The sequence below is a fragment of the Leptosomus discolor genome, chromosome 3 (assembly GCF_034619465.1).
Source record: "Leptosomus discolor isolate bLepDis1 chromosome 3, bLepDis1.hap2, whole genome shotgun sequence".
NCBI classification, from domain to species: Eukaryota; Metazoa; Chordata; class Aves; order Leptosomiformes; family Leptosomidae; genus Leptosomus; species Leptosomus discolor.
Genome location: NC_141393.1, coordinates 53,582,705 through 53,654,793, shown reverse-complemented (window position 1 = coordinate 53,654,793; position 72,089 = coordinate 53,582,705).

The following is a 72,089-nucleotide window of genomic DNA, read 5'->3' as shown; positions in this document are numbered from 1 at the left end:
GCTACAAAAGTTCTTCATTTGAACGGACAATCATCAAAGCTTAAGAAACCTATGCTTTAGCTTAATGTTTGCAACAACCTTCTGCCTCCCTTTGGTTTTATTTTTGGCATGACGGGCAGCTACAGCAAAGAAGACATGCAGCATCCACAATGAAAACAGACTGCTATATTATAAACAGAAAGGCCTGGAAATAAGCCTGACTCAAAACCTCCAGTTCTAGACACTCCCAAAATTTTAGTGAAACCTCCCCAGAGACTCACATCAAAGCTGCATACCTTATAGTCCTTGATTTTGACCTCTACTCCCCTGTGATGAGTGCAGGACATGAGCAGAACATCAGCTAAGTACAAAGTGGAGCTCGCTGCCCTCATGAAGTGCCTCTGCCTAGGACTCTGACATCTCCTCCCACTCATTCATGCCCTCCATACTGCAGCCTCATCATCCCAGACCCCTAATCACTTGATGTACACACTGTCCATAAATTAGGAGACATCACAGTGTTATTTGAGGCACTGAACAAGATTACTGTGCAATTACGCCAATGAGCCACCTTTATCTCCAGGCTTGAAATCATGCCTTTACTTAAAACACTTTAAATCAATAAAATTATACTGTAGCCATCAACAGTGCATACAGTTTTGCTTACTGGAATGACCCCCATTATTTTCAACAGGAGATATGTTTCTGCCTGATTCAAGCACAGCAAACAGACTTCAAGTAATGACAAATGTCAAGTGGTTTCAGGAGGAATTCATTATAAATTATTCATGACACCCTGCTATGTCCTAGCTGTTGGTTGGCTTATTCCTCCTGATTAGTCCTAATTTGCATACAACTCAGACCAGTGCAGCAGTGATAGAGGCTCCTTCAGAGAAAGGAAGGTACCCTGAAGTACAAAGGCTGATGGGTGGGCTATGATGGGAGAGACACCACAGAGCTATGAGAGGTGCAAAATCCTGAGTAGCACAGGGAAAGCACATAGTGAATGATTGATAACCATCAAAGGGATCCAGCAGGAAGAAGAATAAAGGAAAAACAGACAAACGCCGTTCTCCACGTGGTACGTAGTGAAGCTGTGCAACTCCCTGTTACCAGGGGCTGCATATACAGAATGTTTATGTGAGCTTTGAGTTCATCTCCAGGGCCAAGGGCAGCCACAGCAAAAGATGGGGATGGAGGCCTGGGCTCTTCTTTCTCCACAACAGCAGAGAAAGCATACACAAAGGTATCATCCACAGCCTGGCTCTATGCTTGAAGGCACCACTGATACTGCACTACTTATCTGCATGAGGGCAGCAAGAAAATTGGCTCCCAGGTCTGGATGTGACAGAAAAAGTGATGACCAGCCTCAGAGAGGATGTGGCTGACTGCAGAGCTTCCACAGTGATGGCAGGCAGAGGACCTGGTCCTCAAGAATTGGCCTACTGCCCAAAAGCCAAATGCAGGGCATAGGACCAGAGCAGGACTGGGGCAGACATTTCCAAAGGACAACATGGGGCATCCACCTTGAGTAGCCTGAACTCCCTCTATAGCCTTATTACACTGTCCCAGGAGACACAGGAAATTTTCAAGCAGCTCTGAGTCAATGGGGATGGCCTGACACAATGATAGAGCCCTGATTTAAGAGGGTGCTAATTCATGCATTTCAAGTCAGGCAAACGCTGAGCATCCCAGTCGAACCAGGGCCTACACACAGCACCAAGATAGCTTAAGCCTGGAGAAGTAGGCTGGAAACATCTAACAACAAGAGGATTTCCCATGATAAATCTGCTACTTCCTGCTTCTGGCTGTGCTGGGTTTACCACACAAATCGTCTTTCTCACAGTCCTTTGGCGCTACTCATTCCATTCTCAGCTGGGCTCCAGACGCACAGAGGTGCAGGGAAAGGAAAATAATGAGACAAATTTGGGATAGGCAAGCCTCATGGTGCTGGAGGCTTTTCAAGGCTCTCAGACACTTTGGTGGGTTTGCAAACTGGGATAAGATTGTGAACCACTTTTTTTTTTTTTTTTCTGTAATTTAAAATGCATGCTCCCCCCTGTGTACCACCAAGGGTGGCTCAGTTATTAAAGGCACAAACAATTTTTTTTTTTTTCTGGGAGACTCGGCTATGCCCGGGGGAGTGAAGAAACCTGGACCACCTACCATAAGCTGGGTAGTCAGAGAATATTGCACATGGTCCATACCCTGTGTTTTCTTCTCATGCTAGTGCTTCCACTCTGGTGCCCATCTGCCATCACAGTATTCTTATAGTCACTCTATGGAAACATTCCTTGTTCTCAAGAGCAGAGATGATTCTAGAGTTGTAACACTCACACCCAAATCTGGAAATTATCTGGATCTTGCCCGAAGTCTGGCATCTCATTTTTGGCCATTGTACAGAATGACCAGAAAGCAGTACCTGATTACACCCTTGATGCAAGCCTGAGCCTCACAGAGTGCTGCCAGTGGTTTTGGCACTGTTTGCCAGTTCAAATTCATGTACTGCTTATGCTGTTCCCGGCTCCAAAAGATTTCTCTTTATCCCTTTATATAGCTGCATCCATAGGAGTTTCATCCCTTAAACCTGCACCAAATTCACCTTTAATGATTGCTTTTCTTCCTTTGTTTGCAATTCATCCACTGTTATTCAGTAGCAGTGATTGTCTCTGTGATACTAGTTCTCTTCATGAGCACTACCTCTCAGCTTTCCCCACGGTTCAGTCCTTCGAGCTTTTTAAACATGATGTGCTGGTCTTTAAAACCTGACTTGTTGGTATCTTTGTACAAGAAGAAGATGTCAGTGCTTGGTGTACTCATGCATACAGAAGGCCGCTACTCTAAGCTCAGTGATGGGAGGTCTTAGAATGGCTGTTTTGTTCCCTGCCTTTGGCACTGTATTACGAACTTGGATTTCATCTGCTGTTTGCAATGACCTTAAGGTCACTTTCAGACACATTGTGTTTCCAGGTCCTCCTCATCTCTAATTGCACAAGTTAAAATTGCTTTCAAGTCTAATGTGCTTCTTTTTGATGGTTTCATCCTACTCTTAGTATGACTTGAACATGGGTTGCTTTTTTGGTTTTCAGGCTTCCTCCGAACATCTCTGCTGACCAGTTACTGATTTATTTAACCCACATTCACAAAACACAGCTAAGAAAGTCACAGAATCACAGAATGTTAGGGGTTGGAAGGGACCTCGAAAGATCATCTAGTCCAATCCCCCTGCCAGAGCAGGGCCACCTAGAGTAGATCATACAGGAACACATCCAGTCAGGTTTTGAATGTCTCCAGAGAAGGAGACTCCACAACGTCTCTGGGCAGCTCTGTCACCCTCACAGTGAAGTCAGACTAAATGGTGGAGCATTCGTTAGAAATAGATCAAGAACAGACTCATTAACATCCCCCTGACTGCCTCTTCCACCCTCGCATCTGGCCACTAAGTTCCTCTATAAATCAAATATGGCATAAAATCATGAGGAAATCTGTAGTGTTGCAGCAGGCTAACGCTATCTCTGCTCCTCCAAGAGTTTATCTCAAAGGAGTCTGAACACAGCAAAGCTAGCATCAGCTTTGTTGACTTACTGCTTGTCCAAAGATCTCCTTGCCTTTTCCACATCACTCTCCTCATCCACATCCCTTCAGATGACCCCTCTCTGCAACTTCCCAAACCTGCAATCTCAGACTCATCGGTTCTTCTTCTGATACCTTCATTATCTGCAGCATTGCTATGAAGAGCATAAGAAAGCTTAACATTGGGCTGGACATCCCACCACATCCACCCCTTGAAACACGCAGTGTCCTCATCTCTGACCACGTAGGCTGAGCAGAGATCTAGCATTTGTTTTGTCCGACATCATCAGACTATGGTAGAGGGCTGAAATAAAGGATTAACTCCTGGGCTTAAGTTACACATTTTGCTATCCAATGTTATGGCTACAAATTCTTTAGCCACAGAGGCAGATAGCTATCAAGTTAAACTGGGTGCAAATTTCCTCTTCACTGTAAAATTTTCTACATGATGTATTTTATTAGAAGGAGCAAATCTCTTCACTAATGCTCTTTTGATGAGCACTAACGCATTTTATGACTGTATTCTAGATTTTCCACTAGTGTGACCCAGGTCAGATTTGAACAATTGTATTTCCAGAGGCTTTTTGGTTAACTGTACTTTGAATTTCTCTTGAAAGGATAGGGCATTGAAGTACAACAAAAACTGATTTTTCATTTTCAGCTTTAACTTAGATGGGTCTGGGCCAAATCTGAGGATTTAAAAAGAGCGTAAAACTCTGCCTCCACTTACCTGAAGACAAGTCTCTTGAAAATCACTGAAAGAAAAATTAAAGCCTTCCTAATCTAATGAGCCTTCTTTTTTTATTTTGTGGAAAGCTCTGTTTCTCCTTGATCGTTCTGCTGATATTTTCTCCTGTTCACATCCATCAAATTTAAGCATTTTTGGTTCTTTTACAAGCAGCTTCACACTCCAATCGACTGTTCTGCTTGAATACTTCCCTTTCTGGGCCCGTGTTAATAGGTCTACCCAACAGCCGCGCATGACTGTATTTGTTCTCATGGAGTCCTTCACCACTGCTGTGTCAGTTCAGAAAGGGTGTGATGGACTTTGGGGTGAGCTGGCTGCCTGACCATGACTATAGTTCCTAGCAAATACAGTCCCTGAGCCTCAAATTATGTCAGTAAGTGCAAACCCTTGAGTAATTGGAAACTCTTTGATGACAGCTGAGAGTCTCTCCGCAGACCCAGGAAGTCAGACAGCTAAATCAAGGCCATAAAATAAAGTCAAATGCTGGCTTTAAGATAATAAAAAAATAAAATAAAAATTAATTATATCAACTAATATAATAATATGGAGGGTTTATTGAAACAGTGACCTAAATTAGTCAGAAACAGCAACTGTATTTGTTTTATTGCATTCCCATCAGTCATAAAAGCACTTCTCCTTTCCACTTGACCTATCCTGGATCTATGTGTGCCCAACTGCTGCCTCTGCATTGGGCCTGAACAGCCAGGACACAACTAACAGAAGGTTAAGGAAGGTCCTTGTACCTGAGGCTGTCCAGGGACCTGGGATTAACAGCCTTCAGTGCAGCCTGACAAAAGTAATACCAGAGCAGGAGGGGAAACTGGTCACAGGCAGAAAAGCATTTGCCAAATGTTGCATATTGGGCCTGGGCAAAGAAGGAAAAGCAACTGGTAGCCCAGACACCTCTGTAGTCCAAAATTTCAGGGCTTCAATAAGTTTCATGAGAACAGATTTGCAACCCCTGCAGAGACCAAGCACAGCAGTACACAGGAGTGGGGAGCCTTGGGAGGATTCACAGGCTGATTCACTGGACATTATTTCAGGATCAAGCTTGTGTCAGAACACATGGTCCAGGCAAATTTGTGGAGAGTTCTTTCCACCCACCACCCCCCCCACAGAAGTGAAGCGACAGAGAGAGAAGGAAACTTCCACGCTTCTACTGATTAACCACAGTGCAAACTTCATAAATGTGCTCCTGACCTCCACCACAACACGCAGACTTGAGTCATTCCAATGAAAGAGGAAATGACACTTTGCCACAACATTACTAAGTCCACATCCCATAAAACCATTCAGAGAAGAGGCGGGGGGGGGGGAGGGGGGAAGGGGAGAGAAAAGCAAGAGTAAAGCCAGGCAATTATCTGTTATTAACCCAGTCCTCAGTGGTATCACATTGCTCCTCCTCAAAATAATGACAGAGCAACAAAGCTTGTTTGCATCTCCCATGTCCTTTGTGGGTTCTTCATTATTCTAATGAGCTGCTGTAAAACGCACTTCAGTTACATCCCCGTCGGTTATTTCACTGATCACACTGCTTTCATTTCCACCTGGCATCACAAGATGTTCAACAATTAACACTTTGATCCTTCCTTTTTCTTTCCTTTTTCTCTTCCTCCCCCCCCCATTCAGGGACAAATGCAGATACACACTTTGGGAGGAGCCGAGAAAGCTCATGGATGAGGCTGCTCCCACATTTTGCACGTGATGTGCACTGGGTTTGCTCAGACTTTGGGTGCCCAGGCTGGGCATGGCTGGCAGAGCCACAAAATATACCACTTGTGCTTGTGTGTTAATGCTTCCCTGCAGCTGGTACCAAAAAGAAACCAGAAACAGTTTAAGAATAGATCGCCATATCTGCCACGTGGGCTCGGGAGCAAAATAGGGATGGAATGGAAGACAGCAGCAACACAACCATTGCACAAGGAAACACGCTGTGGCTTAGTGGGGTTTTTTTCTGTCACGGTGAGTCACACCACTCATTGCAAGTCAAAGTCTGCCTTTTCTCACATGGAGATAAAAAAAAAAAAAAAAAGAAGAACAAAAATCTTATTTGTTTCAATGAACTTTCCTTGCCACCTTTTATTCCACCCTTCAGAGCCATTATTCAAATTGTTGAAAGCTTCAAACCAGCTGAGGTGGAACTGGCAAGGAGCAGGGCTGCCAGCCTCTGCTTCTCCCCTTCCTCTTGTCCTCTTCCTCCCACCGCAACTCTCTGGTCCCCAGACAGAGGGGATTTCTGCCCAGGGTCATCCTTTCTTTGGCTGGAAAACTGTGCCATGGTGGGGTACCATAAGTTAAATACTGTCTCATGTTTAGAAGACAGGAATAACTATGACTGCTGTGGGTAGCAGAGCTGCACAGCACCCAGCATAAAGAGGGCCAGCTACCAAAGTGCAACGGATGTACAAAGAGATACACCTTACCCTCCACCAGCTAAAGCCAATGGAGTAGACTTACATATTTCAAAGATCTGGATATTGGTCCTTGCTGAAATTTTGGTGATTAAATGCATATTTTTGTCCTTTCACCAACAAACAGTATTTTTTCGGGACTGAATTGCCTGCTTTTCCACCGAAGTGCTATTTTACATTTTTTCTCTTTAAATTTCAAAATGCCTTTGGAAAATATACCAAAATAACTACAGGAAGATTCTGTACACTCCAAACCTCCAAGTTTTAAGATAAACTGGAGGGGCTTTTTGTGTTGTTTTGCTTTTAGCAAAATACAGAAAGCAGTTTAAAAAGTATTTAAAGAAAATAATTTTTGTCCCTCTAGAAAGTGTTTGAAAACAGTTGTACCATTTCAATCTTATGCAAGGAAAATAGATTTCTGGCTAACTTGAATATCAGATATCATCCTAAAAATGTTGGAAAAGGACATTTGTATTAAAGTTAAGTCTTTCTCTGCAAACTTGGTGATTTAGATGGAAATTTTACCAAAGGGCGGGGGGGGGGGACACGACACCAAAGAAAGCATTTCTGCAATGTCCTTATATTTTTTGGTTTTACAGTTAAAATATTTGCTATTTCAAAAGAATACTAGATGTTATAAAAAACCCAAATGTGAACATCAAGACGAAATGCTTCATGTTGTCGAAACAAGAGCTTTCACAGTTTTAAAAATTTAGTTTCATTGGAAAATCCACATTAGGTCTTTAGGGCCAATTTGCGATTTCAAAATGTTGATTCTTTACCATTTTGTTAAGAAAATGTTGATTCTTACAACAAAGCGTAACTTTACTACAGTTGTATTTCAATGAGGGTATTTACAAGGGTAAACTCCTGCACACATGCTGGCGTTGACAGGATAAGGGCTTCTGGTAACTTGCTGACACTCAGTACAACCTATAATGCTGTACAATGCTCACTTTATGTACACCAGACTTTGACCTTATTCATCAAAATACCCTTCTGACTTTGCTCCAAGGGCTTTTATGTTCTCTGAAAACAATAAAAATTCCCTTTTATGACATTACAACTTTAATTTCAAAGTGTGATGAGTGAATGTGATTTTGTTCTCCTTATTAAGGCACAACAAGCTTGTATGCCATGGCTCACATTATTTTTACTTGGGGTTTACATAACTCTGATACAACAAGAAGCAGATTGGGGTACAAAGTGCAAACCCAGGGCACATGCAATCTAAAACCCCACCTTTCAAAATGGACGATGACTTTGACCTCTGCAGCCATAACCCACAGGGAGCGATTCTTACACTACGATGACTTCTCTGCGCAGCAATACCACCAGCTCTGCAACACAAGGAACTTTTCCACCAGTTCTCAGATCCCAGAGTCACAGGAACGCAGACATCTCCCTTTCACCTCTTTCAAAACATGGTTTTCTAGAAATCCTGGAAGTGATGAAGCCTTTGAAATACAATAGTCTAGCAGCACAAAGGCAGCAGATACCAAAGTGTCTTTTGGGGCAAGGGGCTTGCTTATACCGATCCCTAAATTCCCAGTCACTGGGCAAAAGTGAAAAAGAGCCCAGGGCTCTGTTAAACCAAATTTTGGCTCCTTTAATTTTAACACAGATTTACTCACGTTGGCTATTTATTTTTTTCCCTGAAAAAGATGCTAATACAAAAAAAACCCAAAAAAACACCCACATGTACAAAACTACACAGATGCTCTAATAGCTCACATTTTAAACATTAGTTCAAACAATGCCAATTCAGTTTCAAGGACAAAGCTGTGCTAGTAATGCCTTACTGGCACCACTCTCAAGCCTACCTTCCTCACAACTGGCTAAAAGGATGCTTCGACTGGGATAATTTATACCAGTTTCCCTAAGGAAATCCACTGTAACAGCAAAAGTGCTGTTTTGCCAGGATAAGCTATAATATTTACGCAGCATTTGCCAACATATATATATATATATATATATATATATATATTTGAAAAATTTTATGGAAACCCATGCCTCTGCAATGCTGTTCCACTGACAATGATTCTTTGCACAGATTTGGCTTGGAGCACCAAGTGCAGATACAAAAGGCATTATTATACAAGACTAAGGACTACCTCCAAGCTCTGTAGAACTTGAAAACTGGAAATGCTGAAAATCAAACTCAAAGTATGTACACAATCCAGAAAAATGTTGCAAATGGTGCAAACCATTTCTTTGAACAATGGAAGTAACTCAGGCCTGAGCTAGGTCCTCAGCTGATGTGGCTGGCATGGCCGCACCAAATTTAGCCATGGTATATTGGTGTGAACACAGCCCTGAAAATTTCACACTTTGGAGTTTATTGTGAAATTTGGATGGAGGCTACCTGCTATGTCTGGACACTCCTGCAGTGCATTCATCTGCTAAAAAAAAAAAAAAAAAAAAAAAAAAAAAAGAAGATTCAAGGCTCCTGGGACCTCAAATACAATGAAATGAAATCGAAGACAGAGACGTGACCCTGAAGAGGGCATCTCTTTCCATGTGAGAATGACCTTTATCTCAGCCTGAGTGACGAAAAAAATAACAAAAGAAAGGATGAAGAGAAAAGATGGAAGAAAGCAGTCAAGATGGAGGGGACAATGGTGGGCAAATTTGGAGGGAGGAAGGAGGTAGAAAAAAGAAAATAAGGGTGAAAAAACAAGACAGATTAAGAAATAGGAATCAGAGCTAGAGGAGACAGAAGGGGAGGGATGGGCAGTGATAAAGGGAACAGGGTTAAAATGAGCAAACAGAGAAGGCATAGAAGAGAATGCTTAGGGTTAAAGGAGCAATTGCCCTCTGGCAAACATACTGCAGTGTAAATGGAAACACGTATGTCAACAACTAGCGTCCTGAGATGGGCTGGAGAGGAAATAGCTTACATGATGTGAACTTCTGCTGGGAACTACCACAGCCTTCTCCCTCCACTCCCCCGCTGCTCAGTCACTCCTTTCTGCAGATGCTGATGCCCCCATGTACAGCAAGGCACTGTCAGAGGTGTTCCCCGAACCAAGCCATGACTGCACCTCCCCCCAACACCAGGGCTGGTGGGAGTAAGCTTATAGCTATTCACAGCTACAGCTGCTACCTGACTTTTTTGAGCTCAAAGCAAGCTGTGTCACAGCTCCTCAAGATATAAATACTTGCAACATTTTCACAGGTAGCTTCACATACTCTTGAACTTGAAAATGCTGGATATATTTATAGGCTGGATTGCTGGGCCAAGGCCAATTCCATGAGTTTCCATAAGGCCAAGTGCCAGGTCCTGCACTTTGGACACAACAACCCCCAGCAGCGCTACGGGCTTGGGAATGAGTGGCTGGAAAGCTGCCAGGCAGAGAGGGACCTGGGAGTGTTGACTGACAGCCGGCTGAATATGAGCCAGCAGTGTGCTCAGGTGGCCAAGAAGGCCAATGGCATTCTGGCCTGTATCAGGAATAGTGTGGCCAGCAGGAGTAGGGAGGTGATGGTGCCCCTGTACTTAGCTTTGGTGAGGCCGCACCTCAAGTAGTGTGTCCAATTTTGGGCTCCTCTCTACAAGAAGGACATTGAGGTGCTGGAGAGGGTACAGAGAGGGGCTACCAAGTTAGTAAAGGATTTGGGGCATGTCTCCTATGAGGAACGGCTGAGGGATCTGGGGCTGTTTAGCCTGGAGAAGAGAAGGCTGAGGGGAGACCTTATCGCTCTCTACAACTACCTGAAAGGAAGTTGTAGTGAGGCGGGGATCAGTCTGTTCTCCCTAGTAACAAGCGCTAGAACAAGGGGAAATGGCCTTAAGCTGCACCAGGGGAGATTCAGGCTGGATATTAGGAAAAATTTCTTTACTGAAAGGGTTGTCAGGCACTGGAAGAGCCTGCCCAGGAAGGTGGTGGAGTCATCATCCCTGGAGGTGTTTACGAGACGGGTAGATGTTGTACTTAGGGACATGGTTTAGTGGTGTTGATAGAGCTAGGACAGAGGTTGGACCTGATGATCTTGAAGGTCTCTTCCAACAAAAACTGTTCTATGATTCTATAAGTACACACAAAGATCTCTAAATCTGAGTCCTACACCTGAGCTTGAGTCCTCCAGGAGCCTTGGCCAGTGCTTAAGACCAGAGCCTTAATTTCACTGACTGAATTGCATCAGTGAGGTCCCAAGACTCTCAGAAGCATCCTTTCCTGGAAGCTAAACCCAAACTATTTTTCTAATTCCAGCCATCCTTTTACATGATCCAACCATCCAGTTGCACCTTCAGACATTTTTCCAGAACACTTCTGGTACTTTCAGTCTTCCTTCTTCTTTAGGAGAGAGCTTAAAAAGGATGGCACCAAGATGGCAGTAGGAACCATGATCATCTTCCATATACAAGGGGAAAACCCCATGATAAAGGAAAAGGATCCAGCAGAGAGCTATCTGCAGAGACTACCATCACTGCTGCCCAAGCCTTTGTATGGTTGCTTGGGGGTTTCTACACTTTTTGGACATCTCTAGGTGGGATGCCATAAATTCAGGATTGCCTATTGCATAAGTTTGCCTATTACACCAAAATCTCTGGATACACTGTGCATGCACCACAAGGCTATGCTTCCTCATGGCATTAACTTTAACTGCACAGGGTTTCCAGGGGGCTCAAGATATGCTAAAATGAGCATCCTGGACAAAGAAACTCTTTTTTCTATGCTAAGGATTCAGCCTCTTTGGCTAATTGGATTTGTATATACTGGTTTCTGTGGCCAGAGGCACAGAGGGAAGTGAAATGACCTAGTATTTATGCTCAGACACATTTTTCATGCCCAACAGTATACAACACAAGTCTAGGTCATGGCTCAACCAAAAGTGTGTCCGGGTCACTGCTCACCTTAATGTTACCTTACTGTGGTGCAGCTACTTCTGCTCCTTCCTGACAACAGCCCACATTAACAAGAATGCTTTTATCCTGGTGTTAGTACAGCCATAAGCAGGGTGTTACACCACCTTAAAGACCCAGTAGGGCTGCAGAGGTAAGGTACTGGTATAGTCAAGCTCTTAATACCACTACAAAGTTAATCTGTGCACCATCAAGGTACCGACAGCAGATCTATTAGCTGTTAAGCATGTCAGTGTGGAGAATCTGACATATGGTAACTTCCAGCACTAAACTCCTTACAAGGACATGTTTAATACACAGCATGTCACATGTTGTAGGAGGCTGTTCCCAACAGCCATTCATCTTTCTTCACTTCTGGTGTTGTGACTTCCCTCTGAAGTGTTAAGAAACACTTTTCAGATATCCTGCACTTCCACAGAATCACAGGACTTTGTCAAGTACAGATCACTACACATGACCAGCATCATTAATGCCTCTATACAAAAGACCTTTTGTCTATTAAAAAAAAATAATTTATTTTGTCTATTAAAAAAAAAATCCTTTAAATATGCAGAATCCACTCTTTGCATTAAGCCATCCTTGAAGATGACACAGAGATGAAGGGCTTCCTATAGCTATAAACTCAGAAGATAGATGAAAGTTCCTTCATGAACACTGAATCTTTTTGACATTTAAACATTTCACCTCCAAAACATATGACAATCCTTCAAACAACCATGTTGTTTTATTTTTACAAGGACCCCAATTAGCCTGTATTGTTTAGATTGGTAATAGTTGCAATGTATAAACTTCCTTAGCACATGGCAAGTGAAAACAAATAACCTTCATCAGATACGCATTTTCTATGTCAAAAGGGCGAAGGAAAATTAAGTGGCATTTCTGTAATAAACTGCCTCTAGAATTCCTTCCCAGAATCTGGAGAAACATTCAAAGGTAGAAGCAGAAATGTACATACTGACCCAAAAATAGTTCTGCAGTGGGTACTTTCTCCCACTGAGCAGTGTTGTTGTAGCTATGACGGTCTGAAAATAGAGGGATGAGGTTTCTAGATAATAATCTTTTCCTGGATCAGCTGATACAGCTAAAGAAAACAAGCTTTGGGCACACAGAGTTTCTAAATTTTGTTCACATGGTGTCTTGCACTGCACAGACTTGATGCCAGCTCTTGTACCTCTCCAATCACCAAGGTTTTCCAAAAGTTTTCTCTTGCTTTTCTTTATGCTATCAACTGCCCATGAACTCCTGAGAGGGTGGTCTAGAAGTTCAGGAGACTTGAGTCCAATTCTCTTTTGTCACAAGCTGCTTGTAAGGCTTTAGGAAAGCTATGTGACATCTCTAAACACCCATTTCTCCATCACCTATAAAGCACACTAAGTGCCCTCTTACCACAGCTAGGTAAGGGGGATTAGGGACACAGCAGTGCAAGAGGAAGAGAGGGGCAGAAAAGCAGATAAAGCAACCTGCAGTGGTGCAAGCAGCACAACTGGACATGGGACTTCTCTCACATATACTAAGAGGTCTAAAATGGTGTACCTGGACTACTTTGATCTTCCAGACCACAGCATGAGTTGTACTGAGCTACTGTTTCAGTACTTAAGCAATACTCTTCCACTTAAGATGCAGATGCCTCACCAGGCTGCTGAGGGAGCCAGAGGAGAGGAACAGAAGAGATGCCTGGAGATAGAGTAAGTCACAATCCCTACGTTTTTATGTGATTTTATGTCACTCCTGAAGTTTCGTGCTACTGCTCTGGAACTCATTGATTGACTTAAATGCATTACCACACCAATATGCAAGTATGCATCTCCTTCCTGCCCTGCAATATAACCAATGAAAAAATTTCTTTTTAAATCAGAGAGAATAATCTAATTCTTCAGGAAAAGACTAGCATTACTGGATTTTAAGGCAATAGATACATGAGAAATTTCTATGAAAGGGGAGCTAGAGAGAAGGGCAGCCACTGAATAAGCAAGGAATCTAATAGTCACAAGCAATCTATATAGATAATATTAAACAGTCCATTTTCCGAGCACAAGATACTGGTGTCATTTCAGAAAATGTAAATGTGTTGTGCTACAGAACTGTTTCAAAGACAGATGCACAGAGCTGTTTGTTCAGTGTTCTTAATCCAAACAAACAGTTGCATACTCTTACCTACAACATAAGTCTCTCATCTTAAGACTCTGGCCAAGAAAAATATTTTCCTAGCTAGTTTGTTATGAAAATGTTTGAATAAGAGAAGCAACATCAATAACTTATGTAAAAACTTCAACCTCTAATCAGCTGAGCTTTAATAAGGTTTGAGATAACAGCACATGCATTTTGCCAAGAGTATAAAATAATCATAAAATATTATAATTGATGTACTGTTCCGGTTTATTACATCTAACAAACTAGACAGTTGATTACATAGAAGAAAACATTTGGGACCTTGTGTTAACATATTGTAATAATTAATAGCCATTATTTGGATTTGGGGAATTTCAGTGAGGATTTTTATTTGTTGGGTTTTTTTGTTGGTTTATTTTGGTCTGGGGGAATATTATTATTTTAATAGCCTATACAAATTTGGCCAAAGATTCAAATCCCTCTGAAATCAAATGAAGCTATTTGTGACACAAAGATTTGGCCCATGGTGTTTTAAAAGAAGTGGAGATGGCAGAGCTTAATTCCCGTTCAAATTAAACCCTCAAAATAGAGAAGGGAAAAAAAAAAAAAAAAAAGCCCCAAACTGCAAATAAACCCTTGACAATAAGTTACACCAAGTTGTTTCCTTTTTGGAAGGTAGTGAGCTGCAAATAATTGCTAATAAAAGGTTCACTGTGTTTGGTGAATACAAATCTTTATTTAGTGGCTGCAGAGCAAGTCTTTTTCTTGCTCTCTTGACAGTTTAACTACACGCCAACAGTATTTGCTTAAAGTCTTTGGCTCCATTAATCTCAAACCCTGCTACACAGATTGCCAAAGCTGATGACAAACCCCAGTTAGCATGGATCATCTACTTGCCCATGACAGTATTTTTCCCATGACATTAAAAGGATGTTTTTTTCCCTACAGAGGGCACAAGTCTACGATTCTCAAGAAGATTTGAAAGGATAAGTCTATGGCTTAAGGTGACTGATAGAGATAGCTGGGGACTACATGGAAACAAGGAGGAGGAAGAATACCCTTGCACTCTAATTGGCTTTTTTGTTTGCTCACAGTTGCTTCTAATATGGACAGATCTCCATAAGAAAACACAAAATTAGCACCTGTTAGGACAACTTAACCTTCAGGGAGAAAAGCAAACATCCTTGGGTTGTCAAGAGTTTGAAACAAAGGTTACAGTGGAGGTGGTTTTTTTTCTGGACTGTTTTAACCCCTTCTTGCAACACGCTGCAGCTCATTAACAAAGGTCCACCACTGATTGTTAGCAACCCTCTTCTGAAATATGATACATGAAGCAGCATCACGAAATGTGAGACTAAGGAACAATATCATCATACCTTGAGCATCAGATGGGGAAGGTAAGTGCATGTTAAGCGTATCATCAAGGGAAACTGAGGCATGGTAAGAAAAATAATCACTTACCCTCTGCCCCCTTCATGACTGGGAAAGTTAAGAGGCAGCATTCACCAGTTGTCCCATTATGAGTTCTACAACTTAGTAGAGAAGAGCTCAAAGGCACCACTGCTTTAGCTATTTTTACAGTCACCCTTGCTAAAATGGCTGATGGAAGGCAAATGGGGCTGGTTCATTAGTGTTTGGGCAGCCAGAGTTACAATATAGGAACAGGGAATTGAGAGAGATGCCTTGGCCTTGTCATTCAAAGTAACCCTGCCATTTAAACCCTTGAGAAACCCATGCAAGCTCCGCTGTAGAGGAGCTTGTTTTCCTGGTCCCCACTTCTTCAGCTGTCAACCTGGTCTGGAAGGTCCCATTTATCATGGATAGACACTCTCTTATGTCCAGTTTGGATTTATATGTCACCATAATAGCTTCAGTTATTCCTGAGCCAGCCTTTCTCTGAACTCTCTCAGACACCTGGACTCCCATGGTATATATACCATGACTATGTCCTCCTTGCAAGCCACACTGGGAAGCAGGATGCAGGCATTAGCAATGCCCTTCCTCCAGCCCAGCCCAAGAAGACCAGAACCACCTGGAAGAGGACGGCTGTCTTCATCCCACCACACAGCTAGACTGCATAAAATGCAATGATGCTTTGTGCCCACTCGCTCTGCTGAGTAACACAGAGCTCAGCTGCCTCTCTAGACAGGAATAGCATTCAGCAACAACTTCTCACTTTCTTCTTACATGAGAAAAAAACTTCTCAGAGATAGAAAATTTAAAGCAAACCCAGCAATTAGAAGTCAATTCTGTGTCCTTTTTCCTGACTCAGCAGCAGGTGGTTTGGCCAAAACCACAGCTGTCTTCACTGAGTGACTGTGTCACCTGTTACAGAAGCCTGCTACCATAGGAAGATGCCAAAATGCTGAATTTGGAGGGAAATACAAGAGATCTAGTGGAAAAGCTGGGAAAGAAAACAGACATACTTCCAAGCAAAAGCTGTGGTATTCAGCCATGGCTCTGGACAATGCAAGCAGGGTATACATTATGTATACCTGGCTATCAATAACATCACCTCCATCATCCTGCCTGTGGCTCGTTCTTGATAGATAATGACTTGATTAAGCTAAGGACTTCAGTGAAAGTATTCATATGTGAAAGCATAAAGCCTACACAGAACTCTGCAGGATGGTGACCTCAATGAGTAAATTGAACTAGTGATTGTAAATGAGCTAACGTCTTTCACTTAATACTGCCTCCTGTTACTCTCCAACAGAGGCACCAACCTTTCTCTCACTGGAATCTTCCACTTCTCCGACAAAACCACAAGCATCTCCCAATTTTTCTACACTTTAACCCCGGAGGGGTTCACACTGTAGCTAACAGCCTCCAAGAGGACTGTAATAAAAACTGAGTGAGTCTTTGTTCTGATTGCACATTAAAGGGAACAATCCTCAGTACAAATGTAAAATAGCTTTCCCGAGTTTTCTTTCCTCACCTCTTTTTGAATAATCGGTATCTGCATGCAAAGGTTCAATGTCACCAAACATGAGGCTTGTGTACAAAAGCACAAGATCCTTGACTAAACCACAGCATACTTAACCACTCAAAAGCAATTGTTGTAAAACTTGATGGAATTGTGCCTGACAATCGTATTTTATTGTCATTTGTACAGGGAATCTTCAGCATTTTCTGGGCTTTTTTCTTTTTTAATTTTTTTTACCTTGGGGAAGTGGTGGATATTTGATGCAGAAACTAGAGCTCAGGAGTTCACGGCCATATTTACTGTTTTCTCCAGAATGTACATATTTTATACAAAATACAACCCAGATGTTCAGAAGATAAACACTTTCCATTTATTGAGGTAAGAATACAGCCCAAGGTCATAGTAAAGCTTGTCACTGAAGTTTGCACTGACTGTAGTGCAATAAATAAAGGTCCAGTTTGACACAGCATTGAATATTTTTGTGCTCTGTACCAAACTGAACCCAAAACCTTTACAGGAGAAAAATTTAAAAAAGAGAGCATCCTGAGGCCATAATTTTCCTGGGAGGCAAGAAACCCAGAATCTCCTCCTTCTACAGCAAGGATTTAAATTTTCAGTCCTCTCCATCCAAGAAAAGGATGAACCACCTCCCTGCCCCTCTCATTGCCTAGCTTTCTTGCCAACTGGGTGAATTATACACTTATCTCATCTTCACCCCCTTCTTTACAAGGGTCCTTTGGGTAGTAACGTACAGGGAAAGGGAAAGAGAAAAGATACTTCATGTAGCAGCACTAGGAGAAGGGCTGTTTCCTTCTGGTAAATGATTTGGGGAAGGAAGGGCAAGCAGGACACCAGCAGGGCTTGCTGCTCAATCACCAGCACACACTGAACACATGCATGGTGGGCAGGGGCAGAGCAGCAGGTTTGACTGCGGTAACAAGCCCAGTGCTCACCAAGGGATGCACTTCAGCCCTTTGCCAGCACACCACCAGCTGAGGAGGCATTATCTTTGCCACCACATATGTACAGGCACAGCTTTCACAGCGGGGAGGACATTCCTACACAACCAGTACAGAGGAGTCAGTGGCCGGTGTGGTACAGCACACTGCCGGGGCTGCATGGTAATGTGCTCCTCCAGCAGCAACAGCCACCAAGGAAACACCTCCACAGCCTGGGGCACATGCATCACCCTGCCTGAGGCATAAACAAGGGTGTAGGGGCAGGTGGCTGAAGATGTGAAAAGGAATCCCAGAAAAGCAGAGTTTTGCTTTCCAGATGGAGTCAAGCACATCTGGGGAGGCAGCACCTCTCAGCAGAGGGGCTTCTCTTCTGAGTCAGAGTGCTACGGAAGTGACACCCTGGAGAGCATGCCGCAAGCATCTTCTTGCCTCTCTGCTGAATGTGCTCGAAAGCATATGGCACATCCACAAACGACACTTTTAAATAGTTGAGGGGTTTTTTTAATGCTGGGATCCTTATCTGGACACCAGCTGTTTATGTACATGAGGGTTTAAAACAGTGTTTCTGGCACTGGGAGCAACAATGCAGTATGGGTTTCTCCAGCTTAGAAGGAAGAACAGATGCATATAGGTAACCAGCAAAAGCAGATAAATGAAAAGACCTAGATAAAGTAAAACATGTGACTAGAAAGTATTCCTATCTGCCAAGCAATAACTGCAAGCTGGGACTGCCACATCTCTGGGTCGGCCTTTATACAATCCTTTTTTGTCCCTAGAAATGGTAATGTGGACTAAATATCACAACATCAGAAATTTTAGAACATCCCTCAGCCTGAGGAGATAAGTGAATTTATTTCCTTTCCAGTGCATACACGCTAATCAATATGATCTATGTGCGCATGTTCTGTACACCATAAAACCTGCATAGCTGGTACCTGTCAGACATGCTACACATATGGGTATTTCCGTACAGGATTTTCTGCATGGAAGGAAACCTTAGCAATCACTAAGTCACAGCCACACAGCTGGAAGGAATCTCAAGACATCCAGTCCCTTCTACAGCGATGTCCCTATCTTCTCCCCATCCTCATCCCCAAGATTTGTCACAGTTAGACACTAAAAAACAAAACGAAAACAGAACAACCACACCATAGCAAAACTTCCTCCAACTTTTACAATGAGGAGATAAAATAGAAACGCTGATGCTGAGAGGCTCATCCTAAATTTCTAGGGGTATCCATGGGAACAGCAATTTCTGGTGTCTAGTACTATGCTCAGGTCACTCCCTTCTCCTTGCACCCCCATGACCTCTCCCCAAGCGGCAAATAACTCACCAGCCTGGGAAGACTCCAATGTTCAGAGTGAGTGTGTGCATATGGACACACATATGCACAGATTTTTATATATATGTACACTCACACACACACACACATATATATATGCAAAATCCCCAAGACTTTGGTGGGAAGGAGAAAAAGGGAAATCCCTCCTTTCATCTGGACCTAAATGGGAAGACCTGGTTTGCACTGGAAGTGAGATTTCAGAAACATAAGGAATGAATGGTCTGCTTTGTCTCCACAGCTTTGATATATCAGTTCCTTCAGTGACAGACTTGTTAATCTTTCCAATGTTGCTTTTTCAAAAAAGACAAACACAGTGGATAAATGCAAAGGGCCAACCACATCCCCTCCCATAGGAAGTCTCGCCACATGGGCAATTCTTCCAAGTAAAGAAAACAGCCCACTTTATTTACAGGGTAAATCATTTTGACTTATCTTGCAGGGGTTTGCTCATAGCAAACTGACAGTTTCCCCCTGTTGCACAGTAAATGGCTGATGGGGAAAATGTTTTCCTTCCCACCATGTAGAAACCACCAGCCAGAAGGGAGGAGGGGTCAGGGACTTCATTTTTCTAATACTCCATTAATGTTCTCCTAGCTGACAATCACTGCAAAGGCCTGAACTCACCACTCCGGGCAGCTTGAGCAAGAAACCTGAATCTCTACAGGGATTTTTAGCTAAGTGCATCGACTCAAGTCAGAATTTTTAGTCTTAAAGGGTAAGGTAACCATTAAAATTATTTCCAAGTAAGTGCCATTACGGTAGGAGGGGAAAAAAAAACCAACCACCCAACACACAAAAAACCACACACATAAAGTTTCTTCTTTTTTCTTATGTTTAAACCCTTGCCCTCAAAACACTATTGCATCTCTGTCGCCTAAAATGACAGGACAGCAGGCGTAGGAACTTTTTAAAGGTGTAATATTCCCAAGCAGATTCATTAATTTCTTTTTCTATCATATACACTTTTTTCAATGATGATCCACTGATCCATCTGTTGGTGGTCAGTTTTTGTTGGCTTTTTGGGGGTTTTGGTTTGTTTCATTTGGGTTTTTTTGTTTGTTTGGGGTTTTTTTTGCGTACAGCCTAAATACAAAACCAAGATATAGATACAATGCAAATTGCTGTTTTTCTTGCAAATGAACGTTTGCAGCTCAGGGATGTAATTAGGCCCAATCTTTCTTCCATGGAAGTCAGTGAGATCTTAAGACATCATCTTCAAAAAGTCAACACACTTCACCAGCTCTGATTCAGGTTACAGTAACAGCTGTACCCCAGCTTTTTAAATCCGGCCAGCCCTCCAAACACCTTTTATTTATGTGAACTTGTAAAGAAAAGCACAAATGTTAAAAAGACCAAAAACCTGTGGGGATGTTTGCGTTTCTTACCATGCCAAGTGAGCATCAGGAGTGACACCAAGGGAGTATAAAAGTAGTGCAGGTAGTGTGTTTGCTGAAGGTGTACTCATCAAAAGCGGGAAGGACAGGGTGAGTTATGCTGGGCAGAGCAGTGCTTAGATAGGTCTGCTCTGGGATTGAAAGGGGAGAGATTTTCTCCCACCACACTTGCACTGTTTCATTGGTATAAAGCCACTCCACACAGATTTTGTTAATGATCCTATTCAGCTGAATTGGGATGAACTGCAAGTGTGAAAGTCAGTCTTGCTGTTTTCAACAGTGATTGCAACAGGATGCAAGTATGTGCTTAAGTGTTTCCTACAATAGCAAGCTAAATAACCCATGTAAGATGCTAGCTGTCACACAAATAACATGGGGAAATCCACTAGAACTTTTAGATGCCCTACACACACACACACACACACAGAGCAAGAGTTGCATTTTGCAATCTTAATACAGCAGGTTAAGAACTGGGCACGTTCTACATCCCCAATAATATCTTATTTAGGAGAGACATCAATCAAGGCTAGACCTCAGGCAAAACCCATGTAATCGCAATGATTTATACCTTTTGACACTCTGGTCTGCTGACACTGGAAAGACAATGTGCATCAGAGTTTCCTGCAAATATCCACTAACACATTTTTCTGTTTTTTGGGGGTTAGAAATATGAAAACATATGTTCTGATTTATAAACTGCAGGTCAAACATGCAGGTGTTAATGGCTTTTTCCCTGAGATTTTCAACTCCAGCCAGACCTGTGTATGAACAACCAATTAAAAAATAGAAAATAGCACAGCATAATGGTGTTCCCATCATCTCATAGTAACAAAATAGCACAGCAAAATTAGAAACACAGACCTTTCTGCCAGGACTCAACCTCCAGGTAAGAAAACATCTTGGGATACTGCTCGAATCCAACAAATGCTTCTGCTTTGACCTTAAATGGTGTGATTTACAGTAATAATAAATATTTTAAAGACCTTTCCAATTTAAATGGCTGAAAGTCGAAAGTTTTCACTAGCACAGTTAGTTGAATGATTAAAAGTAACTATAACCCTGCTGGTACTAATGAAGGTTGCACAAAGGTTCAGATTGCCTAATAGGTACATTTTTCCTTGTTGTTTTTTTTCCTTCGTTGTTCTAATATTCCCTTTGGGTCCCATCTGCACAGGTAAATTTATGATGTTGAGGATTATCCTGAAATATGGGCTCTATCTACACTGGGCTGAAAGCCCAGGCAGGTAAATGCAGGCATATCATAGGATCTGGTACAGTTTGGCTCCCCATGCCTGTTCACAAGCATCATGCTGCCCAAGGACAGCGTAGGTTAAGCCTTCACTGCTGCTTACTCTGCCAGTTGACAAACAAAAGGGGCATAACATGAGGAGATCAATCCAGGGCCAAGACTCATCCTCTGATTTTCATCTGTGGTTTCATGAGACACAACCACCACCATTGCAGCTGCTTTCTAAGTTATGGCCAGAGAGAAACAGTGCCCAAGGATGACTCAAGCTCCCCATTCTTAGGTGAAGCTAGTTTTTGAGGACTGAGCTGCTCTCTGAAGAGATTTTCTTTGCTGTGTAGAGAAGAAACCAACTGAGATGCCACAGCAAAACACCTACATGGGGTAAATTTAGGCTTTTAGGCCTGAATCACAGGGTGTGACACAAGAACACATTTACCTGCAAGTTCATGACTTCCAGTCTTCTGCATGTAACACATCCACACTCTGCGTGGGAAGCTCCGGTGTCCCTGAGGTTGCACATCAGTCTGCAGCTTCTTCAGGTCAACACTGCCCTGCTTGTGGCCAACACCACACCAGAAGATGCAACACTTGAAAAGGTGCAAAATAAACATAGAAACATGGATGTGTTTGCTGGAAAGGGCCCCTGGAGATTGCCCGTCCCAACCTCCCCCTTGTAGCAGGATGATTGAGCAGAGCAGGTCAGCCACTACCCGAGCCTTGAAAGCCTCCAGGGGTGGTGATCCCACAACCTTCCTGAGTACCTTCTCCAGCACCGCACCACCCCCTGAGCATCTTCTCTTAACATGCAAGACTGATAAAAAAAGGGAAATGCACCCAGATGTGCAAAGTACAAAGCAGCATTTGAATATTAGCCTAATTTTTCATTGCAACAGGTGGCTTACGTCACACAAACACACACAGCTCTGATACTTATTGGTGGTGTGGTTTTGTGGGGTTTTTTTTTAAGGCTGGTTAGTCCTTTGGTTTACACAGGCTGAGAAACACTGCCCAGAACTGCCTGAAAAAATTCCATACACCATTTCTTCCGGTTTTAAAGAGTATTTTCCCATCAGGTAACATAACTTATAATTAAGCCAAAGATCTGTGAAGACAGCAAGTCAGTATTGCCTTGAGACCACAGAATTGTTGAAAATTATTGTTTTAACAGGGACTCAAAGTGGTTTTGCACCATTAGATCAATATATAAATCAGCTACACATTTAAAAAAAATTAACTGGTCACATAATTCCCAACAAGTCTGGCTTCTAGCAACAGTGTCATGAAGAAAACATCATTGTTTTCAATCCCAGTAAAAACATGGTATATGTGGTAGAAACTACAACCAAAGAAAGCTAGAGAACATCCTTTAAAAACATTCCAAACATCTTTCTTGTTCATGCCATGAGAGACGATTTTTTTGTTTCTTGTGAGGCACTCTGCTGTTTTGCTTATAACTCCTCAGGGACTAGTGACTTCATGAAGAAAAACAACCAAGACAGAATTAGCCTTTATTTATATATTAATAGTTTTACCTCCAGCAGTAGCAGATATAATTTTTAGTCAAAAATCACAATTTGTGAGTGTTTGGGTAGCAGTGCTCCTGCAAAGTTGTGGTAGCAGGAATTGCTGGGGAAGGCTGAATTGTGGTTGCCGATCACTGCATCTATTAACGATTGGATCTGAAAATTAAGCGCTTGCTCCAAAACTGATGAAAGCCAGAAGATCCTTTGCATTCCCCAGATTTTATATCAAACCTTAAACAAAGTAGAGTCATATCACAGTGGGGGGAACTGACAGGGAATGCAAGGCAGCAAACCTCTTCCAATGTAAGCTCTTTCAACAGTATTAGCTAACAGGATGGTGCTGGAGGCTTTGGAGAGGACTGGATGTCCAAAAGCCCCCCTCCCCACCACTGCCATGCTCCCAGACAGGGTCAGTTTAGCAGGTGACAGATCCTTGTCCTTGCCCTGTCCAGTGAGTGGTCCAGTCCCTCTGCCTCCCTCCCTCCCCAAAACACCTCCCGTGGGGCTGCAAGAGGGAGTCTCCACCCTGAGGGCCGGCAAGGCAGTGAAAAACGATACGAACTGAACAGCAAAATCAATATTTGGTCAGGCTGAGGGGGGACTATCGATTCTTTTCTCATGATATCCATGTCTCCTGCACTTCCTGCTTCTCTGGGGCACTGGAAACCCAAGTCCCTTCTAGACCCAGGGTGGCCAGGCTTTGACTCTGCAACATCTGTACCTCACAAGAAGTTCACGTGTGGTCTCCCAGGCTGATGCTCATCCACTTGAATGGCAGCAGGGACATGCTGGCATAAGGGCTACCGGGTAAGCCAGGGGGAAGTGGGACAGCGGGAGATGCTGCAGGCAACGATGCTGGGTCAGTGCAGGGGAGCACCACACAGAGATGGTGCCAGTTCCTGCACCTACCCTCTTTCTCACAGCCATGTGGCTACATCAGTGTTTTAGCCTCTAACTTTTCATTCAATCCCCCACATCCATTTTTTTCTAGTCTCTCTTGCTGTCTCTCTGTCCCAAAAGTCTTATGTCCTGGGCAGAGACAGCAATGGGGCCCACACAACTAGGGGGCCCAGGAGTGTTTCCCAATCCTCTCATCACAACCCCATTCCTGGGGACCCTCATGCTAGCTCCAGATTTCCACAGGGCATGGGAACCAAGGGATGAACAGCCACATTCATCACAGTCAAGTGCAAACACAGCCAAGACCAAGGCCTGTTCTATGAAGTTGATTAACACTTTCTTCCACTTTATCCCAGGTCCCCCACCACTGAGGGCCTTCTCACAAGTAGCCATGGACAGTACACTGTGATAGCCAACACTGGGGACAGCAGGCCGAGAGGCAAATAAAGCCACACCACTGCATCACTAACCACAGTCAGTTTAACATCACAAAATACAGCAGCTCTTTTCTAGAAAAGTTACTATTTTAAGGCTTTTCTTCCTTTGAAAATTTTAGGGTCTCCCTAGAAGTTACCCTAGATAAATAGGGGTTTGCCAAACCACACACTGCGCTTCTTGGTGCCTCCGTTTGTCCAGTTGCAACATTTTGAATGACTCTAGAAAGCACCCAGGGATACAAGGATGAGAAGAGCATGGGAAATGTTTCCTCCTCTTTCATCAAAACATTTTGCTCCCAGGTTTAAAAGCAATACTGCTTGCACCTATTAGCCAAGGCCTACAGAAACCTGCCAGATGCCTTAAACTCCAGGATGGAGAGTGACCAGTGAAACGTTCAACTTCCTGCCTGGGCAAGAAACTATTTTCTCTGGAGCAAGAACGAGGCAGTGAAACAGCGTTCCACACACATACCTGCGTGACACCCGTAAACCTGACCCACATTGAACAGCCTTGCACCCATATCACAACTGCAACAACTAAAACACTGCAGTGAACAAGTTGTCCTCTCCAGGGAGTGCAGAGGGAGGATTCCCACATTGCAAAGTTCACCCAGAGTTTGAGCCCACAAGAAAACCAAACCCCCTCAGCCATCCACACGTCATGAGTGCTGACTCCCGACCAGGCTCACACTGGCAATATTGAAAGTGCCCTCAAATCCTTCTTTTCCACGCAGTCTAGGTACAGGAGGCATCAGCCCAGCTGGAGCTGGCTTTTGCCTCGCAAGGTCTCTGAATGCATCCCCAGGCTTTGCAGGCTCTTGGCCTCTCTCAGTGCTCTGCCCTCAGCCAGAAGGACGTGATGAAGGTGGAAGAAAGCCTGAACTCAGCCCTGCTAACTCACAACAAGAAAAAGGCATAGGAAAGCAAAGGACATCACATTGGGCAAAATAGTGCATCAAGGCAAACATGAGCATAGAAGCAAGAGGCTCGCCTAGGAAAAGCACAACCACAATGCGACAAGGGTTAGGTACATTGCTGAGAGCACCAGGTGGCACTCAGATGCTGCAGTGCCAGGGACAACAGAGGGACACAGCACACAGCTCTACCTCCAAAAGCCTACCCTCAAATGAAACCAAGTGAGAGCGGCTCCCATCACTGCTCGCAGGAACACAAACAAACCGTTGCTGTAAGTGTCCTTTGCGGGCTGCATCTGGCAAAAATTGCCTTGCAAGGGTTTGGGAGAGTCTATAGAGAAAGCGCTTAGCCCTCAAAAAGACAAATATACAACAGAACTGGCTAGGTGGTGGCTGCCCTTGTTAAACTTCATGGAAAAACACAACTTGTGCAAACCAAATTCCCTTGCTAACCTCTTCCCCTTGTTGAAATATTAAACAAAAATAACTTCTCTTTTTATCTTTGAGCCAGCGGGACAAATTCATCATTAAAGAATCTTCACTGAAGTCAACAGGGATATATCTGAGATGAAGAAATGAATTTGACCTATTGCGGTTTGTGTCCTTACGTTCTAACTAATAACTAAATTGCATAGACTTTTAATCAAGGGAATCTGAAAACCTGGCCAAAATGGCTTGTTTTCTTCCCCCCGGCATCACTATCTGTACTTTCATATTTCTTCCTCTCTAATTAACTTTAGAAAACAGGTATTTTCAGCTAATTTAATCACTTAATTTTTTCATTAGTATGCTGTCAAAATCTTAACATACAGTTCTCATAGAATATTTGCTCCTGAAGCAGAAAGTAAGAAATAAAAAAGAAATCTTTCTATTTAAAACGTTTAAAATTTTACCAGTTCCCACAAAAAAAAAAAAAATCTGGGTGTTTTAGGGACACATGTTTGTTAAAGTTACTCCAGCCAAAGGACGCTCGGTCTGATCCAAAGATCTTCCCGGAAGATACAGGGAATGAAGCAGAACAAAGCTGTGGTGCACAAGGAGAGAAGAAACGCTGCACCTCAGCAGACCAACAGCTCTTCCCACAGAGCTGGGGCACACGCTTCTCTCTGTGCAGAATACAAGGGATTCAGAGAAAGGAAGAGCTGCCAGCAGAGGAGCAGGAAGATGATGAAATATAGAAGCTACCGAAGCCAGTGTTAGGTGGAAGATGCATTTTGTGTCTCGTGTTATATTGCTTGCCAGTCGATTACGGTGCAGCCTACATAAACACATCATGTGTGCTCTGACAGGGAGTCGGGGTGAAGCAGGGTGTCAGGGTAAAACAGAGGATAATAAAATCACTTTAGATTTATTTCTCTAAATTGGAAACTTCATGCTTACACCTGACTAAATCATCAGCCTGAAACTTTAGCTCCACTCCCACAGAAAAAGTATGAAACCATATCCCATCTTTGTTTAACAAAGGCCAATCAAGCTTGCCTAATGAATTCTGCAGATGTAGGCGATGGGACGCATTTGGCTATTTTAATTCTGTGGGGCTTCATCAGATCTGTTTCAAATATACCCATCTTACTCTCTAAGCGACTGAAGTGGTTTCAGTGCTCTCAAAGTCGGGCTGCCCCGCTGCAGCCCGCAGGCAGAGCGGACACGTGAGCATGTTATCGGGCATTAGCCATGGCCTTCGTAAATTCTGACAGATATTAAGGAAAGCATCGCAGGTGGCTGGCAGAGGGGGCTGGAGGATGGCACCGCTCACCCCTGCTCCTCCCCAGCCCAGCAAGAGCAGGGCACCTTCACCACCGCTTCGCCACCAGCAAGTCTTCCCACTCACAAATTGCAAAAGGACTTTTTTTTTTTTTTTTAAAAAAAAAAAAAAAAAAAAAAAAGGGACCTAGCATAAGGAGCTGGTTAAAAAACAATAAATCAGTGGTGAAATGTGGATAACAACCTTCTCTGTAAAATCAACATGGATTGTGTTCCTGCAGAGAGCTGTCTGACAGGCTGGTTGAAGCCTGACTGCTTGCAGCCAGATTTTTTTTTTTTTTTTCCCACAATCTGGAGGAGTATCTTGGATCAGGGAGGGCGAGGAGGTCTCTTCCTTTTGTACATGGTTCTGCTGTGTTAGAAAATCAATAAGCAAGGTCCTGACCTCAGCATAACTTCAGACATCATTCATGACTCCTTTGAATCTCATCCCCCACAAAAACCCAATTTTCTTTTTAATCATGCACACCAGAGGGAGTGCTGGCAGGGAGAGGAGGTCTTGCGTCAAGATGCGGGCAAAATCCATTTGCACCCATCTTTCCTGACAGGTAGAAATCAAATTGGAAGAGGAAGATACCCAGGAGGGCGAGGGGAGCGGGGTTAGCTGAGGTAGAGCACAGTCCAGCAGGAAATGCCAAAAAAGAAACCATATGGAGCATGGAGGTGCTATAGATTAATGTGAGAATTCCCACTATTTTTTTTTTTTTCCCTGGGAGGGAGGGCATCAAAAATAAAATGCACATTCTTTTTCTCCCTCCTTGTTTAAGCACTGGGTTACTTTCTGTTAAATATTTTTCGAAAAGCAAAACAAAACATGCTTTGCCACACGTTTTCCCTCCAGCCAACTCCTCAGGCTGGCTAAATTGGGTGATTAAAACATAGGAAGGCCTCCAGATTCCCCTCAGGACTGTTTTTAATATCTGTAAAACTGCCACTTTGTCTTGCCAAGGTAAACACCATCGCATGCAGTTCAAAGGTGAGCAAGCCTAAATGTTTCCCTTCGCCTGAAAGGAATCTGCCTTGGGACCCTGCGGGCCGTGCTGGAGGGGGACGCGGCCGAGCCTGGACCATGGCGCGGTGGCCGGAGAGGCATCTGTGTACACAACGTTAACTTCTCCCACACAAATACTAAAAATTTCTCATTAAAAATTATTGCTGTGTCAACATGTGAGGCCGCTCAGCCCCCAATCTGGAAAAGACGTTCTCGCTTTTTCTTTCCTTTGCTGGGAAAGTAGCGGCGGCAGGGAGGGAGGAGGGGAGAGGGATAGGACATGAGACCGGAGTCATCTGCTGCTGACTTTGGATCTCTTCTTTCTCCCTTGTCACTCAAGTTGAGATTTCCAACTGTTCCACTTCATCTATTTTAGTTACTTGCTACCCAGATTTTTTTCCCCTCTCCTCCTTTGCTCCCTATCGCAGAGCTTTATATTTCCCTCACATGGCTGGGCTGGCCACAGCGCTTGGCATTACTTTAAATGGAAATGCAATTTTAAGCCATCCCTTTTGTCATAGTGGCTGCAGTGCCTTCAGAGCAAAAGATTTGCTGTTATCCAGACCCATCTACACAGATGTAGCTGTAAATCTGAACATGCTCTGCCCATGCATGATCCCTTCCACGGGTGGCCAGGAATTCACAGCAAAACAGCACAGGGACCAAGTATTTGGGCAGAGACAGCAAGACAAAATTTGCAACAGAGCCCCATCAATTCAGGCTCTAAATTCTGTCCTACAACATTGGGCATTTTTCTCCAACACACCAAAACGAAAGTTTAAAAATATGCTTTGTTATCAAGCAAGGTGAAGGATGGGAAGTCACCCCAGGGAATGAAAAAAAATGGGATGGGGTGGAGAGGGGAGGGCAGGGAGCCAGTTGTGTACTCCTGCTCAAAGCATTAATCTCAGGGGAGGGCTGGGTGGCCAGCACACCCCAGCCCTCCAAGAGGCTCCCAGTGCCCCGCTCTCCAACACCATGCCATGATGCATGTGGGTTTGCGCCGAGACGACATGAAATACAGCAACGTGTAATTAACCTGATGTAATGCTATATATCAATAAGTTAAAAAAACCAACAACTTGCTTTGAGGTCAGGCACCCACACACACAACTCAAACAGTGGAGACCTAATCCAAATTTATTGGAGTTTGTAACAGCTGGACTTATGCCTTTAATACGTTTTAAGTGCCTCTTTTAACAGTGAGCCGAGTGTGTCTTTCATTAAGGTGGAGTTGAAAGTATGTTCAGTTCATAAGCATGAAAATAGCCATTTAGTTCTCTTGGAGATTAATTCTGCCTTCAGTTTACTCTCAGCAAACCCTATTAATGTCTGGGATTTGGTCTTTAGTGTCCCATTTGCATAAGCTCTGTTTATTATAGGGCCTCTTGATAATGTGAAAGTATTAAAATATTTCTTTCCCAAAATATAGAGGCATTAATCTTGGAATCCTCCTAATGTCCTTAATTTGCCATCAAGTCCCACAACAGGAACAAATGCACTTTCTAATCAGCAATCTTTTCTCACTTATAGGCCCTGATCCAACAAGCTTTTAAGCAAACAATTTACTTTAAGCAATGAGTAGTCATACTGGAACCAATGGAACAGCTCGTGTGTTGTGATGGATTGGAGCCATAGAAAATTGCCTTGATGAAAATGTCAGTGCTCCCAAGAGCTGGTGAAAATATATTTTTATTATAAACACACAGAGGAACTGTTTTGATCTGAACATTATGGGGAACAAGCTTTGAACCAATGCTTTTTCACGGTCAGACCTAAACAGAAACTGAACACCACCAGGCTGGATGACAGTTTAAAAAGGCAGCCCAGAGCCAGATTGATGTTTGTATATAATGAAATTTAGTATTGATGTGATATGGACACTGTCCAGCCTCTACAACTTGTTAGGGCAATGTATAGAAAATGTAAAGAAGATAAAAATCAAAGAAGCACAAGGAAAATAAGTCTCAACACTAAGAGGAAACATAGTTTTGAGGATCTATTTTGCTGCAAATGTTTTGAAGCTAAGCTACAGCTAGATGTAAAATACAAAAGTGACAATGATGTCTGAGCACCATGCACAGACATCTGTCACACTTGAGTTTAAGTCAGCAAATCAAAGCTGAGCCATTCACCAGACAGGAGTTAATAACTGGAGATGAGTTCACAGAGCCTTCACAAAGCCATCACTTTGCGCCCATACCAACACATGCCTATGGGCGCCAGGCAGCATGTGGCCAGGGGGCTTTTGGGCAGCATGTCCATCTCCCCTGCTCGCAGGTGATTTCAGGTAGCACCACTCTGTAGCAAGGTACAAACAGTTACAAGAACAGCCATTACATGGCAGCACGTAGGACTGCCAGATAAGAAGAGATAACAGACAGCAACTAAATCCCAGAGACCAACATAAAGTTAATTCCAGATTCCTGCTGCAGCAGATAGGGAATCACCCCTGTTCTTTTATGGATATTGTATGTCCATCTGTTTGCTGGATCGCCATTGTGTTGCTTGCTGCGTGATCACCAGGACTTACTCCCTCCAGGGGCTAGCTGCACATAAGTCAGAAGGTTGATGACAGCCCCAGCTGGCCCCATTCACCAATACCTAATGGACAACACAGGTGTCCTTCACCCTGGAGGTTCATCTGGCACCACACCCAGCTTGGCACAAGGGAGGGAGGGCCAGGAGTCAAGCCAAAATGAGGAACCTCATGGCAAATGAAAATGCAGGTCCTAAAAGCACAAGGGAGACAGGCAGGAGCATTTCTGGTAAGAAGGGGGAGCCCTGAGACAGAGACAGTAGGGATCTGCATAAATCATTCATAAATGGTTTAAACTAGCGCAGGTTTGATGCTTTTTTGGAGCACATCACTTGAAAACTCCAAAAGGTACCTTTGCGCTGACACAGCTTCCGAAGTTTTCCATGCAGAGAGGACAAACTGAACATGACTCTGTGGAACAAAATTAACTACTGTTTCTCATACCACTGCAAAAAAAGGGGTCACTGCTGAAGAGATCAGACAGCAGATTTCAAAAGGACCTAACAGCAGAAGCCTTTACCGGGGCGTTGTTGAGACCAAGAAGCCTTTCTTAGTTGAGCCTTAAAAAAAAAAAAAAAAAAGACAAGTTCAGTGCAAATCCATCACTGAGCCTCCACCCCACTACGCTGCTGAACTTTAAACATGGAGGACATGCTAGGGGAAGAATCACTCTACGCATATTATCAGCAAGCAGACCCAGCCACAGGCACAGCACTGGGTTAGACACTGTGGACTGACCCAGCACAGCACACGAGACGTTGGCATCTGGGAGGACAGCAGTCCCTGTTAAAGAGGTTTCCAGCATACAGCCTTCAAGAAGGTCACAGGAGCCCACAGCCTGGTCAACCAGCCTCCTACTAGCAGAGGAGAAACTACAGCCTGAATGTGGGAATAGGAGTGGTACCAGCACCGCAGTAAGGAGGTAGGGAAGGGGAATCGAGGTGGTAAAAGAAAGAGTGAGGTAGAAGAGGGAGCTATGTCACATCAGTCCCTCCACACTGGATGCCTTTGGGTGTAGAAAGTTACTGGACTGGGGGGAATCAGGCAAAGAGCCTGAGAGGAGCAGGCTCTTCACCAACTTCATCTGCAACAAAGCCACATCCTGACTGCAAATCTTACAAATCAATTATGCCCACAGGTTGTTGGGTTGCAAAGGCGGGGGAGAAGGAGTTTGTTTGGTTTGCTTTTCTTAGTAAACCACAAGACCATTTCCTAGCACGTTATCCCAAGAATGACAGGCAGGGCCAGGGCTGCCGGGTGCCCAGGAAGAGGCTGCCAAGTCCCAAGAATCACCATTGCTAATTGGCTCCTCTGAAATGAGCGTGACAGAGAGCCACATTTTCTCACCTACTGGTTTCAGGTTATATTTAACTGGCCGAGGCAGAATTAAATGTCAGCTTGGCTGGAAGGGGAAAAAACAAAACAAAACAAACAACAACAAACAAAGTGAGAACTTGTCATTAAGCCGGGGGGAGTCAGTGCTAAGCGCACTGCGGACGATGCCCACACACAGGGCTGGCAGGCATGGGCAGCCCTGACGGCAAGAAGGAACCGAGGGATTCATCCCTTTAAAAACACATAGTTTAATTCAGGTTGTTTGTTTTGTTTTGTAAGCAATACAGGGGATTGGGGAGGGGGAAGACAGATGGTGGGGACCTTTATTCCTTCTGAGTCGTCTGATGGATATTCCCACCTCTTCAGTTTGATTCCAGACACAGACTTCCACATTCAACAACACCGAGGGCAGAAACTTCCAGCAAAAAGGGGATGGGGCAGCAAAAAGACAGGGACAGCGAACTCCTCAAACACATCTGGAGCCACTGGAGGAAATTCAGTTCAGCTGGAGCACAGGTACCTCTCAGGGTGACGAAAGAGGGCAGAGGAAGAAAGGGAAGGAGCAACCCCCCGCCCCCGCCCTGCAAACAGCACCCATTCCAAAATAGCAGGTAGGGATTTAGACAGCAACACACACACAGTCCCTGGCACGGGAAGAGCAGCTCCAGGCCTCCATCCTCCTACTCCCTACACCATGGAGTCAGGCTCCCTTGGGGCACTGTACGAGCCAGCTCAAAACCACCACCCTACCCTGGCAAACTGCTGCCTGTCGTCAGCCCACCTCCTGCCTGCTTCCTACCTGCGTTCAGGTATGCAGAGGTGGAAATAGCCCTTGCTACAACTCTCAACAGCACCTAGCCCCTTCCCCTTTGGGGGAGGGCAGAGCTGGCACCTCCCAGGCTTCAAAGCCAGCGTTGGGCTATTGGAGAACTCAGTGGCCCCACTCAGATACAGCAAAGGGGATATTTGCCCTCTGCCAAACAGAATGATACAAGACATATGCAGAGAAGTGAGGCACATCCAGCCTGTTTTGTTTGCTCCTCAGTTGCTTTGGTTCAGGGATGAGAAGCACGCTATATTACCATGTTCACCCTGCAAGCCACATAACCTGGACCCTTCTAGGTCAGGTTTATGAAGGCAAGACAAGGACCAACAAAAGGGAGAGACATACACCCGCCAGATCATACTGGGCAACACTGACTTGCTCCTGCTCCAAAGGCAGCACAACTGTGTGCCCTATCCAGGCTCACCGACTGGGAAAGGAAGAGCATGATCACAGGGAGTAATGAGGGGAGATCTTAAGCCATGGGAGATTCACAACTTCACATGCATTAGCTAATAAGAAAATGAAACCAGGAGTACAAGTATGGCCCTAATTTTGCATTATAAGAAGATTTCTTTCCTCTCCTCCATCAGAAATTATTGTTTAATCTATGTAACTTCTTCCTCCTCCCATTCCCCAAACAAGAGAAAATGTCAGATTCTAGGAAAGTAGAGCTACTCCAGGAAACCAAAAGCATTTTTTCCAAATGCAAGGTTTCACTTTCCAGTTTTAAGTATTCCAGACCAAACTGAGTTTAAAATCATGGTTATCCAAGTCAAAATGGACAATGCAAACGGAATAATTTGTTTTGAGGCAGTTTAACCTCAAGAGGAGAATGACAGAGTTAAACTTTCTGGCATTGTTGAATCAGAACTTCTTCAGTGGAAACAGGTTATTTTGACTTTTTCATTTTAACTGGGGACCAAAAATTTCAAAAGCCCAACAAAATGTTGACATGTCCAAATTTCCTTCAGGCTGACAGGTCTATTTTCTAACCACCCCTTCTTAAATGAAGATGGAAATATTAAGCCTCAGCTCATATGTCTACAGGCTTATTTTCTTTAGCTCCCATCTTTAAAATCTGGAGACCATAAATAGCCTGATTTTTTTTCCTCCAGACTGCAACACAGCCTTTTAAACCAAACATTTGTAATCATCACAGCTATAATAAGTACAACGTTTCTTCAAAGGGATTACATTGGACTGTGGTTTTCAGTATTGCTTCGTTGTCTGTTGTGAAATCTCCTCGCCATAAATTAATTTGATTCTATTATCTTTCAGATATGATCTGCTTTCTGACAGATCGGTTTTATCTTCATTCATTCCTGTTTCTTATTGACAGCTCAGAGAACTGTTGAAGAGATGTGAGCTATTAATGTTGACAGGGCTTGTAACAGAATATCTTTTATCCAGCAATGTATCCTTTGTAATGTTTTTATTCCCACTTCTCTGGCTACTTTAGGAGGCAAAACAGAAAAATCAAACGAACCATACAGCTTGACTTTCCTGGAACCCTTTTCAGTTCTTTCTGGAACATCTTTCTACATCCACCGAGGATGTTATGGTATAAGGTATTATTCATATTGGACAAAACTATTAAAACAATAACATACTGAAGGTTAAGTACAGTGCAATCCTGTTGGAAATCGAAGCACTGGATCAAGCGGCTTAAAAGAAGTTCATATTTTTACAAAATTATGTAAACCTATAATGCCAGCCAACAAGAGAAACAGGGAGGAAAATTAGCAAGACAGCTTATGTACTACTCAAGCTTAGATAACACCTCCCCATGCACCACCAAATAACAGAGAAAGAGAGAAGCTCAAAGAGGTTCGACTCATTAAGTCAGAGGTACATGGCTGAATTGCTGGAAATTAGGCACCTATCTACCTTCTGTAAGCCTGATCCCTGGGTCAAAGCAGGGATCTAAACTTAAATCTTCTCCATCCTGCTTTACCACTATCCTCAAAACACCCTTCCTTTCCACACATGATTTATTTTGCCCTAAATACCTATTAAATATTTTCTTGAAAGTATTAAAACTAAGCAAGGAACACAAGAGGAGAATTAAACTGTCACACCTCTCCCTTTGCACCTTCTCTACTGGAGCAAATGAATTCCAGGCACCAAAACTTCAGAAGCAGTGCTTATAGTTATACCAGGGACAGCAGATAAAACACCTCTAAATCTCAGTATAATTCTCTATTCAGGTCCCCCTACAAAAGCATTTTATAACCACCCTGAGTTCATGCTGCACAAGATACCAGGATTTATGATTGGGATTTAAGCAAATCTGTAACTCCTAATCAATGGGAAAAGCTTTTTGTGCAGGGACCATGAACCCAAGTAGCCTCCTCTTGATTTCCTATCTCTCTTTTCAAAGTGTATTGTGCTGATGCTGCCAGAGGCAGCAGAGAGACCAGGACTGGCCTAAGTAGTCATGGAATAGAGCAGGAACTATTCCTGCATCCAGGAAAAAAAAAAAAAAAAAAAAAAAAAGCCTTAACAGTCCCAGGTTTCTACCTGCAGCATGAAATTTTCCCACTGGTCTTTTTAGAAGCTACACCATCAGGAATGCATCTCTCCCAACAGCATGGCAGGAGAGCACCTCACCTCCTGCCTCACTTGCAGGAATTCGCTAGACCCGGGACTGCCTTGGTCTGATGTGTCCCTGCATTGACATTTACTGAGAGTGTTTTCCCTAGAACTGTTGGTTTATTTTGACCAGCTTCCACATTCTTATCTTACCACCAAAATGATCGGGTCCTTTCTTGGTATCTTTAGCAGTAGGCTCTTAAAGCTCAGCCAGCTTGCCTTCCAGTAAAGTTAATAGTACCTTTCCCCAGTTATCTGGAGCCCTTGAGAGCCCCCTGTTATTACTGGAGTGTTTTTCATTAGCTGTTCTTGTTCCAGGCTGCAGGAGGATGGAGCTCTGCACAGGAGTCAAACAGTTCTGGACAGAGTGAACGAGAAACTCTGTAACACAATTAGAAGTACCCACGGGGTAACATATAACTTTACTGTCAAGCCCTGAAATAACATGGCTAGCTAATGAAATAACAAAATAAACTTTGTTTTAATTAAAATTAAGAACATTTTATCTGTCTCATTTTAGTCCTAAAACAGGGGCAGTTCAAAAGTCACAATGGAACGAATGAAAAAAGTGTTTGCAAAACGAGGGGCAAGGGGCGAGGGCAACATCAGCAGGTTTGGAGTGACCTGCACCACAAACTCTTGGCAGGATCTTTGTCTGAAAACATCCTGCAGTAGATATATGTGAAACAGATTCCTAGTCAGGAGTTAAACCTAAAAAACCCAAGGATGTTCTCAGGGGCCCACCCTACCTCCGGATTCAGACTAGGCAGAGATTATTCCCCCCACACCAGGGAGCCCCTGCAGCTCGAGCAATGGGATGTGAACTGAAGAAGTGTGACCTAAATGCAAGCGATCACAGTCTCTGCCTTGTAACACCCTGATCGCTTGTGCCTGGGGAACAGCAGCTCTGCTCCCTGCAGGGAGTTTCGTTCCACTTTGTCTTCACCCATCAGCAGCAGCTTGCTGGCTGGCAGCACTCCTCATTCCTGCACTCCCGGGTTACGGCAGTCAGCAACACAGCCTTCGCTGCTGCCACCTCACGAACCCGCAGTGCTGAAAGCAAGCCTGGCATCTTGCTGCCTTCTACGAGCTGGGCTTTCCCAGCTTAGGCTATGTTGAAGACAGATGGCATGAACCTGGTGCCTTGTCCCTGTACAGCACTGTGGTACGTGCTGTGCAGATGTGCACACCGACAGCAGACTCAAGCAGGTCTGACAGTACCTAGCTTTGCTGCTCCAGCCACTGTTGAAGCCAAATACTGTTTCCACTATTCTCATTTCTCCTGGCCTCTTTTTCCTACAGCTGATTGTTTCTTAACTGTTCTTGAAAGCCTTGGAGGGGCCCAAAGTTACACTGCAAGAGGGACACTACTGTGTTCCTAGCACTTGCCATGGTTATTCAGCACAAGAATGAGTTCGCCTTGAGATATCCTAGCTGAACAAGATGTGTTCTAGAAGTTTTATGCACACAAATGGAGAAAAGGTAGAGCTAGTAAAAATAATAATCAGCTTTTCTTTTTATATATATGTAAACAGACATTCTGGCAAAAGGTATTGGGGCAAAAAATATTCCACATTTGACCGGTTTTAATGAACAATGGAGGTATGCAGAGGGTTAGACTATATAATCAGTCTGATGAAAAGCGGAAGTTCCCCAAGGGAACCAAATCCGCTTGGTTGAAATCCCAGTTTTCTGTCAGAAGGTCTCCAATGGATTTTCAACAGTTTCAGTATTACCTTTTTTAAAACCAGTTTGGTATCTAGTCCTGCGGTAAGTGACATTTGAGAAAATTTCTAGTCTTCTTATTGGTCCATATATGCGTATACCACCAGTACATCCACTATAGATATGTATGAATGCTTCCATACAAGACACAAACACCAGTGAAATTCCAGAAAGAATAAATTTTTTTTAATATATATTAACTCATCTATCTCTTATTCTAAAACTCTGTGTAACCTCTGGACCACCACATTTGTTCATTACTTCCAGTATTCCCTATCCATTTCTGCTTACCTCCAGTATTCCCTATCCATTTCTGCTTACATTGGGGAAGACAGATCAGAACTAGACTGTGTGTTAGAGCAGGGCTGATCTGTTGGTTGGTCTTTTCCTGCTTCCCTGTCTGTTCCTGAGTCTAGTGGAAGCACAGATAAGTAATAAACCATACTGCATCCCCCCTCCCCCTGGCTGTTAAGAGTGAACAATACTGGAGGGTGCTCTGTGAGGGGTGTTAGGTGATGTTCAGAAGGCAGATAGCTCCTCAGCCAGTTCAGAAACTCAGGCCTCTTGAAGTCCAGAAGATGAGGCATCCAATCACTGATTTCTCAGGCAATGGACCTTAAATCACCTGCCCAATCCCAACAGCTGGCGCATTGCTTTGAGACACATCTACAGTTTAATAAAGAAACTGACAGGATCTGTAGCTAGCTCTGGAGGTCACCAAATGCAGAGCATGGAAAAAACAAAATCCCAAACCAAAGAGAAAGTAACAACCAAAGCCAAGGAACATGAAATCAGCTGAAATATCCTCCCTTGCTTACTGTGAGAGAGATCACTTGCTCTGGAAGGGACCCAAAAGACAGGCAGACTTCTTTGATCCAAAGTTTAATTACATTCGTGACCTCAACCATTGGATCCAAAAGCCGAGACCTTCAAGTTACAGGAAAATCTGTCAGTAACCAAGCAGGACTGTGGCATGCAACTGTGGTGGGGTCTTTGTGCCAGACTCAGCATTGCAGATGAATTTGCTCTTTCTACAAGATCTAATTGCCAGATCTAAGCTACCACAGAAAGCACAAGGCAGTGAAGGATACTTCTAAAGTGACCAATGTCGGTGCTGCAAACCACAGCATGAGCAAAGCTCTTTGAGGCTCTTTGATGCCATGGTTACATTGCTTTCTGATTAAAATCAGCTCAAATTTGCTTACACATGCTGTAATCATATCTAGAGACCTGTTCTGTGCAAAGTGTATGCTGTCTGTGACAAATATTAGATGTCCATTAAAAGCAAAAAGGCTTCCAAATCCAGAGCAGGAAAGATTAAGGGAGGAGGTGTGAAAGGAAAAGAGCAGAGGAATAGGAATGAAAGTCTCAGAAGCTAACTCAGGATGTCAAGAAATAAGAAGCGATGTAAAAATAACATACAAGTTCAATCACCAGCAATACAGTTCACAATTCAAAACCTGCGTATCTTAAACATATTCAGTCCAATAAAAGCAACAGTTCTCATTATACACTTACAATAGGGAAGTATCATTTCTGCATTGGCTTACAGATTGTCTCCCTCTTTCTTTCTCAAACTCATCGCAATATTAACTAATACAAGTAAATCTCTGTTCATGAAATATGAGCCACTGGCAGCTCTAAGGCTCGCTTTTCATCTGAAGCCTAATGGGCAAAGCACTGTGATTTCGTTTCACAAGCTTTTCCAACTGAGCTCAGAGTCGATCATTTGCCAGTTCAACTCTTGCAAACAGCCTGCCGGAGCCATGGAATTCATGGGGCCAAATCCATCAATGGTGCAACTCCAGCTAACCTGAGACACTTTAGGCCATGGACTAGTTTGTTCCAAAGCATTAAACATGTCTCGAGACCTGTGATCACAGAACATTGTCATAACACTTAAGAAGTTACAGTATGTTAATTGAAAGTTGTCAAAATATATGTATGGCCCTGCCTGTTCTTCATTTGGATGTGCACAAGAAGCCAAGAAGTTCATTTATAACAAGGGAAGTGTCACCAAAGGGCTGCAGCTCCATGAGCTAGTGAAGAGGCTGTCCAGCACAGTGGGACAGGCTTTCAGGAAGCTGTGTCTTTGCCTCTCCAGCACAAGGATCCTGGTCCTTCAGCAGTGCTGCCAGGCTCAGTCACTCATTCAAATGCCTCAATCAAAAACATGTATTTCCCATCTTAAATAACATTGGCACTTGGCACCACTCTCCAGGAAGGGAGCTCTTGTAGCTCCAAGGAGCTAGAAGAACTAACTCTCAGGCAAAAACAGGCAAAGAATCTATAAACCTTGGTAGATAGTGGGGTTTCCCCTCTACTCAAGGGAAACACGAGATGCCACATGCCTTTAAATACATTTGCTACTGACCAGTTTCAAGCACAGCAAAGATGAGGTGCAAACACCTACTGATGGAATTAAAGGCTGCTATAAAGGGTATAGCAAATCAGACCTCAAAGCAGTGGATCCCAGGGGGAGAACTCCTGTGACTGAAAACTAAGCATGTGCTTATGCAGAAGAGCTGGACCTCCAGTTGTTTTCCCCATCTCGAGAATATTTTTTGTCTTTTGGAAATTCCTTCCTGCAACAAACAGGGAAGAAGAGCCAAGGCTACAGGAGGAGAAAAAAGCCATCCCTTGCCTGCTCTGCCAAGGAGCCAACAAGCAGATTCTGGCCCCATGGCAGTCTCAGCCATTTGTCTGTGGAACTATGGAGCATCCCATGGTGGAGATCCCCAGGATGCTGAGGGAACCAAGGTAGCACCATAGCTCTGTGCAAGGACCCAGTGCTTATCAAAACACAGCTGGAGCATCACCTTTTACACTCCATGCAGGGTCAGAAGGACTTCTTGTTACAGCCTCACTCAACCCACTCCTGAACTCTTCAGAAAAAACTGAACAGCCCAAACAAAGGCTTGCAAGAGAGACAGATCACCCACTCTTATCTACTGGATAGACTTCTGACTGCTCCACTCCCAGGGGCTGTGAGATGCCTTGGCCCAAACTCTACACCTCTCCCAGCAGACTAAAGTCTGGAGCCACTCCCATGTCCCATTTTCATGTTTTAACCAAAGGGCTGCTGGGAGGAGTCACTCCCCACAGAAATCGCAGGGAACACAGGAAGTTTCCTTTAAAAATTTCATTTTTGACGAAGTTGCAATTTCCAAACAGGGGTTAGGGGGACAGCAGGGGGGCAACAGGTTGTCAGAAAATTCTTACAGTGCTTTGTTTAAGTGCTTTGTTGGATCTGGATGTAAAGAAATTAGAGAAAGGATAAAAAGTACAAACAACACACTACAAAACATATTAGAATAATTTCAATCCTTGGCAAAAGTATTTCGGTTCCCATTGCTTTTGATAATATATCATAAGATGTCAGTAACAGCATTGTACTGCAGCCTGTGAAAATAACATCGTCTTACGAAGAAATACTTCATTACTGCTTTCTGCCTAACTACCCTAGAACAACTAGATACAAGAAAACATGGATTGCCAGGAAGTTAAGCACATTGATCGGAATATAAGGAGATGTTGGATTCCTCATTAGAGAGAAAGGCACTTTTGCTGAGCAAAGATGATTATTAAAATTCAAGTCATACAGGTTATACTCCGAATCCAACAGGCAAGAACTTTCCAGTTAGTTTAAGAACATTTTCATAATATTAAGACGATACACAATTGATTCATTTTAAGCCAATTATGCAGAACAAACAAAAATATTTGGGTGGATCTAGGAAAGCAAGTAGTATTTGTTTCCAAAAGAGCTACACGGAGCATTCATTGACTATTCTGCTGGGTAGCTTTCCAGTTATTCACTTTTTAGCAGAGAATTGGCAGGAGCTAGCATTGAAGTAAGGCAGCCTGACTTGTGGCTAGGCCCCTGTTAAGCTGAATAAGGGGAGGAGAGAAAATTAAGTCCAGAAAAAAGCCAACACAAGGAAAAAGAGCAATGTTAACTGAACCACATCACGTGTCCTGTTTGTTCTAACGTAATTGTTAATGGGTGTAAGCTCAGGAGAAGAGAGAGGAGAGACAGAGAGTGTCTTGCATCCTTTGGACTCTGTGTCCAAGACAGCTCTGGATGCAAATTTGAGCTGCCCTAGAGGGGGCTCTGATTTACAGTCATCTCTCATGGGGATGCTTAGCCCCATCCTCCTTAGAGAAAAACCTGTAGAGGTGGAATGAAGCACCTCGGAGGTTGCACAGGGAATGAAAGCACATGTACACCCTGGTGAGTAGGGCCAGGAGACCCCTGGGAAATAGCTGGTTCAGGGACCCAGCAGCTCTCTGCCAGCAGCCGCTCAGAGATGCTCTTAGACAGAAATGGGATAAGCAGAGAAGGTCCCTCTCTCAGCTCACAGACTGCGGGTTGTGTGCCATGGTCACCAGCAGGACAACAAATCAAACTTATCAAAGCAAGTGGCAGCTGGGAAATATCCTCAACTTTGGCACACCTGATCTATGAATTATTCTTATTTCTCCCTGTTTCACCCAGACCCCTAATCCTGTTCTTGAAATGCCAGAAGATTAAAAAGTGACAGTAACTGAATTGCACATTTTACAAAGCGCTGCTGAACTTGGCAGCAGGCTCTGAATGTCCTCAGAGCACTAAAAATTTAGGACCTGAATCAATTCCCACTGGAGCTTTTCCATTCATTCAACAGCAGAGGGATCAGGATGGTCAGTAAGAGGACAGGCAGGGGAAGGCAGCGGCCCAGGAGAGCAGGCAGCCAAGATGCTTGGGTTACTTTCCAATCCCTATCCCCAAACTCACATCCCAACAAGACCCTGCACCTCCCCACAACTGTTCACCCTTCACCCCGTCTTTGAGGACTGCATTTGGCCATTTTAGCTGCTGCAAATCTGCCCAAAATTCACCCTTTTCGAAAGGGTTTCCCTCCCACTAGTCCACAAGCTCAGAGATCAGAGACGAAGCCTGGGAAAGCCCAGCCCAGAAGGGAATATTTTGGATAGGCATGAATATATAAAAGGAGGGTGTGGAGACTGCACGGGCTTTGCCAAAACCAGACTGCCCGGGTGCTAATAAAGTCCCATTTGACATCCTAAACTCCTGGAAAAACTTCTTCACTTCTCTGGGATACTTGAGCAGAGTGGGGAGGTGGGAGGCAGCTAAGTGTTAACAGCTTGTGCTATGGGATCAGGGCCTCCATCGAGGTCAAAGACGCTCTTTATTCCTGGAAGATCTCCAATCCCTGGCTGCCCTTGAAACCTGGGAACATAGCCACCTTTGCCCCACCTTCCATGGCCGTGCCAAGCTCAGGCTGGCCACTACCCAGATTTGGGGCCACCAGTTCTCATTTTTAAGTAAAAAGGGGGAAAGGGAAGAGGAGAGGAACCAAGACATGGAAATGTCAAGTGCCTTCGCCAAGGCTAAATGGCACTTCGGTGGCGGAGCTGGCATTCGAGCACAGGCACGCCTGTTTTCTACACCAGTGCTAAAATATCCAGACCACCCTGCTGCCTCCAAGACCACACCGCCTCTGTGAAATGTGTGGAAATTCGCAGGCATTTTCCCTGATTTTTACAGGGATTTTTTTTGTTGTTGTTCCACACTTGGCTCACAGCTGTTTGCCAAAATCAAATTGCTGAGGTGTTTCTGTCTCTTTAAAACTTCATAAACAGACACTTGGACAAAAACCATCAGTGAATCGCAACTGCAGCAGGGAGATTTGATTTAGCCATGGCAGGCAGGGGCTCACAGCCGCACACAACCCCACTGGCATCGCCTACAGCCCCTTCACTTGGCATGAAAGGTGCTGGTGTGTGGAGAACCAGACTGCTCTTCAATTCCTCCCGACAAATAAAACAGCATTTTCTGTAACAATTGTTTTACTCCTTACTTCCAAATGAAAATAAATCAAAAAACATTCAGGACCCCTCCTGCTCCAGTGCTACTGGGCTCCACTGCAGCTTACCATCCATATTTCAGCAGGAGGATGCCAATTTACTCCGTTAAGTGTCTGCACCTTGCCCTCACCAGGTCGTATTTCCCAAGCTTGTCACCTTGCTGTTCTGCTTGTGAGACGCGCACAGACTCTGTGTCTTGAAAGCCAGCCAGAAACCCCTCCTGCTCCTTCTCAGCACTCATCCCTGTACAGGTGATGCATGTGCAGCAGGTGAGATTTCATTCCTGCCCAACACTCCTGCCCTCAAGGTCCCTGATGATCCCACATCCTTCCCTCTGGACCACCCATCTCCCTGTGAACCAACCCCAGAGCACATCAGGTGCATCAGAAAGGGAAAGATATCCAAGGCTTACCCCAGGCAGAGGCAATGCTGCAAGCAAAGCACATGGAGATGGTATGACCACTTTTTCCTCCTTTAAAACAAAAAAAAAAAAAAAGACAAAACAAAAAACCCCCACAATAACACATCTGCAACCAAGTCACATCCTGCAACTTGCCACCAAGGTTCTGCACAGCAAACAAAAGGTTAAACAAACAAACCCCGAGCAATGTCTCAGGCTTGCCAGATGCAGAAAAGAGCTTTCAGCCAGTGACATTTCTCCTTCCCCAGCTGTAGGTTCATATTTTTAATGTCAGATTGCAAAAATAATTTAAAAAAAGCGGGGGGAGAAGTCAAAAAAAAGCAAACATTTAGCTCACAACTGGATGGGAAATGAACTGGAAGCTGGCATTTCTTCTTGGCAAAGAGAAGCCAGCTGGTGTGTGCAAGGTCCTGAAAACCTGTCCTGACATCGGCAGAAGTGTGACGAGCAATACCTCTCCCGTGCCGGCTCATGTGTTTTCTCCTATCTCACTTCATCTCTCACTAAGCTCAAGCAAGCCCGTGCTATTGCAGATTTATCGCCATCTGAAAAACATTAAATATCTCAGGGTTTCAAATACTTGCAGACAGCTGAAGAAGTGGCTGTGATGGAACTGTCTCTTTCTGCCATAAAGCTATCAATTTTCCATGAAAGTTGAGGCCTGGATTTTTTTTTAATTTTATTTTTTTTACCCCTGGTAAAACACTGTAACAGATGACTTATTCCCCTTTTAGCGAATGTGAGGGAAGTGGACATTATTACCAAATGTGTGCACACACAAGTAACTAAGGGAAAATAAATCCCATTTGAAGGTTAATTAACTAAGGCAGGGTCACAGCTTGACAATCTGCCCTCCGCAAAGGGGAAGCACAACATCGGAGGGTCTACAAAGCAGAGCCATAATGAATTGTGACCTGAGGCTTGTCTATGCAGAGAAATTACTGTGCAGCGAGCTACAGGCTGTAGTTATAGTGCTCACTCCACATTTATAGCATTAGACCCTTTGTGCAGACTAATCAGGAACTAGTTTACCTCATTTACCTTCTGACAAATTCTTCTTTACACAGAAGACCGCAAGAGCAAGTTAAGCCCCAGGAATTTGGGTTTTGCCCACATTGCTGGCTTTGCACAGTGACCAGCAAGTCCAAGCTGGGGAGCGAGGGAGAGGATAGAAGATACACGTTCAGCCCCCAGCATGTGAGCGAGAGCATGGGCTGGAGCTCAGCACCCTTAAGTGCTCCCAGAAAGCCACGAGGTTTGGACAGAAACAAGATTGCAACAGCGGTCACATCCATCCTTGGGAGAAAGCTGAGGGTGAAGCAATGGTGAAGCAATGGTGCACTTGTCATCCCAGCATCTCGTTCAATCAACTCCCCACCCCATCCCTGCCTGTGGCTGTGGTGCCTCTTGCAGCCTCCTGTCCCAAATGGAGCAGGAAAAGCCACAGTGGTTTAGTCCAGGAGGCTGCAGGGAGTCAGAGTAGTGGTAGTGAAGAGAGCAATGCTTTCAGTGTGAGCCACTGAGGAGCTCTGGCGGAGGGGAGTAGGGCTGAGCCCAACCTAGATTTCTTCCAAGAAAATTTCTAAAAAGGACCAGCTGACTCACTTTCATTCTGCCTGGCTTCTTGGCCAAGCCGAAGGGCATCAAGCCAACATCAGGCCACCTCAGTGCCAAACAAATACACCCATCACAGAGGTTTTGTGCAGGTCAGCTATTCTGCTTGCATCCGTTTGCCATACAACAAGTATGGAGGGAGTATAGGGTCAACATTCTACAAAGGAGAGCTATGCCAGGCATCAAATGGCAGAGCGTACAAGGGCCAGAGCTCGCATGGGCAATGCTGGGCTGGAGTCTGACCAGTAAGGGTGACAATATCGTGCTCCCATGCACTGATTGACAGCTATCGGAAGCCAAGTCCTTTAGGGTTGTTTCATAGATGCAGGGTCACATGTGTAAAACTAGTCAAGACACCAGGTGCCAAAAGTGCTGGGGAAGGTCAAACATGCCATCACTGGTTAAAAACAAACACACATCTTTTGGCATTTTGGCCTTTTGAGGCACCATACAGACAGGGATATTAGCAGATGTCAGGAGGAGGAGGAGGTGGTGTGGGAAGAGCTGTCAGTGTGGGATCTGCTGCCAGCCTCTACACGGACCTCAAAAAAAATCATTTCACCTCCCTGTGCTGTTCTTTCCCTGCAATAACAGAAGGCAAGTGACCTCCTCTGGGGGAAAATTTTCCAAGTCTTAGGGGGTGGCAAAGCTCTAGTAAGAAGCAATTCAAGCCATGGCTTTCTTGGTGAAGTGTGGCTACTTTCACACCTCATTTCCCCACATAGCAGAGAGGATGGCTGAGTTTCAGGGGTAACCGCAAGGCACAAAACAGGCTTTCTGTCCAACAGGGTCTCCAACGCAGCAAAACAGGCCAGCCAGAGGGGGACACGCCATAAGGTGGGCTAAAAGCTCCCCCTTTTGGGGAGATCCCTTTGGAGACAGCTCCGGCACAAGGAGGAGGTGTCTGGCAGACACATTTCCGTGCTAAAATTAGAGATTGGCACTTATTTCTGCTCTTATCTCTCATCTGCTATGGAGCTAATGAAAGGGGTTCTCTATTAACATTCAATCACACTCCTCCCCTTGGGCCTTGGAAGTCCACCACCTCCTGTCTGCAGCAGCAGTTTTTCATTTGCCACTTTATCTCATTTTTCTTTTCGTCCTCCCAAACTGTGGGTTTCACAAAGCTTCCAAGACAGCTGCTTTATTGAAAAGGAAATGCTTAAAGCCAGCTTGACTAGAAGGTGAGCCCTGTTGAAGGCTCACGTCAGCTGGTGAAAAGACTGTCTTTTCCCCAGTGGTCCAAAACCCAAAGGACACAGAGATAAAACCAGAGAAACTGCTGAAACAAGAAACAGGCCACCAAAAGACAGAGCAGGCCCCAAGAGGCACCGTCTAAGCAAAACCATATGGCAATCTCAGCTGAGCCATCAAGAGATGTATTTCTGCCTGGTGCCTGCTAGCATGCTCTCCAAGTGCCTCATAGCAGTCCCTCTTTCAGCACAGAAACATCCCAAATTACCTGCCCAAAGCAATAACACCAAGCAAGCCATTCAGCTAAGACCTCCTGAGTCTCCTACATGACCCTTTTCTTTCTCTGTCCTCTACCTTGCTTTTTCTCAACCCGCTTTTTCTTTACTTTCCATGTATAAGTATTTTTCCATTATGCACTCCTAGCTTGTCATCAGCTAAGACTCTCTACTTTCACCTACTCTTATCAATCTAAGCACTGAAGAATCAAGCAACTCACAAGCTTTCATAATGTTGTCATCACGCTACCAGCAGTAGACAATTCCCTGTGAAATCAATTACAAGATGATGTTCCTTCATGGCTCATCAAATGAGCCCTTTCACCAAGATGCACAAGAAATTTAGGGAAACACCAGTGGGAAGGGAAAAAACCTGTGAGTTTTTAATTTTGTTTGCAATGGTCTGTTTCAAAGTACAGGTTCACATTCACCACTGGATATACAGATTGCATGCTCCTGAAAATGCAGATGGCTCCTTCTCTAGGAAAAACAGCCTAGGGAATAAAATAAGTATAAAGCTACATACTCTGCAGGCTGGTCCTATGATGTCACAGCCCACCGATGTGTGCATACTGTCATATGTTTACCTACTAAAAATACAAATAATATTTTATGTAGGAGTCCATTTACAAGGCAGTGTTTATGCAGAAGTGGGAGGGCCTGTTCTACAGGAGAGAGGGGAGGTTAAAAGGGCTATGTTGCTGCACTAATTTACAGGCTGAACGATTTTATTAGTTATTTGAATATGATTATTTTGGGGGCTGTGGGTGGTCATTCACAAGGGAATGCCAATATCATCATTTAAAGGTCTCTCATTTATTTCATGGGCTCATGTAATAGTATGAAATCTAAATACATGAAACTGACAAAACCCAAAACATCTTTTTCAGGTACATTTGTGTAGCACCTTTACCCAAAATACCACAAGAAACAGGTAAGAATCATTATTCCTCAACTTCTAAGGGCAAGGCTGCAACATCCATTACACAGACTCACACTCTGGGGAACTAAGAAGTTTAGCAGCCTCCTCCAGCACAAGGAGGAACCTGGTCTCCACCAATGCTGTCCTGACCATGAGGCTCCCCTCCCTCACACCCCCACCCACCTCATATTTCTATGCTGTGTGTGCTCATATAGTCGTATTCTTATTTTAAGAACATTAATATATGCACTTGAAAACCCAAACCATTAAAAAGTAGTTGGCTCAGACTTTCACTGGAACACGTGCACAAATATGTTGTTTGGATATTTTTACGGCCATTAACTTTTCCATTTATAACCCAGACCTCCCATTAGGTGTTGTGAACTGGATCACCTCTTTACTTGCCAAGTTATATTTCAATTAAATTAAAGTCACCTTTGGTCCTAATGAACCCCTGTTGTTTGCCTAATGCCCTGATGAATTCCAGCTGCAAGAAATGGTAGTAGCCTGGGTGGGTACATGGTTAAAGACTCTGATTTTCCTCCAAGACTTACGAGTGCTAGAGAAGACTCCATAACTCCTGTTGCTGAGTATATTACTTTGCAGGCAGTAAACAGAGGCATCTACAGCAACAGGCCTCCACTAGTGCTTCAGAAACTGGGATTCACCCCAAATTTGTTCTTGCAGTAGAAACTTAACACAACACTTCGGGGACAGACACCCAAACCCTTTCTTCCAAAGCTCATCAGAAAGAGAGGCAACCCAAAGACCTTGAACAGTCACCTGGTGACAAGCACCTTCACAAGAGGAACAGCACAGCCAGGAGGGACTGCAGCCTGTACTCTCCATCCACACCTTCCAGAGATGAAAGATTCCCGCAGACCATGTTATCACACCAGACTTTCAGGTCCCAAAAGAGAAAAGCAAGCAGGTACCAGATTTTGTCCTGTGATCTAAGTACTGAATTTCTACGTTTCCAGGGCTAAAGATTTATTTTGGATCCAAGAGTGACTAGTTAACATGGAAAAGTAGCATTGGGAGTAGAAGCCATAGGCCACCAAAACCCCAGGTCTTTCACATACACGTCTGTCCATCAACATGCTCAGAAGGAAGGAGACAACTCTCACCACCCTTGAGAGGCCATACTCAGTGCTGAAATCAGTGCTATTAGAATGATCTTAGACACACCTGAAGCACATCTACTGGACCTTCAGGAGATGCAGATATGAGAAACTTAGTTGTGAGGCAAAACCCAGCTATGGGATGAGGCGTCAGCTTTGCCAAAAGGTGGCTGCCTCAGTGCTGTAGCAGGACCCAGTCTTTATGTCCCAGCACTTAAGAGCAAAGGCCCACCCAAGCGCAGAACCTCATTCTGAAAAATTTCCTATGAGGTAAAGGTTTCTGCAATCAACAGGCACTGATGAGCTTGTCCTTTGTGATTGAATCCCCTTTATCCCACTTGTACTTATGGTCATTATGGCATCAAGCAGCAGAGTCCCATCACTTTATGTCTGGTGTAGCAAAGGCAGGTGGCTGCCAGGGGACAGCACGGTCCTGGACAAGTTGTGTCAGCTCTGGCCACAATATCTAAATTCTGACTGTGCCACCCCATGAGATGCAAACAGAAGATCATAGTGACCTACAAAGCTCTTGGCTTTTTTTATTCACGGGCTTACAGGTGAATTTATTCCTGGCCAGTCTCCTCTCTGGTCCCCTTCCCTTCCCCTCCTCCTCTCCATATTATTAAGGCCATAGAAGTTGCTCCAGCATTCAAAAACATGACTAGATCATCACTCCTTTTCTTTTATTAGTGCCAGTGGCAATTTGATACCATGACCTAGCCTGGACATTTGCTTCACACCTTCCCAGCTAGCATAAGCTGTCTTTAATCATAGCTACAGAGATTTTCAGAGAAGAGGGGGAACACAGCAAGTCTGGCACCACAAACTCAGAAAACAAAGCACAGTTCAGACTGTCCAGAGACAGAACATAATAAGAACAGATGGGTATCTCAGCTACACAAAAATTTCTGCCTTTTCCTTCTCAAAAAAATCATCGTTACAGAGAGAAATTCTGTTCTGTTGCCAGAACCCTGCTTTAGGATTGTATCTGTGCAAGATACCTGTTGCTGACATTCAAGGCAATCCTTCCCTGACAATCAGCCTACAGGATCAATTCTTAGGAGAATTCTCCCATATTTAAACCCAGATAAATCAGGAATAGCTCAAACTGGGTGGAGTTTAAGATAGAGATGAGACTAAGGCCTACTATTTTAGAGGGGCCCAAGGTTCAGAACAGTCTTACTTCATATAGCAGTTCAATACAAATCACAGTCTAAGTACAACATTAAAAAATAGTTGCACAATTATCATATTCAGTTCCCATGACTCCCCTGGCATCCATCTCACCTAGACCAGGACTACACTTGAGCAAGAGTGAAAATGCAGAGCCAAACCATGTTACACGTAACTCTACAAAGAAATATGGAGTTTCGATAGGCTTCAGACAAACCCAAGAAAAACCATTACACTGTGGAAAGTATTTGCCTTTAAAACATTTTTCATTAAAAGTGGCATTTCTGAGACTTCTATCCTGCTGAAAAGTAATACCAGCCTCATGTCAGAAAATCTTTAAGAAAAATTTCCATTGCTATAATTGTTGAGGTTGTATTGTTCCCTTTTCACAGAAAATCTCAGCAAAATTTCCATCATTTAAAGGCAGCCAAAAAGGTGTCCTGTTCCATTTTTCAGGAGAAACTTGTGGTCACAAGGCATCTAGGAGAACTCCAAGCTATACATCAGGTTCAGTGCAAACACAGGGCAAACATCTACCCCACTGAAACCAAAGGCAAGCCAAATGAAACATCCCGCTCATTCTGTAAGCCAGCTTTGATGCTGGAGCAGCTACAAAGTACTATCTGTTGGCCAACAGTTGCCACAGGACAACAGAAAGGTCTGGAATAATGCAAGAACCAGGCTTGTACAGCATGTTCCTTCCTAAAACACCTTTTCCTGCAAGCTTCATTGCTGGCTTGCAAAATACAATGTGAAGAGCCTACATAACAAAGACAAAACCTTAGACAAGGAATCTAAAAGGAAACCCAAGAAGCACAAGTAAACTGTACTCCCACTGTAGACAATGTCTAACCCAGCCTGGTTTCGATGCTGCCATTACTCCGACAAGGAGAGACCCTCATACATAAATTAGTATTGGTCCCGGCAACTCCGAATTCACTTTTTCCAGACAGGTACAGCCTCGAATGAGGCCCATGTTATTTCCCTGGTCTCTGTTTTTGGGTTTCTAACACATGCAAATTATTACACCAGCCACTACAGGAACTTGGCCCACGTGATGTGTTACTGTAAAGTCTTCTGGTTTGAGGTCCCTTCAAACCCCTAACATTCTGTGGTTCTGTATGATTCTGTGTGTTGCATTTCAGAGATACAAAGGGACAGACAAGACCCTCCACAGTAATACCTAGCATAGAACTTAACCCAGTTACTCCTGCATTGAGCCCAGTAGCTTTCAACTGGACAGGGCATCTAAGAGAACATTCATACTGATTTTAAGACCAAAGATGAAGATCCCACAATTTCTCTTTGCAGTTTGCTCCTCACTATTTAAAAAAAATCTAATTTTACTTTGAATATAGGTCTGGTATCCAGGTGCTGTTTTTCTTCACACAAACACGTACCCGCCCCAAGGAGATTAATTAGTACATTTTCTCCTGGTGATAGCAGTCCACATACTAACAAAGTCATATTAATTTCATCTTTCTGAGATGAAAATATTTAACCATATTCTCTTAACTCCGTGAGATAACTCTAAAGACACTGCTGCAATGATTCTCTTGATTTCTCCATTCCCCCTAAAAATGTTGAACATATTCTCCCACTTCTAACCGTCGATCAGTCTTTACTGAACTTAAATAAAGCTGCTGTGAAATGGTGCGGGAGCTGCGTGAGGACACTGACACGATCAATGTGATCTAACAAGTGAACCTTTATTTCCGTGTTTCCAGTGCAATTTATAACCCTCGACCACACCCAATAAATACTGATTGGCTTCATCGCAAATAACAGCCCATAGTCCAACCCGATTGGCCACATTGCGAGTCATGTTCAAGTCACGTTCACAGATGTTCACACCCATCTTCTTCAAGAATTAAAACTGCATCATTACTGGCGGCTGTCTCTTCTTCTGCACCTGTAAGATGTTCATGCTCACTGCACCGGAAGTTGTTTATGCTTTCAGCAGTTCCGGTACGTCCCAGCTCAGGTTCTCTGGAGAGGCTGGATTGTTCACATGTCCCTTATTTCATAAATGTCCTCCCACAAAACGGATGGGGAGGAGGCCGCAGCAAAGGAGAAAAGGAAAGCAAGCCTAGTTTATGTCCATCAAGACAAAGGAAACAGAGTTCAACTGTCCCACAAACATGGAAATATGACCAGCTAAACACCACAGAGAGCTCAGAACCAGATGCATCTTGTGCATGCTTCTGCCCAGACAATCATTAGGAGATCAGGGAAATGAGAGACCATTTTGGATAAGAACATCTGAGAAGTGAAGGTTATTTCAATTGATCCATTGCTTAGGAAAGCCTTATTTTCCTTTATTGAAGCAGAATTTTCTTACATTTCAAGAAATGGGTCAGAAACAGCCTTGCCATTTAAGCTGCATATTTCTGGAATACAATCTGGAGTTCACATGTGAGAGAGTTGGTCAAGATACTGTGAAGAAACTGGTCTCATTCCCAGCAGAAGACAGACTGCCTAAGTACAAGGCATCATCTCAGCTCCTCTGCTCCAAAACCAAGTGTGTCAGGATGATGCCCAGCCCCCTCTGCCCCCTATAATACCTAATCTAACACTGCTTTCCTGCAGAACAAAGCAGTCTTGAATAGTGCCCCTTTTTGTGGGCTCTGGCTTCCAGGATCCGGAGCTGATATTGCCAGAGATGGGGATTCTTTGTAAAAGCCATGTCCTGCTACTGAATCTTGGCCCAGCAAACCTTGATCTTGTCACATCGCCCCTCTCTCTACCACTTAAATATCACTGACACATATAATTAACACCAGGTCAAATATACCACTCTTAACATTTTAGACAATCTGGTTTCAGCTGCTGTAGTAAAGCTCTTTGATTGTGCCAAAGATGAGTAATAGGCACCAGGACTTAAAGGAGGGTCAAGAAATATCAGCAGAAAGTTTTTCACCCAGTCAGTGAGGATTTTAATCTGTATTTTAATTGCTAACTAAAGGAAAAGGGATTTGTTAGGATTACTGTCTCTGTACTGATATAAAACCTGTTTATGCACAAATAATAAATGCCTATTTTATATATAGAATAAAATATTGCACAGTCTTGAACGATCCCCAAAACCACCCAAAAATTGGAGCTAGAGCTGAACAGACTGTTATCTTGACACTCACAGTCAGTCAAGGAAACAAATCACCCAGGAAAAAAAAAAAAAAAAAAGAAAGAAAACAAGCCCATATTCCTTCCAGGACTGCTTGAGTCCCACTGATGTATCTCCATTCCTTATTAAATGGATGTTTGGCAGTGAGCATCAAAATGCCCACTACCTTGTCCAGAGACCTGGACAAACAACTGAGTGAGAACATGCTAGGAAATCTCAGTAGAGCATGAAGTTAACAAAAGGGACAGACGCATTCCCCAACATTTAGTAGCTTCAGTTTGAAACTGCTTTTCTTTCTGTGCCATTGAACTGCTCAGACCCAGGACTTTGTGCCAGATGTGAGGATCACCTGATGAAGACTCCAGCTAGAGCTGCATGGACAGGCACATTACATGAACACAGCTTCTGCTTGACTTATGGTTAAGCCCATCCAGAAGGATGAATTCCCAGAAATCCCAGATGCTGCAAACACATCCTTCCCCAAGAGCAAAAGAACTATTTTCAACATGGTTTCACAGACCAAAGACCTGGGGTTTGTTGAATTGTGTTTGATTACACTCCCAGCTACACCTGATCTCCTTCACTGGTCATTCACCATCCCCTGAGAAACACCTGTAGCAAATCACCCCAGTTGTCCTAAAAAAAGATGGCTGGATAAAAATTATTAAAAAAGAAAAAACAAACCCACAACAGAAAAATCAGGCTTCAAAAGTAGTTTCACATACTATGAGACACTACTTCTGCCACCCTGGACCATTGCAAGCAGATTGCAGACCTACATACATTGCACAGTAGATTTGTTCACCTAAAACCTCAGATTCTGCACATGACCTTCTCCTATCCCACCAGCCTGCATTACTACAATGGACAATTTAGCAGACAATGCAAATACATGCAGTCCCTTCTCTTCAGAAGGCTTCCAAATGCTGTTTTTAAAGGTCTATACAATGTAAAAAACACGAAATAACTTTGCAGAAAAAAATAAATCCACATTCCAATAAGATTTTCTTTTGATTACAAAACATACACCAAATCAACATTTTAACCTTCCCTTTGACAGTATAAATAAAAGTAACTGCCATCCACGTCACATCTCAGTCCTCCAACCTAGACGAGCAGCCCTGTTCACCAGACAGAGACAAAGTTGCCCTAAGCAGCACAATTTAGCCAGAATGAATTTTTGAAACATCACAGAACTGGTGACAGATATGAACAGGATAAAATTGTGATAAGCTCCGCATCGGTACAAGCAATAACAATACATACAGATGACAACAATCAACTTCACCTTTAGACTCATCTCTCCAAGAATATTAAATATTTCTCACCTGTGAGCCCATGACAGATAGAGACACATAAGGAAGGCCAAGAGGACAGGCTGGCTGTCCAGCATGCCCTTGTGTCCTTACCTTGCAATCGAGAGGCAAGTTTACGGCCAGGCACTGCTGTCACCACTGATCCCAACTGCTGGCACCCCAAGGGATCCTGAATAGAAGACAAAGTAGCGACTCATCACAAGCTGCCCAAGATGTTCATCTCCCCCAGACCCCAACCATCCAATTCTGTCAGTTACTAAAATCTTTCTAAAGCAAGTCCTGGTGCATACATGGAACATGGACTGCCCTGGTAATGGAGGCTTAAAGGCTGCAGCCAACGTCTCCTTACAAACGGGTAGAAGAATCCAGTGTACATTCTCCCCTTTCTCAAACGGCATCCCAGATGGAGTCTCCTGGAGATGGAGGTTGACACTTGGGGCAGATTTTGTTAGCTAACAGTTTTCACCTGGGATACTCATAACTAAGCCCAAAATGGATCTGCTGGCAGTGCTCCCCCCTTGCTGTCATATTGCTGGCACCTGGCCATACCCTTGAGCAATAAAGTAGACAAAAGCACAGAGAAAATTATGGGATGAACTCCTGTAGCAGCAGTAGGCTCATGCTAGAGTTGCAGAGCCTTTATTTGCAAATTAGTTCTGGCTGACACTATGGCAACTGAGTCACAAGAGTCTTCCTTCTCCAAGAGGAGAGACAAATTAGCCCCATTCCCGTTGCTTATTTTTTCATGCTCAGCACTAAAAGCTTTATCCAGACTATGATTATTTCATCATTGACTTACAGCACAGGCAGGTTTGGAGGATCATCAGAAAAAAAGGAATGTCTATTCAGCAGCATCTCTCCACTGCCGCCTAAAAAAATATAAAAATAAAAATATGTCAGTTTTCAGAAGGTAATGGAAGGACTTCTGAGCATGCAGGATGAATGCGTTTTGAGATACTTCAGTTAAACTACAGATATTTTGCCAAAAGTGGTTTTAAAAAGTGAAAGGCTCATTCCACCACAATACAACCATTTCCATCCTGTATACTTCAAGAAGGAACATTTATTCTCTAAAAACTGTTTTAGAAATACTTTTATGAAAAAGACTAGGGGAGAGGGCCTACTCTTTTTATGTTACTTTTTCTTTTCCTTCTCTCCCAGCTCTTTTATCTTTACCCTAGCACTTCAGTATGGAAAATGAGGAAATACCAGTTATACACAAAAAGTTCAGCTCATGCTCTTTTTTAATCCCATTAAAAATAACTTCAGAAAGCGAGTAAAACATTTTCTTCCTTCCACAAAAAACCTCAAGCTTTTTCCAAAACAAAACGTAAAAAAAATCCCTCCAACCACCTTCCCTTACCCAGTATTAACTTATCTCTCTCAACAATTAGGGCTCCACATTTAAAACCCTTCTAACGGAGGCGTAACAAACCAGTGTTAAGCTCATTTATTGTTACTTGCTAGCTCAAAAATTTCTGCTTTTCAGCTAAAACACCAGCCTGCATTCCCCACCTCAGAAGAGCTAGAGCCGAGGTCAGGGTCCCTAATCCCAAAGCCTCCTTTAATTTTACAATCAACAAATCCATCACTGGTGAATATCACAGAGATTATTTTCCAAGCAGCAGAGTGAGATTGCTTGCCTAATTGGAGGACAAGCAGAAGAAAAACTTGCACAAGGTTTGCCAGCAACCTACATTTCCTACCCTTCCCCTCCGAGCAGAGCACCCACCTCCATCCTCCCCCCAAGCTCAGCACCTTGTGTTGCAGAGCAGAGGCTGCTGCAAATAGAGGGGAGAGGCACCTGTGAGTGGGGCTTGTCGTGACTGGGAATGGCCTATTCTGACGTGGCTGGGCCTATCGAGACGAGATGGGGCTAACACACACAAAAAGGGTAGCCACCAAGCTGTGATAGACAGCATCAAGGAAGGGCGTTGCTGCCCTGGCTCTGGAGCAGCGCTACTTTGCAGGGTTTGGGTTCTTTAAATGATCTTCTTTAAGTGCATGGTCCAAATTGATGGCACCTACTGCCTTCTGCGTTAAAGGTGAAGCCAGGCGGGATGCCAGAGCGCTGTTCAGGGCTTCATAGCAATACTTGGCCCAAGTTACTGCCTTCAAGTTAGGGGCTTCCTGGGCTGATACCTTGGCTGGGATGTTTGTCTCAACAGTGTTCAAGAAATAGAGGACTCCAAGCCAACTTCTACAACAATTAAAGTCTCCAGTATTATGCCCAGTAGAATCCATGCTAAAACTTCTGCCGAGCCTCATCCAAGTGCTGGACTGGGAAAGTAGGAGAGAAATTCCCCTGTCACAATCTGCAAAAGCTCAGGTTTAGTTCATGAGTGTTGCAGATTTATCAGAAGAGATAGGAAGTATCAAGCATACCTTGACCTACTATCCCCTCCACAATGAACTCCGCCACACGCTGAGTTTAGACTAGGTTGGCCCCAAGCCTTCTGGATGCAAGCATGGAAAGCGCTCCATGGCAGCTGAAGCCTGGCCAGAGCTTTGGTAGGCTCTGTGTGGTATTTCTGGCGCTTTCCACCCAGAAGGGATCATTAAAAGCTGTGCTTTTCGGCATCTGTGCTAGGAACTGGGAAATACAGCGTCTCCATGCTGCTATAGCTCACCGAGTAATTTCATGTTCCAAATAACAGGGTTCTGCCTCCCCTGTGCTCAGAAGCAAATGATCAGATATGAAGGTAGAAGGACCAAGAGATCAAAGGGGACTCCTTCAGTGCCACCTCCTTGAGACTGTCTTGTATAACCCTGGGAGAACAGACCCTGAATTAAATATTTTTGGTGTCCTGGTACATGGCAGCTCAGGCACCAACAGGATTTCCAGACAGCTGCTGCATTCTCGTGAGAAAGCAGCATCTCCAGCCTGATTTGCCCCTAGAAATACTCCAGCCAAACTATGCATGAATGGCAGAGGTGTATCTGGGATGTTCAGAAATTAAATGACACTGACTGGTGCAATAACTAAAGATAAAATCTGTTTTCATTACAATGAGGTGAAATAAAAAGCTTTATCTACTTGCAAATCAGATATCTACTATTTTTATATATATAATATATATGTCATCCCTTCCCTAAAATGGACACTTTGCTCCACAACTCCCTTGTAAGCACTGCATCACTCTAAGACCATGTCGAGACTAAGTCAATTAGAGCAATTATTTCCCTTTTATGCAAATCAGGTTCTAACAAAACTAAGAACAGCTCCATGATGCCAGAATCAGAGGAGGCCAGGATGCCTGTTGGCACTTGCCCTCTGCATGATCTCAGAGCTCTGAAGATGCCACGGGAGCCTCCGCCCATGTGAGGTGGGAGAGGAGGGTGCAGGCAGCAGAGAGACGGGGTTAGGACAGGCGAACACCACTGGGCAAACACACAGCTTGATCTCCAGGTAGCCACTGCAGCACCTTTGCAAGAAGCTCTCTGACTTGTGAACCAGACCCATTTTACAGGCATGAGGTCTTCTTCATGTTATTTCAGGCAAGATTTGCTAAGGCACTGCCAGTGGCCAAATAGATTTTTTTGCAACCAGATGCACATACACCGAGCCTCACTACACACAGACACAGTTGTACTGGAGAGCAGTGTGAAGAGGACTGGGTGCCTGAATCACCCCTACATGTGCACCACTGCAGCATCTGTACATTCTTCCCCCGCCCCAGCTGCAGACATTTGATGGCTTGGCTGAGTCCTGGTGGCTTTTGCAGATCAGAGAGTTCACTCGAGGACATCCAAACTATTTAAATTTACTATTCCATTCCTTTATGCTACAGTGGCCTAGGAAATACTGCTGCCCTTTCCCTACACCACACAGCAGATGTGAAGTCAGGAGCTTGAACGCAGCTTTAAACCATTGCTGTAGATGCATCAGCTTTACTGTTTTCCCTCAAGTCTCTACCTCATCATGTCTCATACAGCCACCGATCAAAGCCAAGAAAAGAACAAACAGCACAGACAGTCTGGAAACGTTGAATATTCCTCCCCTTTCTGCATGACCGCCATGGGCTTGTCTTCCAGGTTTTCATAGCTCTCCCTGGGCTCAACTGTTCGTTTCATTGCTCCATGCTTGGCCTCTCCTCCGTCTTCCCCATGACTCCTCGCAGTCGGAGGTCGCTGGAGCTGGAGCTGCTGAGCCTCCCCAAGACCCCGTCCCTCATTCCCAACACATGAGTCATTTCCCCTCGTCAAACCTCACCTTTCAACTTCCATTTTTCATTTGCTTATGATTTTCTATCTCCGCAGGGTTTTTTGCTCTACACCATTCAATTGCAGCCCTGTTGATCCAGGCAGGAGTGCTGCTACTGTTTTCAGCAGGAAATGGAGGGGTGTGGAGGCACCACATAAATACACAGGGATGAATCTTCCCTCCGTGCAACATAGTGCTAGCCCCTGTGGAGATGGACTGATTTGTTTCAGCTGAAAATCTAAGCCATGTTGCTGTGGTCACTTCGGGCTTCTTTTCTCTCAAGAAAATATCACTATTGGAAGACCAAAAGTTGATTGGAAATGGAAGCAAATCCGTGTGAAAAAAAAACAATTACATTTTCTCTCATTTCACATGCTTTGAAACCGGCACCTTTTCTTTTTTTCTTTTTCAGAAATACTTTTTTTTTAAATTATTGTTATTTTTGGAAACCATCAGAAATATGGCTTTTGGTAAGAAAATGCAGTGCCTGGCCAATAAAAGAAATGTTATTGGGATTCCAAAGAGCATTCTGAAAAATCATCTGTAATTTCATTTTAAAAATGAAAAAATAATTAGTGCTAATATAGCTTCAGAAAATTTCATTTTAAAAGAGCTTAAAAAAAAAAAAGCTTCTTGCCTGTGAAATACCATAAACATTTAGCTCATCACAAAACCACACACACTGTGATTCAGGGATTTTGCCTTCCTCAGCCCCTGGCAACCATCAGCAAAGGGACTTCTGAACGCCAGAGTTCATTTGGGCCTCCTGACTCAATGGTCTCTGATGGATACATCCCCTATGGCTCTGTCTCATTTATAGCATTGACTCTTATGTGGTGTCTTCATTAAAGCAGTCCTTATTCTTCTTTCACTGCGTCAGGTACAAATGCAAAAGTCCTTTGTGGAAGCAGTGGACGTTCAACCAAAGGCAGCAAAAACATGGCCAGCCCTGGAATTTTAACATATATATAATAAGCCATACCTATGATCAGAGCATAGATCATCCAACAGCCACTATTTCTCCTTCCAATTGTCACTCCTGCTTTCAGCGTCCTCCTCCTGGGCTCTTCTTCCTTTGCACCCTCAGGTCACTAATGCTCAACAATGGTCAGTGCTGTCTCCCCAAGTCCACCCGAGCACTCTCCCTTGTTCACCAAGGGGATGATCTTGCCCAAACGAGATTCCTCCTCCTGGACTTGCTTCCAAAGATCCCAGCCTCCACCCAGACCTCTCCAGCCAGGCGTTTCTTCCAAGCAGCCACAGGACAGAGACACCTCCAGGATCCCATGCAGCCACCCCAGGAGATAAGAGGATCCTTCTTAGTTTATGCCATCTCCTGACAGCAAGCTCAGACCCCTCAGATGCTGTCCAGGGCCATGTGCACAGTCTAGGAATTACAGCACATGCAGTAGAGTTTCATATGGCCACCAGCTCAAGCCCTCAACCAAAAAAACAGGTTATACTGGGGGCTTGCCTGTGGCTTTCTCCTCCTGTTTATTATGCCAACTCTCCCCAAACAGTCTCCCAGCACCTTCCCTAATGCAAAGCCATTTGGTGTGCTCAACGTGCCTGGACTGTCCCTCACTATCACCAGTTTGAAGGATGCAGACAGGAGAGTGAACAATGAGCTCTGCCAGGGAGAGGGGATTGCCCTCCCATGGATGTTCCCCTCCATCCCTGCTGACCATGGGCCTGTGAAAAGGGGGCACCAGTGAACAAGGGACAGACAGGATTTGGGAGGGTGCTCCATCCCCTGCACTCACCCCAAGGGAGCCCAGTGGCACAAGAACATCTTCCCCGTCCCTGGCTCAGCAAGCTGGAGATGAATTACTGAAGACAGCTGAGACAGGAGGCAAATGGCATCACGCTGAAGCCGAACGAGGCTTGTGACTGTGCACTGTGGGATCCTAAATATTTGGAGAGCAAAGGTCAGGAGAACAGGACACTCCTCAGCGATGATTTTCTTCCCACCCCCACAGCAGGGACATGGGACTGCTATGCCTGGAATGACCCTGGGCATTAGCCAGAGCCAGTGCCTTGACGGGTCACTCTCGTGTTCAGTGATATCCGCAGGCAGGTCCTTGTTCTCCTCCAGGTTTGGCTGCCACAGGGGCCCGGCATCATGCCCTCCCTGCAGCTGGTCAGTATTTACGATGGACCTGATGTGGTGCAGCCTGAAGCCAAGAGAAAAGTGCCTGCTGGCCATGCCACATCCTCTGTGGAGCACGGTAGGAGCTGCCATGGAGTGGCTAATCCTCCTTACCACGTCCTGCCCTCCTGTGCCTGCTGGCCAGGCCCTCAGCTGTTGCCAAAATAAATACTCAGCAGGCATGGCAACACTGACATTTGCTTTCCACAAACAGGCACTGAGAGAAGGAGGCAGCCACGTTATTTTTTGCAGGCTGGTGACGAGGCAGGAGACAACCTGCTCAATGTGGGGCATTAGGGATAGCATCTGCCCCCATGATTTTGTGGCCTTCCCCAGTGTGCCCTGACTGACCCCCTCCACATGGACCACTTTCCCTGCTGAGCCCACTGCTGCATTCCAAGACTTGGCAATGCTCCTGGGTGTCTCTGCAGGGTGAAACATCCCTTGCTGTGTTTTGCTGTCCCCATGCCAGGACCGGGTGTCCCCAAGGCAGCAGCCCCACAAGTGGGAAGTTTGAGTAGGGCAGAGCAGCAGTAGGTATGGCCTCATTAGGCAGGGAGCAGGCAGCCAGCGTGCAGCCCATCCCTCTCACAGAAAGAGCATCCCTCCACCAAGGGGGTCTCAGCTCTGCCCAATGCCGGTGATGGCAGTGGCCCCCATGCTTGGGTGATGGCTATCACTGGAGTGTAGGCAAAGGGAGCAAGCTGGGATTCCACGTGCTGGATCCTTTTATACTGAGGGAGGTTAAAAAGGCATCTGAAAGGAGGTTAGAGGGGTGAAGAAGTTGAGCCAAGGGCCCCGCCAGAGGACAGGAAAGGTCAGTCCATGAGATCAACACAGGAAGTCCCTTTCTGCAGATTTGCTGCTCAGTTGTCCCACAGGTAAGCAAGATCAGCTGGGAGGAGGAGAGGCAGCCCTGTCACTGGTTATATGTACAGACCTCACCCCGACGAGCTGCCACTCTGGCTCCTTCCCTCCCTCAGAGGCCATAGGAGATGTGCACATAGGTGATCCCAGGGCTGCCCACACCCCAGCCCACCTGCAGGAAAGGGGGTCTGTTGGACCTCCGATGGAGAAGGGGGTGTCGGGACACTTCACAGGGGTCAGGGAGAGGTTTCGATGAGGAGACCCACCCCTTGGTGCCTGCTGACGCTGCAGCCTTTCTTACCTGTCCCAATTCTTTATTCTCACGCTATCTTGAGATTTGGGAATCAGGTAAGATCAGCTGACAGAGCGTCGACATCCCTGGGATTTCCCCCAGATGGATGGCTGGGGACAGAGGGGAGTGCCTGAGAATGTGGTGCCAGTCGATTTTATTCTGGGAGAGATGCCAAAGCTGAGTACAGCTGCTGAAACAGGGGGTTTCCTCACGAGCAGGCTGCTGTCCTGCTGCCCCTGCCCTCAGCTGAACGCTGCGAGGAAAGCAGGGAGAGATTGCACATCCCTCTCCTGCACCCCAAACCCTACCTACACGGGGGAGAGGCATCAGCCCCCCTGACACAACTGTGATCCCAGACTTTCAGGGCTGGGGCTGCATGAACATTGCAGTCGCACTTATTAATTACCTGGATAATCCAGCTCAGTGTGAAATGAAGGGGTTTGTTTTTCTGGTTATTGCCCCAGCCAAGTTAAGGCACCTGGAAACAACTCCCACATTTTCGAGATGAACTGCATATAAAAGGACAAACTGAAGCAGCAAAAGGTCAGACTGTTAAATTGCATGTCTTATCATTAATACAGTGCATTACAAAAATGGTCAGGAATCACAAGGCTGAACATGGAAACTAAAGCGCAGAGCAGCAAAGTGTCATCCCCCAAGAGCAGACAGCATCTCTGCAGCCCCATTGCCAGGACCACCCTGATCTCCCCCTTGGCAGAAAGGCTGGGCAACACTCTTGCTGAGCCAGCCCTGGGTCCAGTCCCTTGGACAGCAGCAGGCAAAACATATTCGGGGGTATTGGGGGCACGCAGCCCTCAGGGCCTGTGATAGTGGCACAGGTGAATTCCTTGAAGCTGCTGGATGCTTCTTGCAGCTGCAGAACAAATTCAATAACAATACTATGAGCAATGCCTTTTTAATAGGCACGAGGTGAAAAGAACCCAGCAAGTCAATATTTGTGGATGAAAATAAAATAAGCTGAGCTGTTAGCACAGAGGAATGCAAGGGAGGCCGGGAGGTGGCTGGGGTAATTATTATTTCATCTACCAGATAGCCGTGGTCCTGCCTGTCACCTCCTTTCCCCCCTGTCCGTGCTGCCTGTGCCAGAGGGAGGGCAGGGGAGAGGTGGAGATGGGGCAGAAAAGAGCAAATGTTTTGGCTGCGGCAGTGTCAGGCGTGTGGCTGGGGCTGGCTCAGCGCTCTGTCTGCAGGAGGGTGAGCACTGCCATAGTCCAAGTATTTAATGTCAGTGGCTGGAATGTGCTTAACACAACATTTTACAAGGGAACATTAGTCAAGCATCTGCACTGACAGAGAGGGTCAGCAATAAGGAGCCGGTGCATGGGAGCTGCTGGGAGATGGCTCTTGTTTCAGGCAAAGGAGGGCAAGGCTTGCAGAGATGGTGCTAAGGCAAGCTGAGTGGGGACAAAATGGGCCAGGCAGCCCTGCTTTTTATCTACCTGTCCTGCCAAGCATCACACATGGATGACAGTGCCACACCAACAGTGAGGTCCTGCTTTCCGCGCTCCACCAGCTATTGCATGTGCTGCCTGAGAGCCTTCCTCCAAACACCCTACAAGGTGGGATTTGGGGAAATCTCTCCAAAAGCCACACCCTGCCACATACCCTTGTTTGCAGGAGTAATGGTGTTTGGCTGTCCATGGGTATTAGGTAGAGGTGGGAGCTTTTTGGTAACACAGCTCAAGCTTTGCTTTCCTGCAGCAGGGTCTCTCGAGACAGCCACTTCCACCTGAGGCCACAGAAAGGAGCATCCATCCCTAAACAGCAGGATGGAGATGTGTCATAGCCTGGAAATCTCCCAGAAATCGGGTCAGTGAAACATTAGTCAGCTTTGCCTGCGACCTGAAAATGGCACCGCCCTCCATCTATTCCTAGAGCTATTCCTGTTCACTAGCCTTCTTGGCCCCTAGGCTTAAAAAAATCCCCCAGTGTCATGACTCTTTAATAAGATGTCATCTTCAGCCATGACAAACACGAGTGTTCAGTAAGTAATAGCCCTGCCATGTAATGTCATGTCTCTCCCATCTGTTGTAGCAATGGCTGTGCCTTGCTCACCTGCCACCCTCTCCCGGCTGCTCCTGCCGGCAGCAGCCAAGCCAAGCCTACACTTCCACGGCTGTGGCAGCAGCTCGGCCTTGGTTTTGGGGCAAGCAAGGCAGCCAGCCCTTCTGCGGGGGAGGAAATGTGCTGAGACACAGGTGGTGGTGCGCAATCCAGTGCAGGAGAGTGGGAGCAGAGCCCTTTCGCACCCGGCTGTCCCAGGAGCTGCAGAGGGGCTTCCTCATCTTCTTCCCTTTTTTCTCCTTATTCTTGCCTCGTTTCTCTTTTTATTTATCTTTCTCTTTTTCTTAGTATCTTTCTCCTTCTGTCCCTCTTTTCCCTTCCCTTCCCTCTCCTCTCCTTTCCCTTCCCCTAGTTCTCTATTTCCTTTCCTTTCCTCACTGCCATGGTCCCACATACCTGTGCTTGGTGCCTGCAGGCCTGTTTGAGCCCAGTCTCTGCTTTTGCTGCAAATCCATTTCCAAAATGCTCTCCAAGCATTGCCTAAGGGACAGAATAAGGCTGAAAGAATTTGAGAAAGCTCACCTCCCTTTCCCCCCCATCCTCTCCCACTAGAGAGCAGTAACCCCTTTGTGCCTCAGTTTACCCATCTGCAAATCTGGATTAATGACTCTGAGCAAAGTGGGGTGGGTTTTTCATAGTGGCTGTGGGCACTTAACTCTACTCCCCTCCTCTGAGCCATGAAGAGGAGACACCGCTACAGAGCAGCTGTTGCTCATCACTGCTTAAGTAGCTCCTGTTTCCCTTCTCCCCACTGCACACCCATTACCACCTCTTGCTGCAGCCCCTTGCAGGGGCTGGAGAGTCAGAAGCATCAGGCTGGAGTTGCAGAGCAGGAGTTAATTGTTGGTAGTAATTTAAAAAAAATTTAAAATAGTATGGATTAGTCAAAGCTGTTTCATACTTGATTTCAAGTGTGTAATGTCCCCGATCTGAAATGAAGGCAGAGACAGACACTGCCTTTACAAGATGCCTTTTTTGCCCCCTCCCTTTCCTGTGGAACTTGGGTTACACTGAGTGAGTAAAGGATAGCAGGACGTGGCAGTGCTGTCTGCCATGAAAACTAATAGGGCCATGCCTGCTTTCATCAGGAGTGTAATCAGAGCCACGGATAATGTTTTAAAAGGCACAGCAGTTTCAAGTGCAAGCAGGGATTTATTAGTGAAAATGAAACCATGCTTGAGCCTTTGCTCGTCTTATTTTAAGAGTCTGAAGGAGAAAGGGGAGGGCTGCTGGCTGGGCAGCCAGGAACGCGAGGCGGCCAAAGCTCTGACACCGTGCAGCAGTGACGAGCAGTGGTGACGAGGGCTCCCAACACTGCTGGGTTGCCCTTCTTGTTCCGCCACAGATTGTCTGCACAACCTTGGTCATGTCACTTAACCTTACTGTGCTTCAGCTCTTAGCTTGCACAGGAGGACAAAAATCACTCCCCTACAGCTCTATAGAGAGATTATACTTCTGTATAAATAAGGATCATGCTCCAGGGACACTTCCAGCCTCTGCGGTCACTTTGGGGCCCCAGCAGGACCCAAGGGGGTGTCCAAAGCGTCCCACAGGATCCTACAGTTTCAGAGAGCAGCTCTGGGACCTTCTCACCCTTTGGCACTGCCATGAGACAGCACAGCCATGCTTGGTAGGTGGGGACAGGAGGAGAAAGGGAAGAAATGTCTCAGCAGGTATTCATAGCAAGCAAACAGATGCCCAGAATCCCAGGCTCTCTAGTTCTGCTACAGACCCAAAGACCATACCATATTTAAGGTCCCTGGTTTCTGCTGTCTTGAAACAGAGGCAGAGCAGTGGCCCAGTGCCGCTGCTCGAAGGCTGAATTCCCAGTTTTGGCTGGCTCCTGGTGCTACTCAATAGAATCAAATAGCTTCTCTGTACTGATGGACTCAGAATGTCTCACTGATCCTCAACTAGGCTGAAGGAGGCAGTGAACACAGTCAGATCCTTTGGGTTCGGGATAGACTTCAGTATGACCTAAAAGTGCATTTGAAGGCTGAATTTGGTGCCAGGAGGAGAGGAGGCCGTGCTCCTGAGAACATGACACATGTTCGGGATCTGTTTCTCCATCCCAAGGACAGTGGGGCTGGTCATCAGGTGTGAGCTGTGCAGAAAAGATAGTCCAGCATCTATTTAGCTCTTTTTGAAAGAGGGGAAAACCTGCAAAGTGAGCAGTTCTGTTTGGAAAAATCCCTTTGGAGAGGCTTTCTTGGCCTCAGATGCCCTTGCCATCTGCACACGTAAGAAACCCTTCATAAGGTTCTCATTTCCTCTCTACCTTTTTTATATAGCCCATAATAAGATCCCTAATTTTAATGGACTGTACGGATCTCACTAGCAGGGAATGGTGCCAGCAGCGAGGCTTTTAACCTCTGTTTCAACAGGATCAACAATGGAGCTTTTGGTCCCTTGCTCGACTCCACTGCAAGTGCTGGTAGGATTTCTGCAGCCACCTCCACCAAAGCCCTCCCTACATGCTAGGAGGTGCTCAGGCATAGGCATCCCATGTAACGTTTGTGGGAACTCACCCCTCTCCCTCAAATGCTTATGAAACAGTACAAGAAAAATTAGCAGTACTTTGCCAAATTGGAAGACGTAGAGGGAGCCAGGCTTGTTCAACTGGAGGAGAAGGCTAACAGGTGGTTATAGAGAAAACAGAGCAACAGTCTTCCTGGAGGTGCATGGGAGGCAATAGACACAAGGCACAGCAAGGGAAATTCGCCTAGATATTAGGAAAATAACTCCTAGTGGACTAGTGACAAGAAAGTTAGAAAAGCACGTGGAAGGGTGACTTGCCTGGGCAGATTCTCTAGAGAAAAAAAAAGAGCTAAAGCTATGACACTGGAGGAGTGCAAGTGGTCTCAGCAGGGCACCACACCAGATCTGGGTCTGTGTTAAAACCCAGTTAACGGTTTGGGTGAGAGGCAGGGGAGAGCATAACCTGGCCTGAAAGGTGTTACAGTGTCCCTTGCTTTGGGCGCAGCTCGACTTGGATGTCAGCAGCCTGACTGGGATCACAGCTGGGGAAGGCAGTGCACGGGAGCTGATGGAGCCATTACCAGATGGGAGAAGGCAGAGCCAGGCAGTGAGGATGCACAGAGCACGTGTCAGAAGATCTGGGCTGGTTCCTGACAGCTCCTTTCTCCCAGAGCTCCTGGACAGGAGACAAAACGTGATTTCTTGCTCCTTCCACTCAAAGGAGGCTGTGGAAGTCTGATTTATGCTGAACACTCTGGAAAAGAAAAAAGCTTGGCTGTGGAACCAAGTTCAGCTCCCAGCCAGGAAAACCTTGTATGGGGTCCACAAGTTTTAACAATGCAAATCAAATCTGGGTCCAAACAGAGCCCTGTTTCATGACTTCTGCCTCTCCCTTACTCATTGCACAGGGCCAGTCTACCTCCTCCCTGAACAAATCCTCACATCCATCCTCAGTGGCAGGGACAGGCTGAGCTGTTGTAGACAATTTTTTCTTTTCTTTTCTTTTCTTTTCTTTTCTTTTCTTTTCTTTTCTTTTCTTTTCTTTTCTTTTCTTTTCTTTTCTTTTCTTTTATTTTATTTTATTTTCCTTTCTTTTCTTTTCCTTTCTTTTCTTTTCCTTTCTTTTTTCTTTTCTTTTCCTTTCTTTTCTTTTCTTTTCTTCTCTTTTCTTTTCTTTTCCTTTCTTTTCTCTTTTCCTTTCTTTTTCCTTTTCTCTTTTCTTTTCTCTTTTCCTTTCTTTTTTCTTTTATTTTCTTTTTTCTTTTCTCTTTTCTTTTTTCTTTTCCTTTCTTTTTTCTTTTCTCTTTTCTTTTCTTTTTCTTTTCCTTTCTTTTTTCTTTTCCTTTCTTTTCTTCTCCTCTTTTCTCTTTTCCAAGGTGCAGCCAAACATGTCACAGCTCCATCTTTCACTGAGATGATTCCCAGCTGCCAAAATGTGCTGGAAGATGTCCACCCACTTGTGAGCCTGTCACCAAAAGCCATGGCTGTGCATGGCCTCATACTATGTGACCCCAGCAGTGCAGAGGACTGCTCAGAGCACTGGGGAGAAGGAGCTACTTGGCTCAGTCATCGGCAATGAAGGTGGGCAGGTAATCTTTTTCATCTGTGCCTTTGTTTCCCCAGGTGGATGCAGCAGACCAAAGGCCACTGTATGTCCTTTTTTCCCAGACCCACCATCTCCTGTATGACCCTGGCAATGGGTTGTGGAAGCAATCTTTGGATGCTGTTCAGGGTGTCTCCAGTCATGGCAACAGCAAATTCTCACCCCATCCTTATACAAACCGATTCAACAGCAGAGCTGATACACAATGGAGAGGTGAGACTTCCCATCCATGCCTGCTCACACTGGGAGAGTCCCAGGGGCTCTAGAGGCCCAGAACCTGCTCTCTAAGCTGGGACCATCTCTGAAGATTGTGTCCAACAATCTGGCTTACAAGGCAGGTACAACAGGTCCTGAATAGGTCCGTGATGAACCTGGACATCCACCCGAGATGTACAGTGACAGAAGGAGAGGCAATGAACACAAGTTGCAGAAGGGAAAGCTTTGATTAGATACTAGGGGAAAAATTCACCCTGAGGATGTTAAACACAGAGGACCAGAGCGGTAGGGAAATCTCCATCCTTGGAGACATTCAAAACTTGGCTAGACAAAGCCCTGGGCAACCTGATCTAAATTGGCTGTACTTTGAGGTCTGTTGGACCAGGGACATTCAGAGGTTCATTTCAACATAAATTATCCTGTGACCTACATCCACAGCACTACCCAAGATGCTCTTGCATCATCTAGATTTCACTAAGCCCATCTGGGCTTCTGCTTCTTAATCAGCATGATTCTAATTCTTCCTTATGATTTAATCTCTTAATTCATTTGCCATAATCCTGTAGTATGTGGCTGGAGGAAAAGGAAACAACACAGCAAAGCAAACAGAAATGCAGCCAGTACCCCTGAGAATAGTATATTACTCCTCTTCTTTCCTTCTTGCCTTCCTGCCGTTCTGCTTCCCTGAAAATTTGTGGGATTTCATCCAAAGATCCAGTATCTCTTCTCCAGCAGTGGCTGGAGATGGACGCTTAGTAAGAAAATATCAGAAACAGTGAGCACAGAGTGATCCTCGCCCCACTGCACCCTGCCAACCTCTGGCAGCTGAAGCTTCAAGGACATCTGAAGCTAAAGGCCACATCCAAACTCGAACGCTTAGTACTTACCATCTGAGAAGCTGCCAGTGGAGTGACAGCCACAGCAGAGAGTTTTACAGGGTGACCTGGGGAAAAGTATTTCCTCTTCTTCATGCGAAACAGGCTGCCTGTTCGTTTCACCAGGCACCTCCCTGTGCCCTCTCCATCTGGTCCCAGCCCCAGCTCTCGGGGTGGAAACTGTGAAGGGACCAGCATCACTTGTAGATCTGCTTATGGCTGAGAGCATTGCCTCTGACCCACAGATGCAGAGCCTGAGCATTTCATCCCTATTCTCCCTTTCCTCTTCTTTCTTAGGCCCCTGATCCCACAGTGATCTTGTGAATTCATTAGTAAAATCTGTCTCAGGGGTAAAACATAAGCCCCCTTCCCTTGACAGGCAGCATTGGGATGATCTCAGCAGCGCTGTGACTCAGCCCCAGCCACTGTTCGCCCAGAGAAGCGCCATGTGCGTCCAGGTTGAAAAGCCCTTTTTAGACAATTCATCCACTGAGCCAGAACAGGAACGTTTTACACTTTGCTATTCTGTTGTGCTGCCAAGGGAGACCTCCACATATGCACACACACATCTGCACACCTGCACACACACACGCCTGCACACGAGTGTACACACAGAGCAGACCCAGTGGTAGCAACAACTGGAGTGAGCAACCTGCTGCTGTTTCAAAACACTGCACCTCATGCTGGCAAGGGTGCTTCCTTGTGGGTACTGTGCACCCTCACCCTGGTTCAGAGTGCTGGTAGGCAGGAGGTGAGCGCTGGGCAGGTATGGTGCTCCCAGGCAACACCAGGCAGCAGGTCCTGCCAGCTCGCACAATCATGGGGGTGGAATGGTGAGGGATGTTCTAGCCAAGGACAAGGCACAACCCCACGTGCGTACCCACAGATCAGTCGCAGGCATGTGTGCCACTAAGGCAAGGGCAGCTTTACACCAGACCTTTTCTCCTTCTCAGACCTCCTCACTTTCGACAGCATCCGCACCTCTGCATCCTCCTGCACAGTAACAAGGTGTTGATGCTGCCTTGGCAAAGGTCATCTGAAACATCTGAGGAGCTGGATGTGTGTCCATACACTTCTTCAGAGGTGTCAGTGAGCTGAAATGCACCGTTATGGAGGAAAATATACTACACGCATACTCACCACCAGTGCCCGCTAATGAAGCACATGGTGGTAGGACTCCCCCTCCATGGTGTCTCTGGGTACTCAAAGTTCACGCAGGAGGCATCAGCTTGCATAAAGCAAGAAGATGCCTCTCCTGCCCCCACACTGACACAAGGGGCTGACTTAAAAACGGTGTTGGTGGAGTTTGGAAAAGAAGAAGAAATATGTATTTCCCCAATAATCTGAAAACTTCAATAAATGTTTTCCCTCAGTAGGACATAGCTGAGGAATCTGGGGACCGTTGCTGGAGCCAGCCACTCTGAGAGGAGAAAGTGAAAAATCATTCCAAGTGCAACAACCGCCAGGACAATAAAGGGATCTGAAGGGGTTCAAGGGTAGGAGGGTTTCTTCGTCCCTTTGGTGTTGTCTCTTTATTAATATTTACATGTCAGAACCAGCAAAGCACACCTCCAGACCATGCATGGGATCTTTTTCTCCTTACTTGGGCAACAGAATGTATAGGCAGGACAATTGTGCAAACAGAGATGCATGCCAAGCCTACCACACTGAAGAAAAGAAATAAAAATATCAGTTATTTAAAACATGTGTATTAACAGAAGAGTTCACCTCTCCCTTGCCTCTGTGCTCTGCTGACATCACAGAGGCAGATGAAAGGTCTTGCTGGAGAATCAGGCTGGCCCCAGACCCCAGGGGATGGAGGGGCTTTGCTCTGCTGGCCCCTGGCCTCCCTCAGCCACCTGCTGGCACCCACACCGTCACCCATGCTGTCACATGCAGCCCTGTGCCCCGACAAGGTCCTGGGCAGTGGGACACAGATGCAGGAGGAGCTGATTGAAACTCCCACTCCATCCCTGCCAGGGAGAAGTACGGTTTTGATTTAAATTAGGGGGGCAAGGCAAGGTGGGTACAGTGTCATGATACCTGATGTGAGAACGCTTCTCCCATGGCTGAGCCTCATCTGCACATGATTTGCAGCATCTCCTGGGTATGGTGACAGATGACAGCCACAAACGGACAGGATCCAGACAAATCAAATTCATGCCAGCAAGGCTGTAGCTCTTTTCACCTTCCCATGTCCCTCTCCCCACCCTCCCTCCCTGCCTCCCCTTTTCAAATGCATTCAAAATATTTCAGCCCAAATGTTCCCAATTTGGGGCTGAAGAGCATTCCCAGCATTTATGCTTTGTAAGGGGGATGGAGGGACATAGAACAGCAAAGGACTGGTGCCACCCAGCCCCTTCCCACAGCTCAGATTTGCACCAGGAGGCCAAACCTTGAAGAGAAGTGCCTGGTCCTGCCTGGGGACTCTCCATTACCCTCCATTCCCCAAGCAATTACAGCGATGTGGTCTGCATGCTTCAGCACATGGCAAGGAGGGCAACACAGGTCCCTTGGGGAGATAACGGAAGCCAGAAGGTCTTATCAGCTTCTTGGAGGGCAGAATCAAGCCCTTCAAAGGAAAGCCTTTGAGGGAGCAAAGAGGATCTTCCCTCAAGTGTCAGGCACATTTCAGCAGTTTATAAATACTGATGTCCCCCCACCACGCTTGGCCTGACAGCACCAGCTGCGTCCTCAGGTCCTGACAGAGCTGATCACCTGAGCTTGGCTTGGCCAGGGGAAGGCAGGGTCAGGCTTCAGGTGTGTGTGTGTTTCCAGAGGCAACTTCAGCTGCGGTTCCTTGCTTCAGCCTTTCCAGGTTTAAGTTATGGTTTTTTCCCCATACAGACCAAAGACGGGGTTAAAGAAAGCTCACCTTTCTGGGAGCAGGACAAGGCAGTCATTTGGCTGGAAAGGGAGCAGGATCCAGCCCCTTTCTCTCCCCCTTCTACCCCATTCCTCTCCCCCACCCTGTTTCTCTCCTGCACATCCCGCTGCTGAGAGCGCTGTCCTGCTGCAGAGCCTCCCCAGGTGCTGATGATGACCTGTGAACCGTAATGACAGGGGAGGGGACAACGGAGTCAGACCCCAGGCTAATCCCAGCCACAACAGGGGCTTTCCAGTGCATCCATACTGGGGACCCAACACACAGAGGGGGGGTCACTAGCCTCATACTCCTCTGTCCA